We start from the raw sequence: 71,533 nt of genomic DNA on the forward strand, positions 1-71,533 counted from the left end.
CAAGCTGCTGCTACAATGAAATCTGACTTGAGCTTTAGTTTTAATGACCTGACAGAGACCACTAGGGGAGGGCCTCTCTCATTTTTTACAAATAATCATAATTAAATAAGATTCAAATATAGTCTTTGGGAGACATTTTCTTGAAATCTCCCATAAAAATAGTTTCAAATCACTATATCTTAGTGATCTTTATCTTTTACAGATCTAAAAAAGATCTGTATCTTTTTTAGTAATTTTAAAATATAAGAGGCTTCAAACACAAAGTTATTTTTTAAAAAGTCACTTCCGAATTAGAAGATTGAATGATTTCTTGATATTACACATATTTTTAAATTTTAATGAAAAATATTAGAAAGAACACCCAATTGTGAAATCATAACATAAATTTGAACTCCACCTCAGTTAGAACTCTATGCTCAGACCCAGGACTTTGAAATTACCTGTTATGGATAAGAGCTAGGAAGTTCCAGTTTATGAGCAGTATTGTCTGACTCAAAACTTGGGGTCAGAGGATCTGCTGGGCCCCTTTTGGAGCCACTCCTGGGAATTTCAATTAAATCCATTTCCTAAACTCTGTGAAGACCCTCACTTTGGCTTGAGGATCTCTCAGATATAGCAAAAATCACAGGGCATTTTCCACCCTAAGGCATCCTGAAACCACAGCATCCAAGGCTCTCCACCCCTCAGAGCAATTCCATCCTTTCCCTTTTGGGAGGTGCCATTGGTTTAGCAGCCTCCTGCATAATGCAGACCTTCAGAAGAGGAATTTCAGGAGACAGAGTCCAACTGAAACCTTACAGAAATGGCTCCTTTCCTTTGCAAATACACACCAGAGGCAAAATTTTGGGGCATTAGTCTCGTTCACTGCTCCAGGAAAAGTTGTTTTATAGAGAAAAGCCATCCCTGTTCCTAACCCTGTATAACCCAGCTAAAATCAAATGTCAAATCCCCATAAGCTTCTGTCCCTCTGCCAGAGGTTGTTTTTCTTCATGATGAATCAAACCTTCTGAGTAAATCACATGAATCACCAGCGGAAACATCATCCTCACAGCTTCATCTCACACTTATGAATGAGGAGCTTGTTTTGCAGGTCCCCAGAGAAGAAATAAAACCTTTGTAGATCAGGGAGGGGCCCAGGACTTTCACAAACGTTTTGTTTTAATAAATTACAAACAATAAGGTGTCTCCCTCCTCCCATGAAAAAAATTATGGCCAATTGCTTTACAAACCATCTCTCAATTTAGCAGTGCTTTTATTAATAAGAAAATGCCTGCACTGATGACATAGCTCAATAACCCAGTTATAAATTGCATAAATCTGTTGCAACAGCTACAAACGAGCAATGTGATTTATGAGTGGGGCCACTGACTTCTACACCTGACATAAAACTTTGGAGGCAATCAGCCACATGTTTCATTTCAGTTTTATATTTGACATATAAATCAGGCAAGTGAAAGGGACTCTCTCTCCACCCCCTTGCAACAGACTGAGCCAATATTTTACAAGCAACATGTAAGTCACTGTAGCAAGGACACAATATGAGGTATGGAAAATATTATGCTGTGATTTCATTAGTTTCATGTGAACCAATATGGGGCACAGCAACCTGCCTTGGAGAGCAGGCAGTTGAGGGGGGACAAAACCATGCAGGTCACCATGGAAAAGCAAGTTTTCTTGCACTACCTGCCCTGTTTATTTCCAGGCCTTTCAAACCTGTGGAAGGTCAACAGCTTCCCCTCCTGAGCTGAGCAGGGTCTGGCCCTGCTTTTGAAGTCAAGGTGTCCAACATAACCCCGTAAAGGTGATGTGGTCAGCAACAGAATGGAGCAGAAGAGAAAACCTGACAGTCACTAACTGGATTTTTGAGGTTGCTTTTCACAGGTGTTAATAAAATAACTCTGCCCAGGACTTTTCACAGGATCCCTTCCCTCTTCAGATTCTACAGCAGATGTGCAAAGTAGCTCAGAGCTTCAAATTTGACCCCCAGCTCAATGCTGAATAACCATTTTTAAAAGAAGAAATGTACTGGGTACACACTTTAGGGGATTCTGGTAGAACTGGCAAGTTTCTTCTGAGTTTACGAGTGACCCGAAGAGTCTTAAAACTCCTAAAAACTCCTTAAAACTCTTTCATTCATGAGTCAGATCTCTGTGCAAAGTGCTGAGTGAAATTAGGTAGTTAGATGTTTGCCTTAGAAACCCAAGGAAAAGCTGCTCCAGCTGTTTAGATGCAAATTTAAATGTCTGATTTTCAGTAAGTGTAAAATCAGACCCACAAGCATGAGAAAGTGCTAAAGGCAGGATGTACAAAAGTGAGATGAAGTGTAAAATAATATATGACAACCTAAAGAAAACCTTATTTTAAACAAGTGGTATAAATCTGTAGTACTTTCACCCAATTGCATGAGTTAGTTTATCTCAGCTGGATAAAGCCCTGTCAAAGATTTTTATATGATCTCCTCCAGGGATGTGAATTTTTCCATAACAGAGGTGTTGGCCATTTCTGGAAAGCTCTTGCAATGAGTCAGTCTTGTACTGCTTTTCCATTTTCTCAGAAGAACTCTTTAAATACACTTGAGGCAATGGAAAGCCATCTGGAGGCAGAACTGAAGGATGGCTTGGGCCTGCCTGGTTCAATGGTGCAGAGCTCTGAGGATGGCATGGGAAATGGACTAGCCAATGTCACAGCAAGATTTTACTCACAATTAAATCCAATCTTTCCTTACTTTTCATCTCCAGTGACTTTATGGGATATATTCCATAAGTACATTCCTCTTGGAAACTTCAGTAGGGCACTAATCAGCCACCTGGGTTACACCACTATCAATATCTAGTGCAGATGAGGCTTTTGCATGTCCTCAGCTGGTAACTACATCTTGAACAACACAAATTTCTGCAGTCCCACTCAGATTGTTAATGTCTTGTCTACTCTAAAAAAAAAATATTCACTCCAGCTTAACCAGACACCATCTGATTTCTCTAGTGTGTATTCCGAATGGAAAATAGATGATTTGTTTATAAAGATGAGTTTCTTGGGCCATAGCTGAGCTCTCATTATTTATTTAAAAATGAGTTGTAAAAATACAGGAGAAAGCAAGCTTACACCAGCTGAGAATTCTCCCTGCACATTTTTTAGCTGCTCATGACCTTACCCCTTCCTCCTCCCTGACAGGTAACAGAGTTGATTTCCCTGTACACAGAAGGAGCACAGGATACTGCAAAGTTTACACCTCTGAATGTTTGTCCTGATTAAATACGTTGAGTGAGTGCTGAAAGAAGGATAATTAAAATGTTCTCTGCATGCAAATTGATGTTTAGTTGGGGGTGATGGGACTGAAGCAAACAGAGCAATGGAACAAATCAAGGTCAGTGTCAGACTGAGCTGCCAGGCAGTGCTGGGACCAGGTCTGGGTCTGGCAGCAGAGGAATCCAGCACTCACCAGTATTTCATGCCATGGCAAGGAATGCACAGGGGTAAATGTGTCCTCAGAAGTCCATAGCTCAGTTTTGCAAATTTGGCAGCCAGCCTTTTCAGGCATAAACTGCTCTCACCTCACTACTCTGTGGGTCTTTTCTTAGACCTAAGTTGTCCTTGCATTAACTCCTTGTAATAGTGGGATTGTGCTGATGTTCTTCAGTGGCCCAAATGAGAATTTCCGTTTCTAAAGGTCTCCCACTGGAGATCACATTCTTTTTTTTCTCTCCTCCCACAAGTTGACTTCAAAACATGAAGTGTATTCAGGAGTAGCCAGCAATGATTTACAAAGGGGAAATCAAGCTTGACCAACCTGATTTCCCCCACAATGAGGTGATGCATGAGGGCAGAGCAGTGGATGTTGTTTTGTTTGACTAGCATATTCTATGTCATTGTCTCCCATAATATCATCAAAGATAGGATGACAAATTATGGCTTCAATATGTGGACAGTAAAATGGATTAAAAACTGGTTGTTCCACTAAACTCAGGGGGTAGTGACCAGTGACATGAAGTCAAGCAGGAGAAAAATCACTGAGGATGTGGCCCAGAACTCTGCCCAGTTCTGGGCTCCTCCAGTGCAAGAGTGACTCAGATTTATTGGAACTTTATTTATTGTCACCCAGCACAGGGTCACAAAGATGATTACTGGATTGGAGCATCTCTCTTATCAGGAGATACTGAGACAGCTGGGACTGTTCAGCCTGGAGAGGAGAAGGCTCATGGAGATCTTATCAATGTCTATAAATACCCAATGGAAAAGAATGAAGATGAGGGATTAAACTCCACTGACAGGACAAGAGCGACTGGGCACCAACTAAAACACATTAAATATTTACTGTGAAGAAGGTCAAACACTGGACCAGGTTGCCTGGTGATGATCTGGAGATAGTTCAAACCAGACTGGACACAGTTCTGAGCAACCCTCTCTGGGTAACCCTGCTTGAGCAGTGTTGGACTAGAGCTCAGGGTTAGAGATGGACTAGAGCTCAGGGTTAGAGTTGGACTAGAGCTCAGGGTTAGAGTTGGACTAGAGCTCAGGGTTAGAGTTGGACTAGAGCTCAGGGTTAGAGTTGGACTAGATCTCAAGGCTGGACTTGATCTCAAGGCTGGACTTGATCTCAAGAGCTGCCTCCAACCACAACCACTCCATGATTCTGTGACTCTGAGCAGCACATGGCACAAGAGCAGCACTCATCTTCTTTGAAGGCAAACAGTACCCAAAGTACAGCATTGCTCATTATTAATTGTTCATTAGCATAGTTCTCATTGCCATAATAAAGTATGTATGTTTCCAGACTCTGCTTTCAGTTGCAATTTGACAGACTATAATACAATAATTATAACTGGAAGTGCAGCAGTGATCAGATCCAAGAAGCATTTTGGCTGCAGACTCCCAAATTCTCAGGAAGTTCCAGTGCAGATCTGCACCTTGCACCTGGTTCCTGTCTGTGTAATGGGCAGAACCAGCATTTCTTATCTGAACAGCCACCTGCTATTTCAAGACAGCCCAAACCCCACAGCTTTGGAGACATTCTTGTTTAGAGTCAGACTCAAGGTTTTCTAGCCAAGGTCAAGTCTGCTGCTGTAAAATATTCTACCTGCTCCATTGTATCCTGCATCTCTAAATGAATCTTTTAAATGTAGGGTTTTAAATGTTTGAAAAGGGGACATTGAATTAGAGCAGAACAAGGCAAGAATAAAAGTGTTTTTAAATAGATTTGATTTTTGCTTTTTTGGCAAGTTTTTCAAATAGCTTTTGGTGACGCATATTGCTAAAATGGAGCCAGAAATAAACTGTTTACAAGAAATTTTTTTCCAGTAAGTGAAAATTCAATTATTTTGATTTGAAGGTTTTGGCATTTTGTTTTTTATTTTTAATAAACATTTTTAAATATTTGGGAGATCGTTCTTTAAAAGAAATAAACAACCACAGTCTGCAGAGGACTGCTCTCCCAAGGTGATGGTCCTTCTCCATCTGAAGAACCAGGCACAAGAGGATAAATCCTGGGTCCCAGATCTTCAATGAGAATTTTTACACCATAGGAAGGTCTAGCCTCAAAAGCTGAGAATGCATTTGCTTGGCACCCTTTTCAAGAAGCATGCACTCCATTACAAGTAAATGTGCATTATCACAGTAATACAATTGCCCTGACAGAGTGTAAATTCAGGCTGCAATTTTTTTCATTTTGCTTTCTGCTGGGCACTTCTGGTGGTGCTTGTTTTCCTGCATAAAGTTGCCTATATCCCCACTGGGGCTATCACATATATCACCTATCTGCCTACATCACCACTGGATTTCTCTTAAACCACAGCTAGTATGGGTCAGCTCTGCATCAGATTTTATGAAAAGTTACCCTAAAACAGAAAGCATCATTTCAAGTGCATTACTGATAGACATTGTCTGCCTGGACTGACAGTGGACATTGTCTGCCTGCACTTGAGGGAGGCCCTTGTCACAGTCTCACTTAAGATCCTCAGAGAGAAGCTGTTGTTTTAAGGGCTGGATAAGCAGGCAGGGGTTTGGCTTGAGACCTCATTGAGTGGCTGGGACCAGAGGTTGGTGGTCAGTGGTGTGGAGTCTGCTTGGAGGGCAGCAACCAGAAATTGCACCCCAGGGGTCACACACAGAGTGCAGCCCTGTGTAACCCCTCATTAACACCTGGGATGATGGGGCAGAGGGTACCCTCAGCAGGTCTGCCAAGCTGGAAGGAGCGGCTGGTGTGCCAGAGGGTTGTCTGTCCATCCAGAGGGACCTCAGGGGGATGCAGAAATGGGGCCACGGGAACCTCATGGAGTTCAAAAATGAGAAGTGCCAAATCCTGCACCTAGTGAGGAAAAAAATGCAGGCACCAGGACATGCTGGAGACCACCCAGTGGGAAAGCACTTGATGGAAAAGGACCTGTGGGTGCTGCTGGACACCAAACTGGGCATGAACCAGCAGCATGCTCTTGTGGTCAAGGCCAGTGGTATCCTGGGCTGCATTAGACAAAGTACTGCCAACAGGTCCAGAGGGGTAATCCCACATATTCACAGAATTAAGGCAAAACCTGGAGTTCTGTGTCCCATCCTCAGTGCAGACAGTCAGAGCCACTGTAGCACATGGGATGCTGCCTGGCCCTGTGCTCCTCATCTCTGACTGCTCCCTATCAGCACAATTTCATGCATTTTGTCCCATCTAGTTTAAAATGTACCTTCCAACCCAAACATTCAAGGATTTTGTGTGCTGAGCCTATTACCATTTCTTTTTCATGATTGTGTGGGTCCATGCAAATAATTTTGGCACCTAACTTTAATAAAGAGAACCCTGCAGTCTTTACTATGCTATGCAAAACACTGCTAGCCCATGTTGGGAGGGTTAGAGTAACCTGCACGACCACACACCTCTTGCTGTCTTTTTTACTCCTTTTGCTTGGTGCCACTTTGGCTCAGGAGGGTTTTCCTTGAAGAGAGACTTTCAGCAGTGCTGGTAATGGGGATGCCATAAGGAGGTGCAGTGTCCCATCCTCACTTGCATTCCAAAATATTGTGGGCCACATCTCAAGTACAGGCTCCTTGTCCTCCTGTAACCCCTGGCACCAGCACAAACCATGCAGCAAAGCTGCTGTGTCTGCCTTAGAGGCTGGTTTGCTTTTGTGTTGAGATTTCACAAAGCCTTAATAACTCTCACTCATAACTTTACAACCAAAACTTCACTGCCACTGACCCTGAAAAAAATGAATATACAAACAAAAGTCTGAGAAGTGAATGCAGATGAGCTGAAGTAACTCACTGAGGAGGACAGTAGTGGTTTAACATGTAAAGCATGTAACCTCTGAGTCTCTTGCCTTGGCTTAGCTGTGGTGATGGAGAAGAGAGAAAGACCAGCTGAACACAGGCAATAGGCAGACAAGATCCACCTGCCCTTGGCTATTGGTTATCTTTGCTACTGCAAGGACTCTCAGGAAGGAAAACCTGATATCTGACAAGATTTGTTATAAAAACCATTAGCACCATCTCCCTCTTACCAGTTTACCACATTCAAAATGGTGGTGTTGGGTAAATACTGTACCAGGGAAATTACAAATGTTAGTAAAAAATATCTCCTCCATCAGAGCTGGACAAGTCCTGAAAACACTGAGCTAAGGCACATTGTGTCAGGCATAAAACCAAACAGAAAACGTCACAAGTTTGGTTCACAGCTCAACAACAGCTCCATACGTCCTCATCTGCTAAACGAATAAGGAAAATAAAATACTTAAAGAAAAGCATTGGGCCTTTGTTTTCCCTTCCTGGCACTCAAAACTTGGCCCCAGATCTACTGTGCATTTCATTGACCACTGAGAAAGTGTCTGACAAACTTCAATTGAGTTTTGGGATTCTAAGTAGACAGCTGGTATCCTCTATAGCATTAATTATCCCCAGTCCTGTCCAGTTCAACAGCCAGAGACAGTGCAACCCTCCTTCAGCTCCTGGAGGTGTTGATGGTTGCTTGCTGCTGTTCCTTTTGTTTATTTCAACTGGGGTGTTCTCCTCTGGGAATTAATCTCATCAGTCTTGAAGGTAGCCTTGCAAAAATAGGAATTATTTAAATTAAGGAACAAGTTTCTCAGGGAAGCTGGGGATTACACACCCCTGGAAATGTTCAAGGCTGGATGGTGCTCTGAAGAACCTGGTCTAGTGGAAGGTGTCCCTGTCCATGGGGAGGAGTTGGAACTAAATGGTTTTTCAAGTCCCTTCCAACCCAAACCTTTCTATGATGCTGATGTTTGGAGAGGGACAAAGATATATAGAGAAAAAGTAGCAATGCCCAGGGGGAAAGGGAGGAGGCATTTTAATGCTTCAGGAACATTCAGGTTCAGCCCCTGAAGTCTAAATGTACTAATCCATTCTGATTTCCTGAAATGATTGAATACATACTTTAACAATATGGATTCTTGCTTTCAGAGCCCAGCCAGCATAAATCTCAAATCTGCATTGTCTGCAATATATATGCCACACTTTATTACCTTGGTTCACAGCCGATGCTTAATTTAATGCTCACCCTTTCGTGTAATATATTGCAAGATATGCATCACTTCACGGTTCTGCACCACGGTGCTCAAATTGCCTATGGTATGGATCTATATGCAGATTAAACCCCAGCATTCTTTAAGAACCTGGGCTCTCGGAGCACTAGATGGTGCTAGAGAATGCTCTTAGCCAGATCCGGGGCTGCATCCCCATAAATTCCCTCCATGTACCATGTGCTTTGTGCAGTGTAACAGCAAAATCTGCATCCAGCATCCACGTTCTCAGCAGAGTTTCAGACGGGCTGCTGGCATTGCCCATCACTTTTCCTCTCTGGGTGATGAGAAGTTGCTTGTTGTTGCCAGGGGCAAGCTGTCACCCTCACGAGTCAAGCACCCAGGTCATAACACTGCCTTCAAAAACAGGGCACACATAAAGTTTTTTTTAAGTGTACTTTTGTTTCCACTCTGGTTCCTAAGCCCGAGGAGTGTTATGATGCTATTTATGTGCTCCCTAGGAAAGCATGGCAGTGCTGGACACTAAAATATCAGAGCCAGGCATGGGTCTGAGCAACAAAGTTCAAACCACAGCTCAGACCTGACTGGGGGGAGAAGGGAAGTTTGGTTTTGAACCATCCAAAGTAAAGAAACCACTGTTAGAAACCAGAGGGAAACCACCCTTGGAAACCACCCTTTCTCACCAGATGAAAAAGACAATTAGGACACAGAGCAGGGAGTTGTACCACTCTGTGTCTGCTAAAAACTAGAGTAATTTTTTGGCTGGAGCACATGCTGGGAGAGAAGGGTTTCAGGGAGACCAGGGCAGCCTGCACCCAGCAAGAGGCTTTCATGTGCCATTGAGGGCAGAGGGAATTTTTAGCTGGTCCAGTAGGGTTATGCTGGGAATGTGTCCTGTGATGTGCAGAAAGGGAAAGCAAGCGAGCTGCACTTCACCTCAGAGATGACCCTGGCACCAACATCAATGGGTCACTTTGTCACCAGCTGCTGCACCACGTGAGGACAGGCTCTTGGAGAGAAACCCAAGTGTTGGTGCTCCTGCTGCCAGGTGCCCAAGGACGTGGGCTGTCCCAGGGAGCCAAGGCTCACAGATCCTGGCAGCATAACAAGGGTGATACAGGCACTTTCCCATGCTCCCATTCTGCTCCTGCTTGATGATGGCATTGAAACCAGATGGAAATGCTTTGGAAACTTATATATGATGTCATGGAATTACAACATCCTCACTAAATCAACCAATCAGACAACAGCTAAAGATCCACATATCCAGGGAGCTGAACTTGTGTTTTCAGCACCTTTAAGATTTTTGAGGGACACACTCAGATCTCATTAGGCCCATAGCCTGTTTTGAGACATCAGTGGAATCATTACCATTTTTCTTCTTGTTGAAATCAAATGAATTGTTTGTATGAATTTAAAGATATCCCTCGAGCACTCAGAGGAGGTGAAACTGCAAACCAAAGGGGGAAACCCCACTGCTGGGCCGGCTCTCCCAGTTCAGTAATGTGCTTGAAGTCTCTGCACTGCTGAAGAAACTTGCCATGGTGCTCTCATGTTATATCACCACAGCCTTCTAACCTCACACAAGGAGGGAAATTTGCTTTTAATTGATTGTTAACCTACCCGTGTCCCTCTGTGTGCCTTTTATTTACATTAGCAGTCTGAAAGAGCAAAGTATTCCCCTTCACATTTCACTCTGCTGGAGAAACGGGTTTGCTGTCATCACTCCTCATAAGCACAGCCTGAGACCTGCTTTCCCAAACTCTCCCTTCCACCATTTGTCTTTACTACCTCATAGCTGTCAGCTTTTCTTCTAGCTGCTACTATGAAATGAGCACAGGGTCGTTTTGGCCAAAAACCACTCAGGAATCAAGAACTGGAGGAGGAGGGGAGCAATTGCTGATCTTTGAGGGGAAAACTGGAGAAATCTGGGAAAGTATCAATTGAATGTTGCCCCCCTCAGCCTCCAGATCGAAAATCACCAATAATCTTACCCAATAATACATTCAAGGGAACTGTAAGCATTTATCCCAGCATCACCAGGGTTCTCTAATCCTTCTGCCACAAAGAAACCTCTTCTCTTCCGAAATAATTTGGTATGTGGAGAAACCCTAAAGTGGCATTCAGTTCTCCTATTGCAACAGCTGAATTAAACAAAGATTGAGATTGACTGTGCTCTGTGACTGCCTTACCCAACAGAATTTTCCTTAAGCAATTTATTTCCTCCATGCTGCCTCAGTTTCCCCACCTGTAAAATGGACAGAGTGGGAGCTTCTGGTTTGACAGTGTGTGCCAAGATGTGTCCAAGGAGAAATGAGTTTTTTAAGAGTTTGTTGATTTTCTTCCCCCACTGAATGGGTACTCAAACACGTAGAGATTGAGGTGAGAAACATTCCCAAGAACCTGGGAGAAGTAAATAGCCCAAATTACTACAGAGAGTCCTTGTTTGACCATCCCATGAAAAACCAGCACATCATGTTCAAGCTCTTTCTGTTAGATGCTTTAATAGATAATCAGATAGACACATTTATTTTCGCCAAAGAAAGAAACCTTCTGCAGAAAAGGCCACTACATTTCAATGTAGTGAAACTTCCAACAGGACCAGAAAGTCTAAACATTTCTTTCCAGGCCTTTTCCCAAAGGAAACTGGCTAGTGAAAATTCAGGTAATTGCATCAAATACAGGGATTTCAGAATGAAAGAAGAGGTCCATCAGGACCAGAAAGAGAAGGCAAAGAGTAGACAAAGAGAAAGCAAAGAGAAGGCAAAGAGAAGGCAAAGAGAAGGCAAAGAGAAGGCACCTTTCTTTACTCTGTTCAAGCTTCTTGGCATCCTGCTGGGTAATTTACCCCCATTTTGCGGATGCAGAGAGAGCCCAAGGAAAACTTGAAGATGGAAGGGGGCTGAATTCTCACTTTTTTAGTGAAGTCCTAGCTAAGAATAGCCCACCAGAGGGGTGCTGGCTCACTACACAACTAGATACAAGCACTACAACACCCACTCTGTGCTCTGAGTGGGAGCCAGCAGGCGCCGGTGGTGGCCCCGGCTGTCACCTGGGTGCTCCTGGGTGCTGTCACCACCTGTCTGGCAGCAAGCCCCAGCACCCCAGCAGCCCTGAGCCGGGTCTGCCAGCGCAGCCCGGAGCCAGGCTGTCCCCTCACTCCCCTCCCACCTCCCCCTCGCCGCCCGCCAGGACTTTGTGTCCTAAAAGCTCATTCTTTCCATAGCGTAAAAAATAAACCAGCATGTGCTCCTCTGCAACGCCGCCCGGCTCCACCACGGCCCCGGGTGGGTTGTTGTTGTCGCCCGGCTCTGCCTCTCCTTAAATAACAGAATTACAGCGGGGCTGATCCTGCGAAGTGCTGAGTAACATCTCGTCCCCAATAATTCAGGCAGGCACTCAGCGCCGCAGCCCGATATTCGCATCCGTGTCCTCCCGGATTATCAGGCTCTCCTCCTCGCTCTCTGCCCGGCCCCTCGGGGAGCAATTATCTGTGAATGAGAACAGAATAACTCTTTTAGCAGAAGGTTTCCACACTCGCGCACAAGGAGCGCTCTGAATGGATTTATCATGCTTGCTAAAAAGGGAGGTGGCAAAAAATCCTCTCCCCCCCATCCCGTCTTTTTTTTTTTTTTTTTTTTTCTCCTATATTTTAAGGAGAAATCCCTGAAGCGGCAGCTGTTCCCCGGTGGCTCCACACACCAGGGGGAAAAGAAAAAAAAAAAGGAGGGAAAAAAATTAGAAAAAAAAATGGATATAGTAAAACTTTTTAAGGGAGGCATGAATCGGTTCTTCAGAAAAACAAGGCAGTGGTGCCAACTGGAAATGTTTGCTTTGGGGGTGAGTTAGATGGCTGGCGTCAGCCAGGGCTAAAGACATGCCAGCGGAATGCAATATTGGGGAAGCAGCAGGTCACTCAATCACTGGCAATTTGCCCAGGAGCAACTGGATGCCTTCAGATTTTTTTTTCCTTGTGTGTGCATGTTGCTTTTTTTTTTTTTTTTTTGCTTTTTTTTGCTTTTTTTTTTTTTTTTTTTTTTTTGCTAGGCAAACAGAGCCCCAGCAGGAGTTTTGAGGCTGGGGAGCTGGAGAATGGTATTTCTGAAAGGCACGTTCCTGCAGGAATACCCCCGTGGGTCTGCTGGGCTGCACAGCGGTGACATCTGGCACATCTGGCAGAAGTGGCTGTGTTGGGATGGATGAGGCTGAATCCTGCCTGCTGCTGCAGATGCAGAGCACTGGGCAGCCCCAAAGAGGGGATGGAGCAGTGCTGCCAAAAATACCCTCCAGCAAACTAGAATGTTTTTTTCCTCCAGTAGCAAGAATCAAACACTACAGAAAATACTTTTGTTTATATTTTTGGGAAGCAGCAGGATTTTTTTTTCAAGGTCAATATGCTTTATGGGAGTGGAGAAATGAGGTAAAAGACAAAAAGAAAAATTTCCCCCAATGAACAATGTCCATTAACTCCCCACAGCACAGGAGGAGGGAAAGACCCAACAGGCATTTTTGTCTGCACATCTGTAGTTTTTCATTGCTATATCATTTGTGCAGAATGCCAGGCTGCATGCAGAGCCCAAATAAACCAGGGAGGGAAAGTGTCCCAGCAGGAGAGGCTCTAAACGAGGTGGTGGCCTGACTTGCAGCTAGCAGCAGCATTAGGGATCTGTCTTTTTTGCTAACTCGGGAAATCAGTGCTCAGCCAGCAGATGAATGCAGCGCAGTCACCAGCACATGTTGGGCTGATGTCGGCCGTGGCAGCTCTCCAGAGGTAAAAAGGAGCAGTAAAATTGCCCTCCTTGTTGCCTTCTCCATCCATATGAATAAAACCCAATGTGTGAGAGGGAGGGCACCTCTTGTGAAAGCAAACCCAAAGAGCAAGTTTTACCTGAGACTCCAAACTTGCAGGGTTCAGTCCCACTCTGAAGCATTTTCACACTCAAACAGCACCACCACACCCACCCAGTTTCCACCACTCCACAGGAAAAAGTCGCCCAGGAGATTGAGGCTGCAGGAGGAGGAGGAGAGGCAAACTACTGCAAGAATAAATCTTATCAAGCCATGAAAAAATTGGAGAGAAAGCAGAGAAATTGGGAGGCAAACCACAGCTATGGTCAGCAGGTGGGGATCCCTGAGGGGTCTCCTAAGCAGGGTCTGTGCTCTTCTGATGATTCCTGACCTGGCAGCTGCCCTTGCAGAGTTGTGACACAGCCACCAGCCCACCCAAGTCCAAAGACCACCAGGCTTTGAACTGAAACATCAGCTCAGGACACAATGCCCACTTGAAATACAGCTTTTCCTCCCCCACACTTTTGGTTTCCAGAGTCATTGGTCCAGCAAAGATGGTTTTAGCCTGATCACTCTTGTGTCTCCATCAACACCTTTCTTTTTACATTTTTGTCCTGATTTTGACTCTTGATCCAGCTATGGGTAGAAGGAACTAAAATGTCCTCAGCATTCAAGGTGTGCATTGCTCTCCTTTTCTGAGTTCATTTCCATCTTATTAAGATGCATCCTTTGAACAAGAGTTTGTCATTAGATCACTGGACCAAGGATTTATTTAATATGGATTGCATTCTCAGGTCAGTCTCCAGCTTCTTGTGTGATCTTGAGAAGAATCTCCTTTACCCAGATCCTGCCACTGTAAAATGGATATTGTAACTTTTCCTCACTGTGTTTTTTAAATCTCAAGAAAGAGACTGTTTCACACAGAGTGTATGCACAGCAAAACAGTGACAACTATTTGGTTATATTGTAAAGTATCTTTAACCCTTATTTAACAAAATACCCAAGTTTCTGATAATGTATTGGGGGAAAAAAAAACCATTTCACCAACTCCTTTCCCACATGATTAATTCTTGTAAAGAGTATCACACTGGTGTGTCCAGCCCATACAACTGCTCTAGATGCTGTAGTTGTCTGTTCAACCTTGACACTTAATTGCCTGCAAGTGCCTTAATTGCCTTGTTCTTCCCAGAACACCCTCAGTGTGGTCCAAGGGAGCACTGATGGGCAGTGAGGAAGGAAAGGGAGGACACACTCAATCACTCCAAAGGATAAATGTCACAGTGAGTTCTGACACCCAACCCTGTGTTCCAGGGCCGCAGATTGAGCCAGGGTGGCCAACAGAGACAGGCAGGGCTGAGCCATTTGCTTCTCCTGCCTCCGTGCTGCTGTGTAACTTGGGGAAATAGGTTTTGTTTCCCATGCCTCAGTTTCCCCATCTGGAACAGGGAAATAATTGTCTTGGCTTCTTTTTAAAGGCCTTTCACATGAACAGCCCTTTTAAAGAGGTAAGTTGTATTATAAGCAACGGACTCTCGTGTCTGCCAAGAACCAAAAGTGATATGAGGGAGATGAAATTCAGGCCACCTCATCAGCAAAGCATGTTGACCTGGCCTTCAAGACAAGGTTAGGGCTCTTGGTGAGAGCCCATTCCTTTTTGGGATGGAAAGGAGTGGACATAGACCCAGCACATGCTTTCCTATTATTAGTCATTTGTATCCATGTATTGCTGCAAACGTGTACAGCCCTCAACAACCCACCAAAGCAAGGGCACAGCAGCTCGACCTCACAATGGGGGATGAGGAGAAGCTGCCAGGTAATTTCCCTGTGGCGGCTCGGGCAGGATGGATACAACCAGTCCTCACCAAGCCTGCAAGCCCCAGCAGCTCCATGAGCCCTCAGTGGGACTGGAGAGGGACAGGAGCAGGCAGAGGGACCTGCCTGGGGACCAGCTGGGCATCCCTGGAGGGCCAGGTGGGTGACTCGTGTTTGGCCGGGGGAAACAGGCGAGGTGCAGGCACAGGCGAGGTTCGTGAGGAGCTCACAAACAGGGCTGGAAGCACGGCCGGGAGCTGCTTTGCACGGCAGGGCCAAATCCGTGGCTGGCAGCGTTCCTGGTGTGTTTGTGTAAGGATCCAGCCCTGGCCGCGCTGCGAGGCACCGGCTGCGGGGCTGGCATGCCAGCCTGGAGCCCAGACACCGGGACAGTGCCAGATGCCGGGCATATTTTGTCAGCTGTGCAGGCTGTGAGCTGTCACACGGCGCTGGCCGTGCACCTGTGCGACCCCGAGCCGCTGGAACAGCCGGGAACGGCGCTTGGATCGCTGAGCGCCCGTCCCAGCACGGGGTGAACCGGCCTCGCCCCTCGGTAACCCCGGGGCTCCGCTGCAGCTGGCACCCATGCAAATGTTAATGCACCACCACTTGCTGCCCACCCGTGCAAATGTTAATGCACCACCACTTGCTGCCCACCTGTGCAAATGTTAATGCACCACTGCTTGCTGCCCACCCATGCAAATGTTAATGCACCACTGCTTGCTGCCCACCCATGCAAATGTTAATGCACCACTGCTTGCTTCCCACCCATGCAAATGCTAATGCACCACTGCTTGCTGCTCACCCATGCAAATGTTAATGCACCACTGCTTGCCGCCTGTCGGGGTTCGGGCTGAGTGGCCAGCCCAGCTCCACCACACCCGGGTGTAGGGGGATAGAACATAAGAAAATAAAGGTGGTATAGAATGTAATCTTACCCCCTAAAGAGTTGCAGCTGCGTTAATTATTAAAGATTAGGAGCAGGCCTTATTTTAACAGGCCGCAGCTGTAGCCAATAAGAGGAGTGTTATAAAAGAGTGGATTGGTTGGCTGAGGGGAACTGGAGTCAGTGCTTAGAGGAGCTGCCTACAAGAAACATCAAGGAGGTACAAAACTCTGGCAATATTGAACCCTTGCAATGTACTGACAATAGAACTCAACACCTGGGCACCCCAGATCATGGGATGCCTGAGGCTCCTGGTCCAGGCCCTGGAGCTGATGTGGCACTAAAGGTCTCCTGATGTAAGTGTTGAATGTTTGGGATCCTCCAAGCAAAGATGAGGCCAGCATCTTTGGAGAAGAGCTAACACAGTGACAACTAACACAAGTGTCTCAGTGTCATGGTTTGATGCTGGTGCAATGTCAGTGCCCCCATGAAAATAAATTCTCCTTAGCGTCTGCTGTGCGATGTGATCAGAAATAGAGCAAAGCAGAAGCAAGAGCAAAGTGAAAAAGCCAAGGAAAAAGCAAGAGTTAAGTGTGTTTAGTACCCAAAGGCAAGAGCTGCAGCAGGCACTGACTATTTGGAAGTTAAGATCTTCTCAGACATGGGGGATAGCATGTGAAGGGGTCAGGGAAGGAGGCATTGAGGACAAAACTGCATTTACATATTTTATCACCCCCTCCACAACAACCTGAGCACCAGCCCTGAGCAATCCTTGCACATCCAGAGGACAGGTCCTGCCATGTCCAGACCCTTTGCAGGAAGCACTCAATGGGTGATGGCCTTCACATTCTCTACCTCCTTTTGCTGTTCACCCAAAGTAAGAGCAATCTGACTAATTACCAGAGCTAATTAGCATCAGGATGAAACATCCAACATGGACTGCAGACTCTTAAGAATTACATTTTGGTGCCATGAGACACATAAAAATTATTTCCCAAGCATCATGTGCACAGCCAGCTATGTGACTTTTCCTCTTTTTCCTCACCAGTTCTTGGTTCTCACATGAAGATGATTTTTAATGCCAAAGCATTGTGCTTCATCTCTCTTTATTTCAGGCCGCAGCCTCACCACATTTTGGACTGGTTGCAACCCATCTGGTTTCACTAATACTTCTAATATAATATTTATAACTAGCTAAGGGCTGATCATATGACGGGTGTAATCCATAAGTCACGTGCCAGTTGTGGTTATTCTACACCTCAAGCCATTTTTCTGTATTTTGGTGTCCATAGCCTGCTGGGGTATTTCTATGTTTTGTCACTGTTGTACCTTTCCATCTTTAAAGAAGGCTGTCTCAGTAATTGAGAGAAAAGGGATCACTTTTTTCCCACCCAAAAGTAGAAAATGAGATGAGAGAACCAACCAAAGCCTCTGCTTGCCATCATCTTTGGATTTTCTGAAGGAACTTGTGCTTAGGAAAGTTGTTGAATCTAAACAAAATCATCTTCTCAACAAGTTCCTCCTTCCTGCTGCCAGCAGGATCATCCAACAGAAGCCAAAACCAGGTCTGACAGCTTTAGCTCAGCCCCAGCCAGCTGTGGCAGCCCAAGTTCATCTTCAGCAGACACAGGACACTTCCTGGCAGACCATCAGGTGCCAGGGAGGAAGGATCTCTGTATGAAAGGGGGAGTTCCAGCTGCATGCAGGTAACTTCCTTCTTGTTCTCTTCGCCCTTCTTACCCCACATTGCCAAGGTGAGCAAGTGAGAGGAATCTCTGAAAAGATGCTCAGACACATCAAGAAATGTTCTTGATCCGTCCCAAATAGCACATCATAAAATACCTTGAAGAAATTTTGGGTGAGACCATATTTGAGGGGGAAAAACCTAAATAAACAAACAAAACTCCACTTTTTCCTTAGTTTTGAAAAGAATGAATATCATTAGTGTTAAGCCACTGGCACCAGGCTAGGATCTGGGCCGAGTGGCTGCAGAGGCAGAAGGAGAGTGAATTCTCCCTTTCCACGGGTGCTTACAGTTGGCCACAGCCTGCAAGAGCAAATGATTTAATGATTCATGCTGGCAAGCAGGGAAGGATGACTTCAGGTTTGAGCTTCCCACATCACTTCTAGCAACTCCCCCTGCAGATCCAACACTTCAGTGGCCAAGACCATTGCACAAGGCAGAGCCAAGAGGTGCTGCCTTCTCAGCCTCTGGGGCAGGAGCATTTTGTATTTGGGTTCCCCCCAGACAAAAGAAGGAATGATGAATCTGACTCCATGTTCTCAGAAGGTTAGTTTATTATTTTATGATACTATAGTATATTAAAGAATAGTATACTATATTATAGTAAAGATTACAGAAAGGATACTTACAGAATGCTAAAAAGATAATAATGAAAACTCGTGACTCTCTCCAGAGCCCTGACACAGCTTGGCCCTGATTGGTCAAAGAGTGAAAACAACTCACAGCAGAACCCAATGAAACAATCACCTATGGGTGAACAATCTCCAAACACATTCCACATGAGCACAACACAGGAGAAGCAAATGAGATAACATTTGTTTTGATTTTTCTCTGAGGCTTCTCAGCTTCCCAGGAGAAAAATCCTGGGTGAAGGGATTTTTCAGAGAATGTGAATGCCACAGGAGCACGAAGCTGGGTCCCCACGTGGCACATGGGAATCCAACAGCAAAGCAGAGGCTGTGCATCAAGCCCAGGAGAAGCTAAACCTCTCCTTTTTATACAGAGCCTTTCAGCAGCAACAGCCTCTTCACCGTGGGTCAGTTTATTCAGAACACAGTAATGGGATTAAGGAGCTCTTCACTGCTTGGATCGCTTCACAGCGGGAAGATCCAAAATCAACTGATGGAAAACAGGATAAGTCCTCCTGCAGAGGGAGCAGGATTGTTTGTGGAACAGAACGATCAAACAATGATGCTGAGCACTTCAAACCTGCCATGCCTGGAGTACCCAACCCTGGGGGCACTGGGCACAGTGTCAGGGCTTGGTTGGGACCCCATAGGGGGTTCTGTGGGGCTCTCTGTGCTTGAAGGTAGCAGAGGTGACAGGGAAAAGGAGCAGTCATCCTCTCAGGCAAATCTCACCTGTGAACCTCAGGGCTGGAGGCTCAAGTCCCACGAGGAGCTCTTGAAGCAACTTAAAAACCTGAATTGCCCCAGGACTTGTGACTGAGCAATCCCAAATAACACAACCACCATCATCTGAGTGTGGTGTTTGTGAGGTCCCCAGGAGGTGAGAGATGAGGAATCTGACTCCATGTTCTCAGAAGGCTGATTTATTATTTTATTATATTTATATTATATTAAAGAATACAGAAAGGATACATCAGAAGGCTTCACAAGAATGATAATGAAAGCTGGTGACTGACTCCTCAGTCTGACACAGCTGGCTGTGATTGGTCATTAAGTAAAAACAATTCACATGAAACCAATCAAACATGCACCTGTTGGTAAACAATGTCCAGACCACATTCCAAAGCAGCAAACACAGGAGAAGCAAATCAGATAATTATTACTTACATTTTTCTCAGAGGCTTCTCAACTTCCCAGGAGAAATCCTGGCAAAGGGATTTTTCCAGAAAATATCACAGTGACAATATGAGGATGTGCAAAACACTCCTCTCCACTGCAGAGCTGGGTTTCCCCTTCCCCACAGACACCACATGGCCTTGCACCTTGCACAAACCCTATCTCCAAAGAGAAAGACACTCTCAAATTCCTGCAGTATCTAGCTTGCCAAACTAATTTTCTGGTTCATCCAGCCCTCATGGGATTTGGCACTGGAGAGGGAGAATTGGCTGAGCAGCAGCAGCAGCAGGCACCTAGAGCTTGTGACAGGAGAGCAAGGCAAATTTTGGAAACCCATCAGGCCTCCACCATCAAGAACAGGAGTCACTCAGCCAACCTCTCCAAGAGCCTTCGTGGGTGAAAATATTTTACACTAAAGGCAGTCATACATTTATCATGTACACATTATTTCAACTCTGACAAATTTTAGGGGCTTGTCAGAAATTATTATCAGAGGCTTTGTACATGTCTTGTTTTTCTTCAGTTTCTCCCACGACAGGGAGTGAAGTCTTACGACAGTCAAGACCTTACTAAGGGTTTCCAATGTTCACACAGAGCTTGACACCTCAAAGTTACATTATTCAGGGTCTTCTTCATCTGGAAGAGTGAATGGACTACAGCTGGTCTGAAAAATTCAGTTTTCTTCTCTCACAAAAATTCTGACTTTTGCTTAAAATAAATAGAGACAGCTAAAAATAAACTTTCTGCTTTTAGATATACAACTTCAGTAAACATCTGAAATTTCATGCCAGAAAGAGACACTTTCCAAGGAAAAAATATTGCTTAATCCACAAAGGCATTTTCTGACAGAAAGCATTTGAGAGGTAAATATTTTGGAGCAGCCCTGGAAATGCTCTTTTGCCTGGATCAGTGCAGTGCACATTGCCTATTTTAACTATCAGTTGGAACACAGATATCTGGACCTTTAAATAGAGAAATCTTTATTATCCTCCCTTCCAGGTAAGCTCCATAATAGATCCTGAGAATGATTCTATGCTTTCCTCACATCCCATTTCCACCTTGATTGTGACTAGGTTTGATATTTATCGTGATACATCTGTGGATTTGAAAGCAAATTACAATCTCAGGAATGTATCAGGGGCTCTGAATGTCATTAGGAGCAATCAGTAGCAGGAAAAGGGTTTTAAGTTAGGGTAAATGTGAAAATTAAAGAGCCTCAATGTCTTGTTTGACTGTGTATCATGTTTGGCTCTGCTCAAAGGTGGGTGGAAAGCACAGGAATAAAAATGTCCACATGCAAACTGGAGTCAGATCCACAGCACATATTTCACCAGGCTCCTGTTTCAGGGCAGCCAAGGTTGGCTTTCTGATCAGCTCAGCCCCAGAACCACAAAGAGAAACATTATCAGCTCTTTCTGGTGTGCTAATATCCAATTTATTTTTCAGCAGTGCAATTTCCTGCCTGCTCTTTGAACAGCTATCAAAGGACAAGACACCAGATCATGGCAGACATTCTTCTAGTGCTGACATCTGCTAAACTAGTCAGCCTGTTCCTATACAGCCCACTCAGTGCATCCTAAAATAAGTTTAAAATAAATCCTAAAATAAAATTATATCCTATAATAATTTTATAAGCCACCAGTGAAACAGGCAATGGTAATGTGGGTCCCTGACCTTTATTTGAGCCACCTTGATGTTCAGTGCAGATGGGGAATCACAATCCAGCAGCCAGAATTTCTGGGTCCACTCAGTTTAGGGTTTCTGTTACCTCCAAACCCAATGAAATCCACTTAACGCCATCTGGCACTCCATATCCTTCACAGTTTTTCATCTGAGAGCATTGGCAAATCTGCCTATGAAACTTAATCCAAAAACCTCTGAAAACCAATGGAAAGACAGTTTTGGATCATGTCTAAAAGTGCAAGGCTTTATTTAGAAAACTGCTTTCTACAGCTTTGCTGGAAGGTGTTCGTCCTTTGAACAAGCTCTCAACCAGCAGCAAACATATTCCAAAAAAACATCTGGACACCTAGGAAAAGGTTGGTCCCATTACATTTAGAGAAGACCAGAAGTATCACTGCTAAGCCATTGCTCAAACTCATATGTGTCAGCTCTGTGGCTATTTTTGCTTTCGGTGACACCATTGATACCATGAATAAATATCAACGTGTTTCACAAACATAGGCAAGTACAGCAAGGGACTACTCACAGCCCATTTTCAGAGTTATTCATGGAACCTGAAGTCTCTGTGTCACTGCCTCTCATGTCCTCTCTGGCTGTGTCCCAAAATATTTCCCATACCGGTGCTGACTTCTGCCTTAGTTTTGAGGTCTGCAGCCAGGGAGGAAAAAAAAAAAGTGCCAGAGCACCTGGTTGTTTTCTTGAAGGTTTGGTTGCAGGTTTGCCTCAAGCAGTCACTGTTTAAGGAGTTCTTTTCATTGCTTTCTGCTCCCTACCATCCTTCTGGGTTGTGATTGTGTCTCCTGAGCATGACCTCTCCTACCCCTGGTCCACACCTCCCTGACTTCATTCCCATCCCATCTGTCCTTGTCCTGGGTCCTCACCTGTGCCACTGCTCTTACCAATCTTCAACTTAATCCCAGGCTAAACTTTTATTTTCTTCTTGAAAGAGTTCCTAGATGTATTTTGGCCAAATCTTCAGCTCATCATCTTGCTTATCCAGACCACTGTATTCTTCAAATTCATATCCATTGACCACATTTATGTTTTTTTTATTCACTTCTTATAAGCCCTGCCCAATCCTGGCCACCTTTCCGAGACTCTCAGCCTAATTTCTCTTTCCCTGTATTCTTTTGGTACAGTGTTCAGCAGGGCCCTGATCAGGATGGAAGTGAGAAGTTCACAGACCAAACTGTCAGAAAGTTGATAATGCCCACAGAGTGTGCATTTATGTGCTGTGAAACATGTTAGGAGGCCAAGGTGGAGAAACTGTATTGAAAAACTGCCTTGAATTTTGGCAGGGGTTGTATTTTATATCATATTAAATGTAGGAAGACATTTACTGACTCGTACTAACCCAAGTCATGCATTAAACTGATGTATTGGTTACCAGTCACATCTTTCATATTTTAAGTAATTGAGCTTTTTCTCTACTTTCAGGATGCTGACAGGCAGTAACACAAAACTGAAGAGTTGTACTGAAAGGAAGCTGAAAGGGAAAGTTAGGAGTCAAATGGTTTCAGGACTCACAGACTTTATTTGAACAGTACCTAAATGTCAGTGGAGTGAAAAACAGAATAAAGTCTATCAGAAGCAAAGTATGGGAATGAACTTCAGAAAGGGAATATGGAAGAAACATGCACTCAGGTAAGCCAGTGTTGGAAGTCAATATAAATGTATTAAAAAACCTTCTGAAAAGCAATTTTCTACAGCTCTGAAAGCTCATAACAAAAGCTGCCTCACAGCAAGTAGTTTTCCAGACAGCTGTTCAGACTGATAGATGATCAATATGTGATAGATGAGCACTCAAAACACATTATCTCATGATAGCAAAGTCAAATAAATACTGAGGATGCATCCCACACTGCAGCCTTTCCCTCTTGAGAACACATCTGAAGAGATACCTCAAACTGAAACATCAGCAGGAAAGATTTTCCTACAAACTGATAAAATGAATAAGACCAATCTGCAAGACCAGACAGCATTCACCCAAGAGCTCTGTGGAAATCCAAAGAGGAAATTGCTGCATGGTTATCCATGGTGCAGAGCCAGCCAGCTGTTTCAATCAGCCTATGCCAGAAGAATAGAAGCAGTAAATGTGATGCAGAATGAAAAAGCAGTTTCCAGAGAAAGAATGAATAGAGACAAGTGTGATTCCTTGTAAGGCAAACTGATAAACATTATGAAAAAGAACATTAGAGACATCAGGGAGCAAGGTGCAACGGGGAAGAGTCAAGTGTTGTATCTGTAGGACGAAATTCTGATTCACAAATTGAGTTTTTTGGGGCTGGCACTGAGGGAATGGGGACATGAGTGATGCCATTCATGTGGCTTTACAAATGTGAGAACCTGTGAAAAATTTCATGGTAAGAGCTACCCTGGATGGTTTTCTAAACATGAGAAGTTAGTGCTCCACAGGAATTTAAAAAAGCAAAGAGAAAATTAAAAACTAGCAGGAAAATACTTCAGAGCAGTATCACAAATTTCTGCACATAGCTCCAATGCACCAATCTCTCAGAGGATAGAACAGAACTGCAAAAGGCAAGAAAGGGCAACAAGGCACCAGAGACAGGGAACAGTTTCCAGACAAAAGAGCAAGAATAGGCTAAACCCCTTCATCTTGGGAGAAAAACCAGCAGAGGGGATCTGAGAGAGGTCTGTGAAATCATGACTTGCATGGAGAAGGTGAACAGGAAATAACTGCAAATTATTATCCAAAATAAGTGCACCATTTCTCAAAACTTTAAGGGACAGATAGACGCTAACTAATGAAATTATGAGACACCAAGTTAAGAACAGAAAAAAAAGGACATTACTCTCAGAAATGAGTTATGGGACTGTCATGGGCACTAAAAATTACAAATTAGTACAAATGGGCTTAAAACAGTAATGGTGGCTAGCTCCAGCAGGGCTGTTAAACACCATAATCCAAATTCAGCCTCAGGAGATGCCTTTGGCATTTTGCAATTCCCTGGCTGCTGACTGCCAGAAGCTGGAATGATGCACCACAGGTACCACCACTCTGCACTCAATGTGCTTCTTTTTTTTTATTATTATTATTTCTTCCAGTGTCTTAGCATCTTTCTATTTTATGATTTCAAGATAATCACAGCAGCATGACCCTGGACCCCATGTCCTTATTCACTAATATGCCACTAAAGAAATGTGTCCCAACATGAAGTTCAAACTTAACCAGAGACAAGGTGCTACATGAGATTTTGTGGCAAAATGCACAACTGGTTTGCTCAAATAATAAATTCAGCCTTTCTGATGAATGATTAATAGAAGAAAATAATAAATTTAGCAGATGGTAAGACCTCCATGAAGAGCAGCCTCTGTAAGCATCCTCTGCCTTTCCAAAACCTCAATTTCTCCACCATGGTGGGAACAGCCCACTGGAGATGTGGGCACATTAGCTCATCTAAGTGGAGCTGTGAGTGATAGTACTCTTCCCTTTTCACCATTAAAAGCTCTTTCACACCTGGAGAATCTGACCAGGATTCTCCAGGTGTAAAAGAGCTTTTAATGGTGAAATAAATATAGAGTAATAAATAAATAATTTGGAATAAATATGCCTCTAATTGCACACCCTTTACATAACCACTAAGAGACACTGGGAGTTCCTGGGACCTTGCAGACCACAGTCAACAGCCACCACTGAAAAGCCTGGCACACAAATGTTTGCATTGCCCTCACCCACAAAAGTAAACTTCCACCCAAAATTTATAGGTTTTAACTAAAAGAGAGTCTGTCCTGCACCTATGTCCTATTTAAGGTCAACTGTCCTTGTTCTAAAATAAAATAATATCCAGTGAAAGACTTTAATATCTTCAGACCTCATAATTTTCACTTTTCTGGTTGGGTTTTTTGTTTTGTTTTGGTTTGGTTTGTTTGTTTGTTTGTTTGCTTGCTTGTTTTCAGGGGTCCTGAAAATTCAAAAGAGAAAAGCCTAAAGAAAGCTGTGTGCACATGACAGGGGGTAACTAAGTTTGAGCCCATGTTGATAACTGGGCATCTTGCTGGTCCTGCAGGGGCCAGGGAGCACAGGGAGGAGGTGGGCTGGGGCAAGGAGGACACAGCACTGCTGCTTGCCAGGACCCAGGAGACCAGGGACACTGCAGGGAACAGCCCTCCAGGGGATTTTGGCAGAGCTGGGACTGTACCTCACGTCCATCTCCACACACAGCCCCTCTCCTGACCACAGGAACAACCTCCCAGCCTCAGACAGGTCCTAAGCAAACAAATGGGAGGATTTTATTGGTTTTAATGATGTATGAGGTCAGATGGAGCTGAAGCCAGACCAGCTGCCAGTGCAACTGTGCATAAATCAGTGCATTGGCTCACAGATGGAGAAACAGTTGAGGTTTCTGCAGGTCCTTACCCAGCTATTCAGCCTCCCATACATCTCACACCCAAGCAATGCTGGAGCCAGCACTGCTCTTGCTGAAGCCCCGGGTGAGCTGTCCCTGGCCTCCCAGGGTCACTGTCCAAGCTGGCCCAGCATAGCCCAGCCTCTGACAGTCACTGCAGACCCTTCAATAGTCCCCCCTCAGCTGCAGGGAGGCACTGAGACACTGCTTTGGCTAAAGTAGCACTTCCACTCGGGCTAGGCTGACAACTTCAGTTTCTTTTCAGTTTAAACAGCATTGCTTCTTCATAAAGCTGAGCCTCTCCACCTGCAGCAGAGTGATCCAAACTGATTTGCAAGACTGCCAAGGACCCAGTGTCTCCCACCAAGGAATGTGGTGGTGCTTCAGAAAGTCAGATGCCTGCTGGGGATTCAGTGATTGTAGGGCAAGAGGGATCTGTATGATTATTTATTCCAGCTTTCCACACAAATTCATACAGTAACTCCTGCATCGTGTCCCCAGCTTAAAATGTAACATCTATTTTTGAATTGAGTCCAGTTTTTATTTCTACAATTCCATCATATAGACTCCACTATTCTTTTATGTATTGATCATTATGTTTGGCACAACTGCATTGGTTTTCTCACAAGGCTCATTTGTTGTGCCTTTGGGAGTCATTGCATTCTTTCTAAAAGAGAGGAGAGCCATTGGACAGCAGCAATGTCCTCCTCATGGAGATGTGGACAGGCAACAAAAGCATCTCACCCTCTGCTCTGTGCTGAGACACACTGACCAAAAGATATTTTCCAGACCTCAGATCACTGCTAGAGCTGAGGAGAGGAGAGGAGAGGAGAGGAGAGGAGAGGAGAGGAGAGGAGAGGAGAGGAGAGGAGAGGAGAGGAGAGGAGAGGAGAGGAGAGATACTTAAATCTCATCATTCTAAGCTAAGAGAATAAAATTAAGCTGCAGACTGTCATAAGCACTTCTTTCCTCTAAATGCGTATTGACTGTGTCAAGTAAAAAATAAGCATTTAAAAAGAAATACAATTTAAAGTCAATGACAGATATGATTCCAATTTACATTGTGTGTGAATAATTCTCATTTCCTATCTCATTTCACTATCCTTCCTCAGTTTCATATTATTCAAGAGGACTCCCATAATCCTGCCCATGCACATTTGCCAAGTCTCCAAATAGCTTTAAAAAACCCCACTGATGAGAGACCACCAACTTTACAGGTTCTTACAACTCCCACTGTACATTTTATGGGTATTTAGAAATGCTACAAGGTTTTCATAATGCTGGAGAAATTTCACTTCTCTTCACTAATAATAGACATGTGTTTCAGCAGCCTTTCCTCACTTTTCCTCTCCTTGCCTCCCTATATTCTCAAATTGCTGCTTTTTAAGATGTGTTTTTCATAGAACTGTAAAACCAGAGACATTTTTTTCTATTTCTTTTCTTCTTTTTTTTTTTTTTTTATCCTCATATTAAGGACTGGACAAAACTTTCAGCCTGCCAAGCTTATGCTTTCTTTCTTTTTTTCCTTTTTTTTTGGTTGTTATTTAAATACTTCACAATAAAAGAATGTGCTCCCGATGGAATTTTTACTGCAAAAAGAAAAGTTCTCCCTTTCTTCTTTCTTATATCTTGTACATTTTGAAACACATACTGAAGCTCTGAAACCTCCTGAGGAAGATGGCTGCTGAAATGCTGTCAGACTATTAATGATAATGTCAGACTGCATGACACAGATTTAAACATTAAAAGAAGAAGGATTAAGGCTGCATCTCAGCCTCACTTTGATGATTCAACTTTACATTGATATCTTCAACATGCCACTTGCAATCAGACTTCTGCTTTTGCTCTTCAACAGCATTTTAAAATAATTCCTCTTGCCTAAGGAGGATGTTGGAAACTGTACATGAGAGTAGATGTTCCTTTTTAACAAGTGCAGAGCTCTGGTTTTTCACAGGGTTTGGAGTGTGTTCTGGTTTTCACAAGTACAAAGCTGTCACCAGCTGAATCATCCTCCAGGAATGTTCAGGATGCCTTCCTGGGGAAAATGTCCTGTCCCTTGGGCACTGCTTTTGAGACATCTCCCTGGCACCCACCTGCAGCATGTCTTTCCTGGGCTCTGAAGAGAAGCCTTTGCAACATCTCAACTGCACCTACAACTAATTCTTGCCACCTAGTCACTTATTTCCATTTCCTTTTCCTTCCTACTTATTTATTTTTTAAAAATATATATATTGTCTGAAGACACATTCTGGGTTTTCACAGTAATTTCTTACAACCACATTAGTTTTCATCAGGGCAGAGAGCCACCCAACAGGGTGTGTCACCCAGTGGCAGAAGGCAGAGTCTGATTTAGGGTATGGGGCTGATTTAGGGCATAGTGAGAGGGAGAGCTTGACCCTGTATGGGTGGAGTTAATCCAGGAATGAGTAGCTCAGTGACCCAGGATACTGGGAGGACAGCTTACCACTTCTCCAGTGATTTTTACCCAGGACTCTTATGTTCTTTACAAGGACTGGCAAAGGGTTTATTTCCTTATTTCCAGTGCCTGACAACCCTTTTGGTCACAACATTTTTCTTCATATCCAATATAAATCTACCCTGGTGTAATCCAAGGCCATTTCCTCTTGTCCTTTATCTACCTTTGAAGGCAAAGGTAGCAGAGTTGCATGACAAGTGATGCTGGTGCTTATGCTGAAGTTATTTTCTCAGTTGGTCTCCAAGCACAGGAGCAACCCCTTTCTCACCTCACCAGTGTGTAGCCATGGCCACATCACCACATCAAATAATGCCAGGCATATCAAACAGGGCTGGGCTGGGCTATCTTTGCTCAGCCAAGCACAGAGAACCTCAGAGCTGGCAAAGGGAGGAAATGGGAGTACAGCAAGGAGGAGAAAGGGCAATGGGATAGGACAGTTGGCACCATCAGCTTGGCTGTGCCAGAGAGGAAACCTTCCCTGGAGTGTGTCTGTGTCCTGCAAGTACCTGAATTATCCATATCTGTGAAAAATGGATCCGTAGGACATGGCAGGACTGCTAAAATGATACAGCTCTGAGTGCAGACAAGGCTGATATAATGTGGTCTGCAGAAAGGAGAGGTCAAAAGGTTCACTACAACTCGCAGCCATGGTCCTGTCACTCTGCATCACTCCCTCACAGCCAGGTGATTCCCTCCATCTGCTCTTCACCTCATGCCATCATTCTGGCACGTAGGCACAACGCAGCAGGATGAGCTGCTGCATCCATATGGCACAGAGCAGGCAGCACCACCTGCAGATTTGTTTGCATTTGCTCCCAAAAGCCATGTTTCTCTGGTGGCACTGCACCAGGACACACTGCTCCCAGCCCAAATTCCAATGCCAGCACAGGCACAATGCTTTGTTTTCCAGGAGCCTGGTGGTGAGCTCAGGCATCACTGCCCATCCCCACTGCATGTGGGGGGCTGCCATGGCATGCACTGAAGGGATGGGTTTGCTCTTCAGGAAACTCACCTTTGCCTAACTGAAAGAGCAAACCTTCATCTAAACAACTTAAGCTGGTAGAAAAGGTTGCACAAACTCTTTCACTGCAGTTTAAATCTCTCTCCCTTCAGTCTAGTCTCAAGCAAGTTCCAGTTTCAATCTCTGTGTAGGCAAAGAGGAGTAACCCAACAGGATGGTGACAGAGAGTCCCCCCCAGACTGCCCTGCATTAACAAAGGAAGGTGAGTGTTGGAACCCAAGAAATTCCTCTGGCTGCCCTGGAGGACTGGAGCCCCTGCCCAGGAGGCTCAGAGACCTTGGCACAGAGCCCAAGACCCCTGTGCCTTTGATTTAGCCTTGGAAAAAACAATTACCAACCTTTATATGAAGAATTACAAGCCACGAAAGTTTAAGTAGAATGATAGTGAATTTATCACTGGGTGAAAAATAGATTTTTTGGGGTTCAGGGGACAAGATGGAGGAATCTGGGCGTGTCCAGCCTTTCTCCTTCTTCCTCTTGGCCTCCATCTTCTGCTGTGATGTTGGCACTTTTAGATTGGTTTAGAGTAGAAGCTAATTGTCTAACATAGGTGATAGGTATTGGGAAGTTACTCTAAATGTAGTTTTTAGTATAAAAAGACAACACCACCTCTGAGGCAGGCAGAGTGCCTCTGACTGTCCTGCTGAGCGGACCTTGGCAGGCCAGGAGAAAGAATTTATAGATAAGGAACAATGAACAACCTTGAGACCGAGAACTGAAGAGCTCTGACTCCTTCTTCAACCGCCGGGCTGGGAAAAGAGACTTTCTAACACATCTTGGGGTGACTGTGAGCAGCAGAGATCCCGAGAGGTGATCAGGGTGGGAGCAGGTTTGTGCTCACAGTCCAGTCTGTGCCCTGGGGCTGGCAGCTGTCACTGCTGTCCCCTCTGGGAATGGGCACAGGCAGGGACAGGCTGCGGGCACGCGGAGGGAACGAGGCCCAGCGTGACTCAGCCCTGAGCTGGGCCACCCTGGCCATCCTGTGATACCCATAACCACAGGGATACTAAAAGGAGAGAAGGGGAAGGTCTGACAGGGGGTTATGTGACTAGGGACACTCAGGTTTAGGTTTCTTCTTGGAAGCACTCCGAAACGCAGCTACCGCCAAGGGAGCAGCTACATAACCAGCACTGAGAAGATAAACATGCCTTAGGGGCAAAATGAGGGAAAAAATGGTGTAAATGGCTGCAAATGCCTTTGGTTTTAATGGCCTTCATCTGTTTACTGCCCAGATGGATTTGTTTCATGGAGTCAAGCTGGAAGAGCGAGGGGATTTTAGGGAGGCAGAATTTAATGGCTGAGACTGCAATTTTGGCCCAAGGTCCTCCTCTCATGAGAAGAGCCCCCAAATGTTTAACAGAGGCTCCCACTGAAGGATAGACCCTGCTGGAGGGGCTGGTGCTACTGCCACTCACTGGGATGCTTGGGAGAAACACGGTCAACTGAAAATCCCTTTGCTGGCTCTCAGCTTTGAGAGTTAGAGGAACTAAGATGAAAGATGGAGAAAATAGTCATTAAGGCATGCCCTAGCATTAGCAGCAATAATTCACAGGCTCTAGCTGAGGACATCAGGGCGGTTTGCCAGCACCACCACAAGGCAGGGGGGTGCTGCTACCCACGCTGGGAAGTCAGGCACTTCTGAGTTCAACTGACTCACCTGAAGCCCTTCTGCAAGGGAAAATCAAACTGCAGTGACACTTGGGACATGGGATGCAATGGAGGAGGCAGCACCGCTGTCACAGATACGGTGCTGAACCAGCACTCTGCACATCTTCTCCAGTACTTTCTCCACAACCTCTGCTTTCTCCACATGAGGAAACCCTTCCAATGTTTGCTCCAGGGCAGCCTGGCCACAGTAGCAAGAGGAAATTAGTCATCAGGCAGCGCTTGTGTTGCATCACAGACCTACAGGAGGTCAATGGAAGCTCCTTCTCCTCACCCCACACAGTGCTGAGGGCTGCTAGGTTGACATACCATGGGAGGAAGAGGAGGAGGAGGAGAGTAAGGAACCAACATCCCTTTCACTGCTGTGAATTCAAGCATCTCACACTTGCATCCCATTGATTCTCAGTACAACTTAATGTCTAAGGGGTTTAGATGACTTGAAAAGCCAGATGCCTAAATAACAGAGATACTTTTAAACGTTACAAAGGATCTCCTGAAGTCCCTTCCACCTCAAAATTTTCCTACAATCCCGATAAATGCAGTTTATTCTCGGCTGTACCACAGCTCTGACTGTGAACTGCACCTCTCCATCCCTCCCTCCCACTCTGTCTGCCCACTCTGCAGAGACCCCTGGCCCCCCAAGGCTGAGGTGAGGGGAATTGAGGGGTTTTGGGGTGCCAGCAAAGGCAGCCCAAAGCTGGCAGCAGTGACCCACGAGTGCAGACTCCCTTGTTAGCCCTGTGAAAAGCAGGGCAGACTGTTGCTGCGGAATAATTCTTCCTAGCGGGTCCGAGTCGGTGGCGGAGCAGCGACCGGAGGATTCCGCGAGCGGCGGGAGGGATGCGTGTGTGAAAAGCTCCGGATCTCCCCCAGTTTCCCATCCCGCCGGGGTGCCCGCTGTGCTCCCGGGCACATTCAGGAAGGCGACGTGAAGTCAGGCACCCCATGCCTCGCAGATGAGGGTTTTGATGCGGAAAACCAGTGATAAGGGAGGAGAAGCGGAATGAAGCGGGTTGGAAACCAAAGCAAATCCCAGATTTCCCTGGGGAAGCAAAGCAGGGGGCTGGGGGAGAAGCGCACACGGTGGGTCGCGGCGAGTCTCCGGGGGGCAGGATTTCTCTTCCATCGCATGGAAGAGCGAGATTAAAGAAGAAAGTGGGAGTGGGGTGGGAGGAGAGGGAAGGGAAAGGGGGGGGTAGGGGGGGATGAACAAAGGAGATTGGCAGCACAGCTGTTTTGGGAAGAAAAAAAAAAAAAAAAAAAGGCCAGCCTTCCTGTTTCTTTAAAGCCGCTCATCTGCGCGGCGGCCGGCTGCCGGCGGCGGGAGGCAGGCGGGCTGCGGGGAGCTGCGCGGAGCTGCGGCCGGGCGCACGGCTCGGAGCACGGACGGACGGAGCCGGGGCTCCGCTGCCCGCCGCGGCCGGGCGGGCGCAGATGGGCGGCAGCGGGGCGGCGGCAGCAGCGGCAGCATCGGGAGCGGCGCAGCAGCAGCAGCAGCAGCAGCGGCGGAGCGGCCGCGGCTGAGCTTCGCCGCGCAGCGCCCCGCGCCATGCGGAGCGCGCCGCTGGCCGAGGGCGAGCCCTGGCCGCGCCTGTGCCCCGCCGAGCTCGGGGGGCTGCGGCGGCTGCGGCGCAAGCACGGCGGCTGCAAAAGTTTCCGCGTGGAGCTCAAAGTGCTGAGCGGGCGGCGGACCGGGCTCCGCGCCCCCCCCGCGCCGCCCCCCGCCGCCGCCGCCGCCCCGCCGCCCGCCTGGGAGCCGCGCAGCGCCGCGCTCGGCCCCGCCGCCGCCAACAGCGCCTTCCCCGCCGCCCCGCCGCCGCCGCCCGCCGCTTCCCCGCGCCCGCGGCCGGGCGAGGCGTCCGGCGTCTCGCCCGAGATCAAAGCGCTGCAGCAGACGCGGCGGCTGCTGGCCAACGCCCGGGAGAGGACCCGCGTCCACACCATCAGCGCCGCCTTCGAGGCGCTGCGCAAGCAGGTACCTGCCGCCGCCCGGGCACCGCTCCGCCCGGCCCCGCAGTGCCGGCGGGGCGCTCCGGGCAGCGCTCCGCCAGCCCGGCCCGGGCTCTGCCCGCCGGGACCCCGCGGGGTGTGCGGGGAGCGCCCGCGCTGCCCCGGGGCCAGGGGAAGTGAAGGGCAGGAGCAGAGTGGCCGCCTGACAGGAGGGGAAGTCGGTTCAAAATGCCTGGAAGTACCAACCCTAGAACTGTGCTAACACTCAAGATAAAAAATAAGGGCTTTTAATTTGCTTGCAGTTAGAAAGTTTTGGACTTTTTTTTTTTTTCCTCTCCCGGAGGGAGAGTGGTGTAGAGAGCGAAAAATAAAGCAAACCCGATAAATCCCTCCGAGGGAGAGCAGAGCGTGTAGAGAGGCACTTGGTCAAGCTGGGAGCTGGGGTGATGCTCCTGTAGCTAAAGCACGTGTACTTGCCAGCTGTCCAGCTCGGTGAGCTCCCCCAAAGGGATCACCGGGAATTTGGACAGCACCGTGCTCCTGTCGACTTTGGTACAGGGTGCCTGATCCCTCAGAGCCCCTGGAGCAGCCTGTGAAATGTTCTCTGTGCCCTGTGTGCTAGGGATAGCCAAGCTGAGCTGAGGTCCTCTGCCAGTTAGCTTCCCATGTTTTTTACTGTCGTGTGTGTTTGAAGTGTGTCTGGTGCTGGGCTTTCTTGCTGAGAGGACTTGAAAATCCTCATGGTTGTCTGTAAAGGATATGTTCACAGTGTCAGGGTGGCACTTTTGAAAGGTAAATGAAAGGTTTTGGTCAAAATCCTTCCATTACCTCCCCAGGATGAGAAGAGATGTATAGAAGCCACAAGGCTCTTGTATCTTTTGCACGAGGATAAATCAGTGCCCTGGCCCCTGTACTCAGCCTTCTCTGCATGTAGGCACTGTGTAGAGTGCAGTGATAGACAAAGATGTGCTGTCACATTGTGCAAGCCCAGCTGTGCTGCCTTTCTGTTAAATGTTGATGGGACTGTTCCCGGTGTGCAGGAAGGAGGAGATGCACAGGGCTCACTCAGAGTGTGGTAAGTTGCAGATGAGGCTGACTGTGAGAGGTGTTAAGCATCACCTCTCCCAGGATGGTTCCCCCAGCCTGGTGGGAGCAGCGTGCTCTGCTTGCAGGGCAGCTCACACATGCAGGCTTTTCCCTATCATCTTCTGGACATTACTAATCTGAGCCATTCCCCAAGTGTGCTCACTTTAGGACTCAATGCTCTCTCCTGCTGAGAGGAAATCTGCTTGTTCCTATCTTCAGCATGCTGCCTGGAGTTCTCAATGACTGCTGTGTCCTGGGTAGCTGCACCCCAAGAGTTAATCCTTTCCCATCATCTACTTTGACAAACAGATTTCAGGGGCTGAGACCAGGGCTGTGTGTCAGGAGAGAATTGCTGGTGAACAACTAAACTTAGAGCATTTTTGATCACTGTGCAGTGGTGGGATCTCACTGCTCCTTTTATAATCCCAGTAATCCAGTGTGTGCTGGGTGCTGTACCCCGGTGCTGAGAGGCCACCCCTTGTCTGTGCAAACTCCAGACTTGATATATTTTGTTTCTGTGAGCTGCTTCCATATTTCAGTTGTTTGGTGACTGTGTGTAACACGCCTGGAAGTGTCAGTCTGATTCTCCATGGACAGACATCTACACCACCAAAACCGCAAGGGGAAGTAGCACTGATTTCCCAAATCACTGGCAATCTTGTTCTAGGCTGAGCCTCAAGCACAAGTCGGGCAGGCAACAAATTAAAGCTGCACTCTTTTGGGAAATGGGCAACTCTTGAAAAGCCTCAGATTCCTGGCCTTGGCCCTGTCTCTATAAATCACTTCAGCCATGGACTCAGCTGGGAGCCCAAAGAGCCTGGAGAACAAGCTGCTGTCCCCTCCTCCCGTGAAAGCCGGTCTCTAGGGTCAGCACAGGAGCAAACTGGCAGAGCTGTGCTCAATCTGCAGAGAGAAAGAAATCATTCTCTGGGAAATGTTTGCCACGAGGTTTTCCTAGCAATTTGCTGAGGGGTGGGCTGGCTGTCCCGACCATCATTGGATGACATTTGTATTCGTTTCTTGTTGGGCTGCCAGCGGCACGCCTGGTGCCGTCGGTGACATCAGGTGACAGCCAGCTTCATTGCACACACGCACGGCACTGCCTTGGCACTCACGGCATCCGCAGCCCTCACGGCAGACGGGTTTCTGGGGTGCTGCTCAGATCAGGAGACAGGAGGTTCCTTTCTGTCACACCTTGGCCAGCAGGTGGGCAGCAGGGCTATGGAGATGCCCTGGTGGAGGTACACACAGCAGGGAAGCTTTCTCAGGGCAGCACCAGCTTCCCAGGGCATACCAAGGGCCCTCAGCCCCTTGAGAGAGGCAATCCCTGTGTGCTGTCTGCTGCAGGCCTCCCCTCTTGTTCCTTGGTGAGCCCTCCGTCCCCTCCTTGTCATCACATATCAGGCTCTTAAGCAGCTGGGAGGCTTTTCCTGAGGCACTGAAACTGATCCGTCCCTGCAGACAGGCGGTGAGGAGCAGGGGATTGCGCCGTGCTTGCACACAGCCCACCCTGGCCCCACGCTCCTTTGCCTGGGGGTCAGGTGCTGCGATTGGAGCTGCTGGAAGCAGGAGCCTTCCTCAGCCTCTGGTACCCAACACCCACAGGTGGTGTCATCCCTGTCCCTGCTGGATGCACGAGTGGAGACACCCATCCTCACTGGCACACGTGAGGTAAAACCCCATTGCCTGCAGGATCAGACCCACCACGGCCACGCTGCAGGGAGCCCATCCCTGCTTGCTGAGGAGGAGGTGGAGCAGGAAAGGGAAGTCATGCCTCTCTGCAGGACACTCTCCCTGTCTCAGCAGCCCACCCGAGGGCAGGCGCCTGGCACACAGCAAGCACAGCGGACAGATGGGCTGACGGCGGCGTCCCGGCGCTCCACAGCTGCCTGCATATGGCACACATGTTTTGGTTTGTGCTGGCTGACTCTCCAGATGGCAGGAAGGGCTGTGAGTTCTTTTTTTTTTCTCCCAGTTCTTGGTGGAGGAAAAGCCAAACACAGTTGTTTTGCTCAAGGAGAGGCTAACCCAGCTGTGTCCCTGAGGACTGAGCTGTCCCCAGCTTGCCTCAGAGGCCAGGGCCCCCTCAGAGGTGGGAGGTAGGCGGGCAGCTGCCAGATCTGGGAAGCTGCCTGCTGTTGGGAGAGACATGTCCTTGCCATTGTGTTCACCCCTTGGTGTCACAGCCACCAGGAACGAGGATTTCTCTCCCTCTCTGAACTGAGCTGCTGCCTTTGCCATACGCCCATAGCACTGAAGCTGGACTGAAGAGCAGATGCTCCTGAGAAAGAGCTTCTTCCCCCTGGTCTTGGTACTTGTGGTCTTCAGCTATTAAGTCTGGAAGAGATTTCTACCCCTTAGTCCCCCAAGTATCCTTTTTCCAAGTGATCCTTCCACTGACAGCAAGCTCCTGAGGCTAACAGTGTAGTTCTCCTTGGAGAACACTGACCTGCTCTGAAGCACTTTGAGGTGGTGAGATACTTCTGATGTACTTGGCTGTCCCTCTGCTGCTGCTTTTCTGGTGTTCCTTCCTGGGGACTGCTCCTGTCCCTGTGATTGGGCTGCTCCTATCTGGAGCACTGCTCTCCTGCCCTCAAATGCCCTGGCAGGTGCTGCTCAGTGAGTTCTTGCACTGCCCTGGCTGCTGCAGGACCCTCCACATGTGACATGGGGGGTTGTCACTTCCATCCTTTTCATCTTCCTCTACCTCCCATCGTGGGTGGTCAGTGAAGCCAAACATCTCTGATGCAGACAGAGACAGCACTGAGGTCACAAGGACCTGGGGTCACCTTGTCCTCCATGTGAAGACCTCTACCCATCCTTTTGCTGGTGGGTGTTCAAATTCATGGAGTGGTGCAACTGTCTGGAGGAGACAAGATGTGACAACAGCATTGCCTATCTTCAAAGCAACTGTTCTCCATGCAGTGCAATTCTGTCTCTCTTTTTTGTCTGCAAATTCCTATTGGCAGCAGGAGACTCATCCTCCAGCAAGTCCCATCTGTGAAACTGAACCATTGTAACTTTTATTGAAGTATGGCCTTAGCCACCAGGTTTTCTGCTGGAAGCCTTAGCCAGAAGAGAATTGTGCTCTTCACCATGAGACTGCATGGACAGCCAAGCAAACCAGTCTGTTGCACTCCCAGGAGCTGGGATCGAGCTCCTCAGCTGTGCTGACAGACCCTAAGGTGGCAGCAAACTCTCCCTGGATGGATGGAGACAACCACAGCAGCCTTCCTGATCTGCAGCCTGCCTGGGCTTGCACATCTGGTTTGTCTCTGGAGCACTGCTGTCCAGCTCCTCCTGCAGAAAGTGATGCATCGAGCCACAGTGAGCTGCAGCCTGTGCCGGCAGCGAATGTGTCCACAGACATTTATCTTCCCTTGAAGTGCACTGGTGTTTTCCTAAATCTTTTCACCACCACGTTGCCAGGACATTCTCTGCCTCAGCAGCTGACAGCCTCACTCTCTGCACTCGTGTGGGTTCTGGAGATACTTTAGGGTTTTATAGGGCTTTTTAGCTGCTGGAATGGAGGCTTTTCCCCACACACACACACACTAGTATCCTTTCACTTTGTGCCACTGGCATGCACATGGCTGCTGTGGCTTGCTGTTAAATCAGTGCAGAAAAGACCCTGCTCCTTCCCGTTGGGAGCATGGTGGGACATCAGGAGCAGAAGCCTCAAGGCTACAGGAGGAGATTTTGTGGCTGTGGGGACAAACTGTCTGCAGGGGTTTGAAGGGACAAACCAGGCAGTAAATGGAGGCAGGAGCTGTGGCTTGAGCCACAAGCCAGCAGAGGCTGAGGCTGCTCTGTGGATGCATCATTCCGTGCTCACCCTCTCTGTGTGTCATCCCAAGGGTGGCTGTGGTTTGTCACCTCTGCAGGCGGGACCCTGCATGTGACCAGTGTTGGTGACATGTCCTTTCTGTGTGGTGGGGAGGCTGAGAGCTATCCTTGGTCACCTGCTGACATCTCCCAGCCCTATTCCCAGTGATTCATCCCTCTGTGATCCCACCAGCAGGAAGCCCTAGGATGCTTTAAAACCCAGCTCCTGTAGACAAACCACCCATTGAGCTCTCGGGGCCTGAAGGCTGGGCAGGAAGGTTTGGCTGTTGGAGAGATGCAGTTGGACTTCAGGAGAGCAGGAGCATCTTCCAGACACAGTGTGCAGTGCCACTGCTGTGTGTTGTCACTGAACAGCCCAGTGTTAACCAGAGCATCTCCATGGCTGCTGCCAGTCCCAAGTGACACTGATGGATATTTGGAGCCCAGACTGGGGCAGCCCTGTGGTTTAACAGCTAAAGAAGATGACAAAATACTGGCCTGAAGCAGCACAGGAGGAAAGAAAATAAGGGAGAAACCAAACAAAAGGACAAAAATCCTGAAAACAATGGCTGTGTGTCACCAAGAACAGGGCTTTTTTGCTCCCTTGGCTGCTGTCTAGCTGATTTTATCCTTTGCTACAAATCCTGCTCCTGTCGGGAGGTGTTTGCTCTGCCTGCTGCAGCCACCCTGAGTTAACCTCTGTGTTTTCTTATGGCTTCCACTGAAATTGGAGAAAAGAGTCTGCTTTTCTCCATCAAGCTTTGACTCCAGCCTCTGCTCCCTGCCTTAATCCACTGTCAAATTCCTTTCTGGGCTGCAGTAGGGAGGTGGGACACTTTTCAGTACCTTGCAGCAGAGCTCCCTAGGCTCTTTGTTCCCAGCCTGCATCTCCTTTGGTCAGTGCCATGTGTATTCCCCAGGTGATATATCCCATCCTGGTCCTGGTTTGCACTGTCCCCTGTGCCATGCAGGGATGCAGACAGAGCCATGTGTGTGCTGTGGGAGCCTGTGCTCCTCTGCAGCTGCCACAGGCTCGTGATCACAGCTCCTGGGGCTCAGCAGTGACAGCAAGGGAGGGGAAAATCTCATGGTGTCCAGCAGTGGCTGGTGACTGAAGAGTCACCAAGTCCAAGCTGAGTTAATGCCATTATCTCCAGTGGAGCTTGCTCTTGTATTTACCAGGGGTTTTGGATCCATTGGACTTCAGAGATGCAGATGGCCACTACTAAACTTCCACTCAAAAAAGTGTTTCCCTACTGTAGTGCTGGAAGGCAGCCCCTTTCAGAGGAGATTTTCTGTGCCCAGTAGCCCTGGGATTTCTCCTCTGATAATCCCAGGAATTGTCTGTCTAGTTACTATTTTGGGGAGTGGTTCAAAGAACCAGCAATGTGATATTTTTCAGGCATGATACTGAGGGTGTGTGCTGTGTGCCCTGAGGACGTGCAGGAGGCTTTGGGGGTGCAAAACCTCTGTGGGAAGTTCAGGACAACTGTCCAAAAGGGAGCAGAGCCAGGCCTGGGGCAGCATTAACCAGACTGCCATTTGGAAGGGATTCCTGGGGTGAACTCACCCAGCACCACACCTAGGTTTTGTTTGGAGGAAGCCAATTCATTCGCTCCAAGGAGTGAACTCATGTTTTTGTAATGTGAGTGATGGGGGAGCCAGGAGCTGGGAGGGAACCAGGAGCTGGGTTGTTTGACAGCCTGGACCCACCCAAGAGGCAAAGGCACCTCGGTCAGGACTGGGGCTCCTGCCTGAGCGGTGCTGCTTTTGTTCTTGTTGGCATTTTCCAGCTGGGTTTGGGCCTGGGCTGAGCACTCTGCTCCCCGTGGTGAGGCAGGGGTGAGGCTTGCTTTCAAACTGCTGGGATTGCATTGCTAGCAAGGGCTGCCCCTTTCTGCCACTGCATTTGGGGGCAGAGAAAACAAAAACCTCTCAAAGACCCATGGCGTGGAGTAGCTGCCCATTGCTGGCTGGAGTAGAGCTCTGTGGAACATCTGACACTGTCACACCACAGATGGTCAGGGGAGGTGACTCTTCCCCTCTGCTCTGCCCTGTGAGGCTCCACCTGCAGTGCTGCATCCAGCTCTGGAATCCTCAGGGCAGGAAAGATGTGGATCTGTTGGAGCAAGCACAGAGGAGGCCACCAGGTTGATCAAGTGAATGGCTGAGAAAGTTGGGATTGTTCAGCCTGGAGAACAGAAGGTTCTGGGAGTTTCTTTAGCCCCCTCACCCCTTCCCCTTAAAGGAGGACTATAAGAAAAATGAGAACAAACTGTTTAGTACATCCTATTGTCATAGGACATGGCATAATGGTTTTAAACTAAAAGAGGGTAGATTTAGACTAGATATAAGGAAGAAGGTTTTTTCAATAAGGCTTGTAAAACACTGGCACAGGTTGCCCAGAGAGGTGATACATATCCCATCCCTAAAAACATTCAAGGTCAGGCTAGACAGGTCTCTGAGCAACCTGATCTAGTTAAAGATCTCCCTGCACACTGCAGGGACTAGATGACCTTTAAAGGTCCTTTTCAACTCAAACTATTCTGTGATTCTTTGAGGCCCTTTTCCAGCAGCAGTTCCCCAAGAGCCATGCCATATATCCACAGATGGCCTCAGATCTGGCTGGGTTCAAACCCAAGGGTGCTGCCCCAAAGGTCCAGGCCAGGGTAGTGAGCACCAGTGGCACAGAGGAGCCATGGGTGGGTCCTGGTTGCTGCTGTGCTGCAGGAGGGATATTTGGGAATCAGCTCTGAAGGGATCTGATAGGACTGTGAAAGGATGTCCCAGGAATACTTGCAGGCTTTTCCATCCTCCAGCTGTGTAAGTCATCTTTGTCCCACCTGGAATAATAGAAGGACTCAGGGCCTGCAGCTGTTGAGAGCAAGGTAGGGAGGCTGAGTCACCTTGCTGGTGAACCTGAACCAAGTCATCAGATGGGTCCTGCAAGCAGCAAAAGGACACATTTGTGTTCACTTCACCCCCAGATCTGGGCAGGAAGAGAAAAAGGCTGGCTCCAAACCCTTCCCAAAAACACCCTACAATGTAACATATCTTGAATAGAGGCAATGATCTGGTCAAGGCCTTCAGCTTGTTAAGGATCCTACTCATGGAATCACAGAAGGGTTTGGGTTGGAAGGGACCTTAAAGATCATCCAATTCCAACCCCACTGCTGTGGGCAGGGACACCTTCCACTAGCTCAGGTTATTCAAAATCACATCCAGCTTGGCCTTGGGATGAGACATCCTTTCAGGGATGAGCATTCACACATCACAGCAGCTCTACAGATGCCAGCCTGGAGATAGTTTGAGATCATGCAAGAGGGGCTTCCCCTGTCAGGGCTGACAAGCCAGGGACACTGTCAGTCCCCTGCCCCACCCTGCCACTGTTCCCCCAAGGTGCCTTAGCCCCAGGAAGTGTCTGACTCACCCTGGGTTAGAAAGGGATGTGCAACAGCCAGAACTGTTAAGTACTGGACATTTATATGAACCTCTGGAAATGTTTTTGGCAGGAAGCTCAGCACAAACAATGAGGCAGCGCCGCTGGGCTGCGTGTTGGGATGCAGGGAGAGGCAGCCAAATGTTTTCCTGGGGGAGGGGGGCAAGGAGAGGGGCCCTGATGTGTTTTAACTCCAAGCATAAAAAATAAACCAGATGAATTAGCAGACAGGTAGATGCAGCAGCTTATTATGGCATGTTGAGGAACTAGCTGTCAGGAGGGCTTGGCTTGTGCTGCATCTCAAACTCTGCCTTAGAGCAGTGCCTTAGAGCTCTACACTGCCCTAGAGCTGTCCCATCTTCCCTGCTGGGCCTGTGGGGCCCAATTCTGCCCTGTGTGACCTTCTGTGGAGAGGATCTGTGCATGTCTGTGCTGGCAAATCACATTTGGAGCACAGTAACAGAGACACCTGGACCCCCAGCACTCAACACCCTTCTTTACCCCAGCATTTTCACGCAGTGTAAAAGCAGACCTGGTTTCACAGATGTTATCTGCACAGGTCCAGAGGGTGTTTATGGAAATGGTATCTATTTTATAAAGACAGAAGCTCAATGGTGTGAGGAGCTTAATGCTCCCAAAGTGCACAGGATGCTCCTGGTGTTGCCATCACAGTGAGCACACTCTGTACCCTCACGTGGCAGGGTGACAGCTGTGCCCTTTCACCCATCTCCAGCTTTCCCCAAACTCCTCCTGCAGCCTCCTCTCCTGTGCCATGTCAGAACCAGCTCTCAGCCCACGGCTTTGGTGGGTGACAGTGATGCTCTGGAGAGCTGCAGTGGATCTCTGCCCCCCTCAGGAGGGCTGGCTGCAGGTCAAGAGCACAGCAGACTTCCCACGGACTTCAAAGGAGCATCTCTGGTTTTCCAAGGGCGCTGCCCCTGAGTCTGAGACGTCAAGGATAGAACAGACCTGTTAGGTCACATCCCTTTCTATTTTCCTGCCAAAGAAGGGCTCTTCTGCACAGGAATATGTCCCAGGAGCATTCATCTTGCCTTGCTTCAACTCCTGCCAGCCTGGGGATCACTGATAAGACCCATGAGACTCCGCAGAGCCCTTTGCAGACACAACTAACAAACATCCTCTGGCTGGAGCTCTGGTTCCTGTGGTCCCAGCTCACTCTGTGCTGATGTCCCAAAGCTGAGGATGGTGCTGGTGTCCTTGCCTTTCTAGCAGACAGCTGCATTCCTCAGGACTGGTGTGAAATATCAGTTGCAGTTCCTTCCTAATTCCTTTTAATAATCACTGCAAATTTTGCAGGCAAGATGGTGAGCTGTGCTGCTGCTCAGCAGAGACCAGTGAGGTCAGATAAGGGAAATATTTTCATTAACTGCCCAGGAATTCGAGCCTGGTTCCCCCTGGCTCTGGATGGACCTGCTCAGCTCACAGCTACCCCATTAAAGCACTGAAGTCTGTTCAGCTCAGGCATGAGGAGCAAGAAGGAAAGGGTTTGGTCCTTGCCAGGAGCATGACAGATACCTGCTCACGTTACTGCCTGCCAAAGACCTGTGTGAAAGCTCTGTGGGAGCTGGGAGGGTTACACCTGCAGGGCCACACCAGCCTCAGGTGTTTTTCCCACCTCTAAAACACTCTCTCTCTGTTTTAAGTTGGATTTTGAAGATTTCTTGGCATCCAGGTGTGCCACTGACACCCTTTACTGCAGTTTGTACAAATCTGTCCCCTCTTTCCTGTAGACTTTGTGTTAAAGAAGAGGTAATACCAAAGTTACACACAGACACACTTGGGGAAGTTTTGGCTCTGGATTTGAACTAAGTGGCTCATTCCTCTCCTAATTTCCCATGTTTAATTCAAAAGGAAACATTAAAATGGCAGGAGCTGAGCCAAGACAGGGAGGGTTCCTATGAAATAGTTTTTCTAACACTGTTACCATGGCAAAAAAACCTCTTATCTCTTAATGTTGGTGCCCTGCACCCATCACAGGAGTATCTGAACACCTCAAGGTGAACCTCTTCCCATGGGCATTCCGGGCAGCTCCAGTTTGGACTCTGCTGCAGTAGTGTGGGAAAAGTGCTGTGTAATCCCAGATGAGGGTTTTGTCAGCTGTGTTAGCACTGAAATCTTCCTTGCCTTTTGTAGCAAACACGTCCTACAAAATAGTTTGGGTTTTGTTTTGTTTCTTTTTGTTTCCTTAAGAAAAAGAAAAATCCCAAAACACAAAAGAAAGAGCAAAACAGATGAGGAAAGGAGACATTAGCCTGCCTGCTCGTGTTGTAACTGGACAGCGTCTGTGCATCAGCCTCAAGGATTTCATGGTCTATTTTCCTTCCACTCAATTTAACTTCCCTCTTGCTCTAATTCTGAAATTACTCCCACATTTCACAGAATCCTTCCATTTTAGTTTCCATCTTGCTTTGTTCTTCCCTGATGCCGTTTGATCTGGGGTCTCTGCCGCTTTCCTTGCGTTGGCGTCCAAAGAGCCTTGGGTGTTTCTGCTGCCTGGAGCTCTTGCTTTCAAAATAACTCAGCTCATTGCATCTGGGGACCAGGTACTGAGGGCAGGGGCATTGCTGGGAGCATAATGCTGGCAAAAAAAAAAGTGAAGGCAGGGATTTAGAGAGAGGTTTTGTCAGATAAAAAGGGGCTCTTAAACAGAATCTCTGCGATGTCCCTGCTGATTGCAGGGGGAGTTTGGACTAGGGGACCTTCAAAGGTCTCTCCCAGCCCAAGCTATTCTCTGATTCCTTGTATTTTTAGGGGAATCAGTAGTAGATGGTGCTTATGAAAAAAAGGCCATTTGAAGTTTTATGGCTGGTTTCTGGAGAGGCACCTCAGCCACATCACAGCTCCAATCCTGTGTTCAGTTTTGGGTCCCTCTTGACAAGGACATTAAGGGGCTGCAGCATGTCCAGAGAAGGGCACAGAGCTGGGGAAGGGTCTGGAGCACAAGTCTGATGAGGAGCAGCTGAGGGAGCTGGGGGGCTCAGCCTGAGAAAAAGAGGCTTGGGGGGACCTTCTGGCTCTGCCCAACTCATGACAGGAGGGGGCAGCCAGGTGGGATTCGGTCTCTTCTTGCAGGTAACAAGTGATAGCACAAGAGGAAATGTCCTCAAGTTGTGCCAGGGGAGGTTTAGATTGGGTATTAGAAAAATACCTTCACTAAAAGTGTGGTCAATCATTGGAACAGGCTGCCCAGGGAGGTGGTAGAGTCAGCATCCCTGGAAGTGTCCAGAAAATGTGTGGGTGTGGGGCTTGGGGACAGGGTCTAGTGGTGGCCTTGGCAGTGCTGGGTTAATGGTTGGAGTCCATGTCCTTGGGGGTGTTTTCCAGCCTAAAGAATTGTATGTGCTGTACAAGACATGGCCCATAGGATCAACAGCACTAAAACCCTTGTGCTCTTGGGTTAGGGTGAGCCAAGCAATCAGTTTGGATTTCCATAAGCACCATGGCAGAGGTTTTCCCTAGGAAGAAGAAACCAAGCAGCTTGGCTGGGAGTGTGGATCAGTGATCAGTGTAGAGGCAGGCAATGGTGGGTAGGGAAACAGGGCCAGTTCCTGCAGGGAGGGACATCATGGATGGACAAACCAGAATCTGACTCTGAGCTTAGCTCTGCTTTAAACAGGGAATGTCAGGTTCCACTCCCTGAAATTGTGGCTGTGTGAACTGTGCTGAAGTTCATGACTCTGAGTGATGAGGTAATCATATGGCAGAAGAAATAAATACCACACAGATAAAGTGGAGTGATGCATATGGAAAAACCCATACCAGAGTCCACATATGAAGTGATAGACCCTGAACTGACCATTATTTCAGAGAAGGGAGACCTTGGGGTTTCTCTAGATGGTTCAAGGAGAGTCTCAGGTCAGTGTCTGGGAGCAGTCACAAATCAAATCAGGAATTAGGAAGAAAGGAATATTAAACAAAACAGAGAACATAAGCATCTGTTAGATATATGCACCCACAGCATGAACACTTTGTGTTGTTCTGATCATCTCGTCTCCAAAGGGACTAAGAAAGGTTCAGGAAAGAGCAGCAAGGGCCATCAAAGATATGGGATGGCTTCCATAGAACTGTCTGCTGAGGGGGATTAATCTTTTTCTTTTGGAGAAGAGGCTGAAAAGATGATGGTGAACTAAAAAACATATGTCACACAGGAGGTGAATAAATATCTGTTGTCTTCTCTTCTAATACAGAACTGTAGTACCTCAAGGAAAGACAGTAGGAGCCAAGTTCAAAACAAGCAAAAAAAGAAAAAAAATTACATAGACTGGAGAGAACGCTTTGCAAAAAGATATTGTGATTCCTCAAAATCAACAGGGTTGGTTCAGCTTACCAGAGCAAGTTCATGGGCAGAAAAGATCTATCATGGGTTGCTAAATTCAGGGATGGTGAAGTGAAGGAGGTGATGGTAGCTGGAGCCTGACAGAACACTTGGGGAAATCCTGTCTATGCCTGAGCTGTTCTGCTCCTCCTTTGGCATCTGTGTGTGGCTGCTGGGGGGTTTGTGGAGGGGCTGGACCCATTTTACCTTCTGTAAAGTCAGTGAGAGGATTCCAGGGGTGATCCCATCTTTGTGTCCCTGTGGAGGAGAGAGAAGCTGAGGCACGAGCACGGCAAGAGGAAACAAAAATCTGCAGCCCTAAGCTGAGTGTGACACCCTAGAGGGCTGTGGAGAATGGAGACTGGCATGGAGGCAGGTGGTGGAGAAACATTGAGGTGTTCCAATGATTGATGACTGTGAAGACTTTGGCAGGTGGTCAGACAACCTGAGGGGCTCGGATGGATTTCAGATGAATGCACAGCTTCAGTTTCCTGTAGGCAAGAGACTCTTGCTCATTAAAGGCTGAGTGACCTTCAGCAATTTTGCAAACTAGAAAATGGGGTGCCCAAGCCTGTCGAATTCAGAAGACCTCTCTTTAAGCTGGACATATTAAAGTTTTATGCCTAAAATCAAGTTTAGATGTAGAGTTTTGCTAGATGATGATTGAAAAGCAACCCACCCTTCTGCAGCAAGAACCACATACTGCTCAGTTGTTGAGACCCATTCAGTTTAGTTTGAATTGTTCAAATGTTTCTCATTACACTAGAAATCTTTAAGGGTGAAGAAATAAATTGCATAAGATACACCCAGCTCCCTGAAACAGGCTCTGTTTTGGTCTCTTTTGTGGGCTGAGGTACCATGATGGAGTGTTTAAACAGGTAGAAATTACTGCCTGCTCAAGGTCCTGCTACTCAACAGCACCATGTTTTTGCATGGGCTGAAAGTCGCAATTGATGATGTTTGAGCACAAAAATACCAGGCTGTGATGTAACTGCTCATACCTGCTTATTGCCCTATTCTGCAAGACCTGTGATGACATGGGAGCTAATTGTGGGGAGTAAGTTACTCCAGACAAGTTACTGGGAGTCATGGGGATGCAGGTTTCTAAGAAACAGGGCCTCCAAGAAGTGACCTGAGCAGCAGGCAGATGTCCTGGGCCGTGTCCTGCCATCACATTTTAAGCAGAACTGCCCTGCTGAAATCAAGAGGCTTCGTGCTGCTTTCATCCCCATGGAGATCAGCAGGGGAGTTCTTCTTAAAAACCTGTTGGGACCATATGGTATTTTATCACTAGAGTTTCTATTTGTGTTAAAACTGCTAAGAAAATAACTGAGAGTTGTTTTGTCATGCTTCAAGCGAGATATTTTGTTTATCTGGCCTAATTTTTAATTATTTCTTTTTCCCTGTTGCCCTTTCTAGGTTCCCTGCTATTCTTATGGTCAAAAGTTGTCCAAACTGGCCATCTTGAGAATAGCCTGTAACTATATCCTTTCCCTGGCCAGACTAGCAGACCTGGATTACAGCGCTGACCACAGTAACATGAGCTTCTCTGAATGCGTGGAGCAGTGCACTAGGACCTTACAAGCAGAAGGAAGATCTAAAAAAAGGAAGGTATGTTACAGCCTCTCCCCCAACTCACCCCCTAAAAAATGGTAAAAGTTACAAAAGGGAGGGAAAAAAAAACTGAAAAAAAAATCCAAAGTGGTTTCCTTCTTTTCTGAACCTTGTGAAATTTGCCTGATATTTTTTATTCCTTGCCTTTCTCTCTCTCTGTTTTTCTCCTCCATCCATCTGATCTTGTAATAACCACATTCCTCCCTAATCAAAAGCTTTTCTCTCCTCCCCGTCCTCTGCGCCGGGCTCTTCCCCTCGTTAGTTGCCCATCGTGTGTTTCAACACGAGCTGATCCCATTAAGAGTCATCTTGGGACTGTTACTTGTTAAACCAAACCAACCTTGAGTCGCCTTTGGGAGCCTGTAAAACACTGTCACCCTCCTGTGTTTTCTGTTTTGTTTAATCTCACACTTATCTCTGAGAAAAATCACCCAACAACAAAAAAAAAGGTAGCTAATGGAGACATTATATGTATAAACACATTAGTAAGATGTATGACCTGAAGGACATGTGGGTATCTTGAGGAAACAACGTTAAATCTAATTATGCCTTGCATTCCTTTAGGTTACTTAACACTGAACCAATTAGGTGAAATCATCGTCAAGCGGCGGGAGGAAGAAGCAGAGCGTTCTGCCAGTTTTCCTCTCAGAGAGTGACATGGGTGAATTAAAGGAGTGATTGATGTCTTTGTTCAGGCTTTTATGACAAAAAGAGTTTTGTAAACTTGAATTGAACTTCCCCCTGCTCTCTGAGCTTGCTTGTCAGGCAGGATAATAAATCAGCAGGATTTTAATGGATGAATGGGCAGCTAAGCTGGGGAGCAGGCTCCTTCCCCGGTGTTGTTAAGATCTGCCTCTGATTCGGGCAGGTTTCCTCACTTTTCCTCCTCTTTAGCCCAACAAATCATCCTGCAGCAATTCAGTTTATAAATAAACACAATAGCACACTCCCTGTTGCTTCCTCTGGCTGTCAGGGGCTGTGTTTATGCCCACGGAGCAGCAGTGCCAGGCAGAGAGAGACACAGCACCACATGCCCACAGCTGACAGCACTGCCTGGGGCTGGGAGGTGAGGGGGAGCTCCAGGGCACAGCCCCAAACTGGGGGTTCAGTCTGGGCTCTGTAGTGCCACAGGCAGTGGTGTCCCAGGGACACTGAAGCAGTGCCACCAACCCTGGGGCAAGGTGAGATTTGGTTCTTGGGTCTCCTCTCCAAGTTAAGATGGGGGAGGAGAAAAGCATAATTTTTGGGGCTTTAGCAGGTTGCTGGTTGGGTCTTGGAGCCCCTCTCCATGTCAAGAAGAGGATGAGCATCCTTTGTGAGGCTTTAGTAGATTGCTAGTTAGGTCTTGGGTCCCCTCCCAAAGTCACAATGGAGGGAAAGAAGAGAATGAGCATCCTTCATGGGGCTGCTCTTCAGGCTTTGGGTGCCCAGTGGGCTGAGACCCATTGTCTTGGCATATGTAAACCAGTGCAGGCTTAAAGACAGGAAACAAGGAGCCAGATTTTAAGTGGCTCCAAATCCCAGGGTGTTTACATCAGAGGGTTAGAGCTGGGCCCATCCTTAATTTAAAAACTAAATGAAGATTTAAGAGCCTTCCATTTTCAGTGGTTCCCTTCAGAGTGGATGTGTGGAGAAAAGCCCCAAGCCAACCAAGAGTGCCTGAACAATGGAACATTACCAGGGCACCTCCCAGTCACCACCAACCCACAGAAACAGCATCACCAGGAGAAAATCTGCCTCTTCTCCACATTCTTGAAGGACATCCACCCTAAACTTTCTCCAAAAGCCCCCTCAGAAAAGAAAGCCGGGCTTGGTACCCGAGGCAGGGTCTTAATCCCTGCTCTGCCTTGCATTTCTTGCTGGAAATTATAGTTCTGCTGCCAGTTTAGGGCAACCCCGGAGCACACAGATTCCCTTAAGGATGACAAGTACAGTTTTATTTCCAGCAGTATTTGCTCAGGTGATGGCAAGAGCACATCCAGCTGCTGATGAAGCCAAAACCATCAGGTACCACTGAGTAACTCCGGTAAATCCCCGTAGACGGGAGCGGGGATGCAAAGCCTGGGTTGGGAGGACTCATCTTGCACGTCTCCCTTTCTCCTTGAGCCAAGCAAATCGTGAGCACAGGGGAGGAAAAGGCTGTTGTCAGAGGGAGATTACAGATCTGGGGTGGCTGTGCAGCTGATGCAAGCTCTGGGTGTCAGGTGGTGAGAAGGGATGTCTCTCCTGGGGGGTCTCACACAGGCGGCTGGATGAGGATACAATGGCTTGGCCCAAAATCACCGCGCCCTCATTCATGTTGAGATCGGCACGTTTTTGTGAGCTCTGTGTGGTTTTAATCAGGTCTCTGAAACCACTACTCACTGAGCAGTTCCTCTGAATTATCGACCTTGGGGTGGTTGTTATTTTGTTACTGGTTTTTTGAGTTTCCTTTTATATTCTCTCTTTAAAAAAATCCCAGCGATCCTGAGCACAGACCTGCGCTCCTTGAGCTGCACGTTGGGTCCACAACACCCTTATCTCCTGTCATCTCCATTTTATTGTGTGTCTGCCTCTCTCACTCTCTCAGCTCTCTGGTTGCAATGTGCTGTGGCACCGTGATCTTTTCGCACAAAAAAGTAGCTGGTTGGAGTTTGTTTTGGCAGGCAGAGACTCCAGATGTTGCATTTGCTGGATTGTGCATTGCCTTTTGCTTTGTTTTTGGGGGCAAATTATCCTGTGTCCCTAACGCTAGGTTGTTGTTCGTATTTTGCTGTTGCAATAGGAAATTTACTGAGTGGTTTTACCCCCCCCCCCTTTCTATTCCCATTTTTGTTAATTAGAAAAGTTGGCTTTAGTCTTTCAAAAGTTGATTAGGAAAAAAAAAATCCCCTTCTCTGTCTTAACTACAGTTATAAGGTGATTTTAGTTCTTGCAATTGAGACTTGACTGAGGGTGTTTGGTGATGGGAGATCTCATTTATAAGCAACAAAGGAAGCTTCAGATGCCTTTTCTTAAAAAAGAAGAAAAAAGCTGACTGGGGCGGGGGGGGGGTGGTGGTGAATTCTGATGATAGTTTTCATTCTTTAAAGCTGCCTCTTGCTTGGTTATAAATGATCTGCACTAAGCCTTGTCCTTAACCATGCACCCAAGAGTTGCACCATGTTGGAGATCTGGGTTGCAACACCCTCAGCAGAGCCCCAAGTCCTGCAGGGGCCACACTGATATCCTGGAAAAAGGGGGGGAATTGCCTTCAGCTCCAGCCAGGAGCATTCTCCAGCAGCCCAGAGAAAGGAAAGGCAGCAGCAGCAGCAAGAGAAAGGGAAGTCCAAGTTTTCCTTACCCCCAAAGTACCCCGTTTCTGCATGGCACAGGATGCTCAGTGGCCAGGGGTTATCTGAAAGCCTCACAGGGATTCTGTGGTGTTTGGGGTCCAGCTTGCTGGTCCCCGAATCTCTTCTTTCCAGCTTTTCCCCCCCAGGGCTGAATTCTGGTGCCCTGCAGGAAAGCAGCTCAGGGTCAGGATAAGGTTGTAGGGTGCATGGCTGGGGGCTCTCCCTGGAATTTGTAGGGTGCAGAGCTGTGTGTGCATCACAGCCCCCCAGCCCCACAGGATCTCACCCGAAAGCTGTGGGGCAGAACTTTATTCACCACCACAGTCACTCCGTGCACACAGAGCAGGATCCAGCCACGGACCAGCACCCTGCACGGCACACCCAGCACCCAAAACCCCAAACACCCATGGCAAGGCTCCTTCTCCTTCCCTTCCCCTCGGGATCAGCCCCCGTGCTAGGCAGCAGCATCGCCGCGGCCATGGGAGCTCAGCCGGAGCGGGGAGGGATGGGTGAGGGATTTTTTTTCTCTCTCTCCTCTCTCTCTCTGCTTCATCCTCCCCCCGTCGCGGCTCTTCTGGCAGTCGCAGACTCCAGATGTTCGGAGCGCGAGCTGGGAAGTCCTGCTGGCGCCACTTGGGGCAGAGGGCAGGGGAAAGGCACGCGAGCTGGAACCCGGAGTACTCAGTCACTGCAGGACTTGGCGCATTCCCCAGCTCGCTGCTGGCACATTCCCCAGCTCTCTCCTGGCCATCTGTTCCAAAAAAACACTTTCAGAACCTCATCATCACTCAGGATACAACACTGCGAGCAGCTGTTAGCGAGGCAGAAGGGGGAAAAAAAAAAAAGAAGAAAAAAAAAAAAAGAAACACACACATTAAAAAAAAAAAAAAAAAACCAAAACCATGCGAAAGGTCTCTTTGTGAGAGAGGAAACTGGGTTATGAATAACAGGCGAGCTGTTGGAGCTCAATAAAAGTTTTCGGCTGGAATTTAGTTTCTTGTTTTTGTGCCTGTGTGTGTGTGGATGAGCACAGACGCAAGGAATTAAAAATTAAAAATAAGCTGTATATATGTCTTTTCCCAGATAATTAAATTATATAGAAACATATATGGAATGAAAAGCTTCTCTGTTTGTTGCAGCCTGCTGCACTAAAAGGGCTGACATTATGTATGTAATTATTGCATTATATAAAATAGTTATTGTGGTGTTGTGCCATGCCTTGATGCCCCCTTATTGCTATTTTGCTAAAAGCAAAGCCCCTGCTGTAGGTAACACTCATTCCTGCTGAAAAAATTAGAAGGAGGGCGTTCTGCAGGCATATTTACCTGCAGGAGTGAACAAGTTGAGGGTTTATATTATAAAAGAGAAATGGTAGTGGCAGACTTGATTTGTACAGCACTGAAACCATTTGCTTGGAGCATATTTTTTTGATAACACTGTATCATGACTCGTGATTTATTTTGACAAAGCCCCGAGATAAAGCCACAGCTCCCACCCCCTGGTTTGTGCGGATGATCCTGGCTGCAGGGTCTCGCTGTTATTGATCATCTGATATTGATTATCAGAACCATTCAGAGCCAGCACAGTAAAACCTTGATGATCTGCATGGCATTTCTTCCTCGTGGCTTCCCATCCTGTGTGGGGAGGAGGGAGGGAGGGGGAGGTGTCTCATAATGAGATTCGACCTCCCTTTCCCCTGCAGTTTGCCTTAGCAGAGGTTCCTCTTTAAAAATAGCTTCATTTCCCTGCTAGGACTTGCCGGCGCGAGCGGGCAGCCAGCCAGTCTGATCCCCACGGCCGCCAGCTCCGCGGGCTCCAGGGAGGAGCTGGACCACAGGAGAGCAGCAGCCCGCCCTGAGCTGCCTGTCCCTCTGTCCATCTGCCACGGGACAGCATCCCTGGGGGCACAGAGGGGACTGGGTGTGCCCAGCCATGAGTTAGCCCTGCTGGTTGAAGGATTACCCACCCAGGGACCTGGTTATAAACAAGGCAGTGAGAGGGTAGTGAGATTAATTTGTTTAATCACTTTATCACTTGTGCCTTTTATGTCCTGCAGCCCAAACCAAGGATTGCAGGTGGGGCATGGGTGCTAAGGCTTCTGATGAGCTCATGAGCAAGATCACCCAACTCTGGGCAGGGAGGCAGCAGCAGGTACCCCAAGGGCATCCCCAAGGGCACTGCACACCCTGCATCAGCCCCCAAAGAGCAGGGCCAGAAGCTTTTCCTTACAAAAGGATGTGATGTGGGACTCCCCTGTTGCATCACAGCCCCTTTGCTTTAAAGGGTGTTGGAGCAGTCATGTCAGCAGTCACAGCACAGGGGTGGGACCAGGGATTTGCTCCCTTGGTGGGAGCAGGATCCCAGCAGAAGGTCCATCCCCTCTGTAGCAAGGGTGTTGCCAAGAATGGGGTGAGATCCACCCCGCAGATATTGGGTAACTGCAGCAAAAGGAAGATGTGAGTAGAAGAGACAGGAGAAGCCCTGGAACAAAGGCTGACTCAATTCCAGAAGTGCTTTGATTTATAGAGATTGAAATGCTCCGGGATGCTGCAAACTCACCAAGGTCATTGGGCCAGTTGTCAAATTCAAGAGCCATGGGAGTTCTGATGTTATTAGTTTAAAGCAGACCCAGGCTCATAAATCTGTCTTCAGAGCTCCTGGCTGAGTGAAAAAGGGTGGAGGGGGAAATAAAAGCCTCTTCCCACCAAACAAAACCCATGGCCAAGCATTGGGCAATGCCTGGGGACCCATCAAGTGGTGCCAGTGAGGTGTGCTGAGCATCTCCATCGTGTTGCAGGGGGATCTCTCCATTCCCCTTCCCATTTCCTGTGTCTGGAAGGTACAGCACAAATGCCCTGGCCTGGTTTGTGCATATTCCCTCTTGTCCCCCCATGGTTGATCTTCCACAGTTACAGAGACTTCAGAGCAGAGACCTGGCCCTGAGACTCCTCTTCCTAAAGCCATCCTGCTTCCCCAAACCCACAAATGCTTTTGATCTCTCTGCTGTCTTTTAATATTAATGACAGCAGTCATTGCTTCCCTTCGTTTACATTTTCTTTCCATAGGTAAATGTGGGATAAATTAAACAACCTACTTTTCTATTACAGGTTATTAATATATATTACCTATTGTTGAAGGGTCCCAACAGAAACATTGGCAATACATAAGGCTGTTTGTCATTCTCCCACCTGAACCTCATTTATTCAAAATCCCAAATAAAGCCTTGAATTAGAGCAAGTTCCTACATCTTCTCTGAGCAGCACTAGGTAGGATTGTCCAGAGACAACTCCAGGAATCTGGGGTCCAGCAGGCGCCAGCATTTATTGCATGGAGGATGACCTGGGTGCTTTTAGTGGAATATTCTTTTCAAGAGAAACCTTGATGGTCCTGGGGCAGTCCTGACCTTCCCTGGGTCTGCACTTGACAGGAGGGGGTGAAAGGAAGATTTTAGGTTCCCCTGTCCCTTAGCCTGTCATGGATGATCAGCTGTAATCGTTGATCTCACAGCAGCTGCCCTAATGATAGCCATAAATCAAATAAACACCAGTAGGTTACTAGTACTTTATACCCTGATGTTACAATATGCAGTGATGGAAAAGGAAAGGCAGTATAGAAACAAAAAGACTGGGGAAAAAAGTTTTTCAGGCCAGGCTTTAAGGAGTTTGACCTTGTTAAGACTGACAGAAATATGGCTGACCTGTTCAGGCAATTGGTGACTATGTCCAAAGGACTTTGAGAAGCTGTACTGCGCCCTGAAAGGTTCTTAAATCCACTGGCAAAAAGCAAGAAACACTGGTAGCCCTAGCTAAATCTGATCTCATTTCCAAGTTTCTAATTCCTAAGTTATTTAAAAGAGGATTTAGGGCCCACGTGATGAAGGCAGTTTGGACAATGGGGATGTGATCTCATGAAATCCTCAGGCCCTGAGGATTTTCTTCTGTTTTGAACTATGTTAACCATTGTTTGTGGGATATTTGTGGGGCTTATTTTAATGCTGAAGGGGGTTTAGATGAGATTTCCTCGTCTAAAGCTGCCATGGTTTGGAGTTGACCATTTTCCTACGGACCTGGCCATAATATTCTGTAGCCCAGTGTAATTTCCCAAGTAATCTGCCACAGCTGTGACTCACAGGGGATGCACAGGCACATGGGACAAGTTGCAGTCCCACAGACTGAGCAGCCATGCCTGCAGAAAACTCAATACAACAACTAAAATGTGGAAGGAAAGCCCATCTCCTGCTTAAACCCATCTAGTTGCCACTCCTTTGCTTTCTGAGATCAGCTCCTGAAGTGAAAATAGCAGGTATTTGCCATCACTTCTAATTTTTTTTTTTTCAGTAGGAGTTGGACCCAACACCAAATTACTGTGTTGTTTTTCTTCCCCAAGCCTTCCTCTTCCTTTCTGCCACTCCCTCTCCTCTGTGCAGGCTCTGGCCTCCATTGTGGCACCTACAGATGGTTCCACTGTGAGCCCAGCTCTGAAAAATCGCAGATCCATGGCCAGCAGTCCCCAAGGATGGTCCCGCGTGCGTCAGCGATGGTCCATGCGAGGGACACCACGTGTTCACTGATCTCATGGTGCATCTTTCTCTTTCCAGGAGTAACAACCAGGGAGGGAGGATTCAGAAGAGCTTCCAGCCAGAGTTACATCTGGTCTTGGCAAAGGTTGCACGATCCAGATGAAGACTGAAAGCAGCTTTTTTGCAGAAACCCCTATTGGAGATGACGATTGGCCAAGGAACTTTCTTAATCTCTGGAACAGAAAGGAAAAAAGGAAAAGAAAAGGAAAAACAAAAGGACAGGGATGCTTCTTATTGTTGTTAAGCCAGCCACCTTTTCGTACGTGCAATTTATTTAGCACTTTTCCCTTTGCTTAACTGGGAAATGTTACCCTCTCAGCTCATGTGTACAGTAATTTTTTGTTGTTGTTGTTGTTGCTGTTGTGCCAAAGATTTGATGGAGCTTCTACACTGTGTCTTATTTTTGCCTTAATGTTAAATCTTTGAGCCAAAGAAAAGTCAGAGGAGCCATTCAGATCGTGGCAAGCAGGCCAGCCAGCTGTCGGTGACAAAGCCCAATTTCTGTACCCTTCTGTGAGTTACCTCTTACTTCTGCAGCCTGCACTTCCCTGCCTGCAGCCCTGGAGCCAGCATTTGGTGTGGGCAAGAGCTGGGACAACACCAAACCATGCTGTGGCATTCAGGTTTGCTTCTTCCTTTGAGCTACTCTGTAGTTCTGCCTTTTGGGCAATTTCCTGATGTTCCTGCCTCTGTGACACATCCACAGGGTAAAAGTACTGACACAAAGTGAGAGTTGAAACAGGAGCTATGAATTTATTTTTTTTAAATAAAGAAATAAAATTAAACAAGCAAAAGCAAATGCCATGTAAAGCAAAGAGAGAGAGAGAAAAAAAAAAAAAAAAAAGAAATCATAAGAAAGTTCAGCCAGGCAGAAAGAAGTGCAGCAAAATGATTCAGCCAGTGTTTCAGGTTTGTGAAGTCATTTTTTCCAAGGGGTTTTTCAAGTGGTCAGAAACCCGTGTAATGCAAAAGCATTTGAATCCTATACTGTACCTTTCACTTCAAATTGAAGTTAAAAAAAAAGAGAAGAGATGGAGAAACATTTGCTTGGAGTAAGCAGACTTTATAGGTAATGCAGTTCGTGTGCAGGACATCTGCTAATGATGGAGGGCCGGAGCTCTGTGTTCAAGTAAAAAAATATGAGTTTCCAAACCAAGAAGATTAACATGTTTTGTTAATCTCAAGGGGAAATGTTATTTGTGAGGCCAGATTCACGTCCTGGCACTCAGTGTGAATCGGGTTCCCGTGTGTCTGACTTAGGCCAGTGGGGTCTGGCCCAGCCCCGCCAGGCCCTGGGGCGGGTGAGGGGAGCGGGCAGGCAGGAGGCACTGGGCAAGGGAGGGAATAGTCTCTGTTTTACTGACATGAATATACAAAACTTGAACTCCTCTGTGCCTGCCTGCTTATTTCCCAAGCTGAGCAATGGGCTGGGGAGCCCTGAGCTGGGGAGCTGCTGTGCCAAACCCGAGCCTGGGGTGCCAGGCTGCTCAGTGCCAGGTCCCCTGGCTCCCAGTGGGCTCGAGATGTCTTCTACCACATTGCTGGGGCACGTGGGACAGCTGTGTCCAAACCCCCTCCCAGGAGCTCATTATATTGCTCCCCCCTCCACTCTCACTGCTGGTCATTATTAGCAGCCCAATAAAATACATTTTTAGATTGTCATTTGTATTTCTTTATTAAAGCGCAGTTTTTAACGATGTCTTTTATTATATACATTAAAGCCAGCTTTTTAGCTTATAATGGGGAGAGGGGCTGAGCTCACTGACTGTGGGAAATGCTCCAGGGCTGTTTGCACTCATGTCAAAGGACTGGGTTTAAAGTGCATTTGCTTTCAAGAAGCAGCAAGCAACTGGATCTGGTGTGCGTGGCCCAGCCAGAGAAAACAGTGAGAAAAAGGGAAATGGAAGGCAGTAGGGGACAAAAAAAAAGAACAAAACAAAACAACTTCACAAGATGACCTAAAGGGAGAACAGTAGGTTTTGCCATGGCCATGCTGCAATTCTCCCTTCTGGGTTTTGAGCAAGAGCAATGGGGACAACCCCAGGTTGTCCTGGTACACACAGGAAACCCTGTGGGCATTTCTTTCTTTAAACAGAGTGAAGCATTCCCTGAGCATTTTTGATTTGAGAAGTACCATCATATTTTAGTTATGAGTTCTGCAATGGCTCTCAGTTTGAGTTAATAATTATCAGCAAAGCAAGGTCTGCAGGGAGAGTCAACGATACAATACTGCTGATAGGCTTTATTTACCCTTTTTTTTCCTTTCAATGCCTGTTATAGATAAGGAATTGGCTGCAAATACGTAAGTCACAAGCTGGACAGCATCACTGGGTTGCAACTGGGGCTTGAGGTCACACAGTATTTTTTGTCCCCCTGATTAGGGAAATATTAACCCTTGGGATTATGTTGCTCACTTAAAAATTCCCAGATTCACATTCCTTAAATATTCCCTGCTATTCCCACCCTCCAGTACGTGATGGCAGAGCGAAAGTCCCTAAAAGCTAAAAAAATAAACTGGTTTGCCTGATTTAAGTGAGCGAGCCTCCGAAGAGGCCGCGTGGGTGCTTTTGAATCACAGGGAGGTCAGGCAAGGTGAGAAGAGCAGCAATGCCACCCCTGCCACTGCCCCTGCATCTCAGCCCAGCTCCACCAACCAGCCCTGGCAACAACAAGAAGGATAAATGTTTACCAAAGGGTGGCAAACATGTGAGTTTGAGCACTGTCATGGAGGCTCTCATGGGCGGGCACTCAGTGGTGTCAGCTGAGGTACAGAGCTGACCTTGCCTCACTCCTCCCCTCCCCAAGAGGTCTCTCTCTCTCTGAAGATAACAGGGGAATGATGTTTGTTATCATGCTGGAGAAGCAAAACAGCCCTCGTGCTGTCACCTCCCTGGGGTCAGCAGAGCCAAAACCTTTGCTCCCAGTTGGCGCCGACTCCCAGCTCCACATATTGGATGGGAGGGCAGAGGAGCCTTGGACACACAGCCCCACAAAGGATGACAGCTCTGCTCAGCTGACCCTGACCCACTGTGGGACCAGGGGGGATGATGTTCACTATGTAAAGGGGAGATATTTGGGTTTTTCATGGATGCTGAATGCCACATTAGACCCAGATGCCATATTAAATCAGAATTCACACACCAACACAGTAACATTGCCTGGCTGTGAAGAACTGCACCCACTGCTCATACTGCATCCACTGCAAAGGTGCCAGCTGTGGTGGGTGAAGAGCATCAGCTCTTCCCCTTAATTCTGATCTAGCAATTGCTGAAGGAATTCAGTGGCCAAGTTGATACCACACCAAAGGACACCAAAGGATCTCCTCTTATAAAAGTGACAACACTACCAGACTTGTTCAAAATACTGCTCAGGATTTGCAGCAGCAGTCACCTTTTACCTGCTTGTTAAATAATGTCCTGGCAGCTGCCAAGTCCTCCTTGCACAAGGAGATCTGTCCTGCAGACACCTCTAAATCCAAACTTTTTCAAGCCAGGTTTTGTATCACCACTTATATAACACTTGAGGTTGCCAGGGGTTGAAAGGCAGTCTATGAAGGCTGTCTATGAAGTCTCAAAGATGTGTGGAATAATCTGCCCCATAAAGCCAGATTCCTTTCTTTTGAGGGTTTCCTGTTGCTTGTGGTTGGTGGGGTTAGTAGAGATGCAGAGGAGTAATATAACTTTTTCTTACCATTTCTATCCTTGAACACTGAGCCCAAAGTGGCTTTCAGTGTTGGATGTAACCATTAGGACCCAAAGGAACAACATGAAGTTGTGTCAGGGAATGTTTAGGTTGGATATTAAGAAAATGTACATCACCCAGAAGATGCTGGGAACTGGAACAGGCTCCCCAGCAAAGTGGCCACAGCACCAAGCCTGGCAGAGTTTGAGGTGTGTTGGGATAACGCTGTCAGGCACACTGTGGGATTTTTGGGCTTCTCCTGTGTAGGGCTGGGAGTTGAGCTTTGATGATCCTTGTGGGTCCTCCCCAGTTCAGGATATTCTATGATCATATGATTTCTAGACCAACACAACCACATTTGCACAACAAGCCTCACCAGGCTCAGCTGAGCATCTCCTCCCTCTGGCCCACATCAATAGAAATACTCCCACTCAGGCTAACCCATCAGTCTTTGCATGGCCGGGTAAAATCCCTTTGGCAGGCTGGTTCTGGCTGCCATGGTTCCCATTCATCATCTCTGCTCTAACTGGGGTATTTCCATACCAAAATGTGGCCAAAACAGAAACTTTCTGCCCAAACCGAGGTGGCCAAGTGCAAACTAGGTCCTGTTAATAACTCCCAACAATGTGCCCCTGAGGCCATGCCTCAGGGCAGACCCAAGCATATTGGTTTTTTCTCCTCCTGTTGTCACTTTGAAGTGCTCTGGAGACCTGAGCAGAATGAGAGTGGCTGACCCTTGTCCTGCTGCTGTGGAAAAGGGGGGCTCAGCATTGTAAATCCAGGTTAGTGTTGGCAAAGGTGCTGGTGGGCTGCTGCAGACAGAGCCCAGAAAGCAGGTTAACCTGTCAGCAAAGGAAACAAATCTCAGCCTAAACTATGCAGCAGATATAAATATGTAGATGTTGAAACAAAAGCCAGTGCCTGAACTTTTTGATAAAGTAGTACAGGAAAAAGAAATCTCCATTGTTTCTACCCTCCACCAAGCTGCCCTCCTGCCAAGGGCTCAGATGGGGCATCTTGGGGTGCTGGGACAGCAGTGCTTAATCAACCCATGAACCAATGTGCATCAACCCAAATCACTCATAAAGCCTCATAAACCCACATGTATGAACACAAATCCCTCACAGAGCTGCATGCAAAGGTCAGGACTGGCCTTGAACCCTTCCTGTGTCCTCAATCCCCACCCAGGGCTGTCTGACAGATGCCAGCACTAACACCTTCTCCCTACAAGCTACGTGCCTTTGGCAGGGATCACCTTTTAGGGGAGGTCTACTGGGACTCAAAGCACTTTTATTACAAATCCTGGGCTGAGCCCAGCTTTTCCAAGCTGGAAGGTGAGACACAGCTCACCTGGTGACCTGCTGCCTCAACTCTCTTTGCTGCTGCATTTACAGGATTCCTTCCCTCCCTCCACAACTCTGGGTCTTGGAAACCATCTCCCCCTTCCCATAAATAACTAGGAAATCCAAGCAAGAAAATGTGGATCCCTCTTCTTGGGTGTTGATGAATCAAATTTTTCTATATAAACTATAAAGAGAGCGTTTCCACCTTGGTTTTTTGGTATTTCATGGACTCAACCATATTTCAGGGGAAGTTTCCTTTCTCCTGCCCCTGCCCTGCTTCATGTCACAGTGGCACCAATTACACTGCAGCTGTAAGATGGGTATTGTCATTATTAGTAATTGTATTCACCCACTCCATATAAAAATATCAGCACAGGAACATGAATGATTTGTGTAATGATATATTTGCTGTTATTAGGACCTAATATGTTATGCCTGTAATTACATACTATGGCCCATATAATAAGCTTGGAATTGCTGTGTAAATTTTGGGTAATTGAGGAAAACTATGTTACAAACAGGTCCCCCTAGACCAAGTTCAGCATTCACTACCAGGAAATAACCATTATTAAAGGTTCTGCAATAGACAAAACACTAGACTAGGAGCTGAAAGCCTTTTGAATAAGTCACAGCAATGAAGAGAAATAAATAACCAGTGCAGGAGAGCAAAAGGAGCACCAGTCCAGCTAGTGTCATCCCTGGGGAATATTTCTTCTAACTCTGGTTTCAGGAATGCTCCAGCAAAAGCCCAAGGAACTTCCAGAGGGTGCAATGTAAGCTGCAAGTAGCATAAACCCATTCAGATGCAACTGTTTCAGAGGATTTAGAAGCCATGCTCCTCGTTGCAAAAGAAGTTAAAATGCTCACATCTAGATTAAAAGTCTGCCAGAGGTCATTACAGCTAAATACATAGTCAGGCTTTTCTGAATAGGCAGGAAACATTGACATTGATTAAATTTATCCTCTCCTTCACAGGCCCAAGAGCTTTTCCAGATTTCAATGCATTTTTTTGGTGAAGCTGATCCTTCCTGTCCTCACTGCAGTACCTGCACATCTTCCATCTAAAATCAATAGCCACAGCATGGTCCCCCATGGGCTCCTTGCAGTTGTGAGAGTTTCTGCTGAGGATGGGACGTGATGGGAAGAAATGAGATCAGCCACTTTTATGGCCCAGTGAATAGTTATGGGCTTCAAGGGCTCTCTCATGGTCATGAACCTCTGAACAATTTCTGATTGTTCAAATTTCACTGCAGCCTTCCAGCTTCGTCATCTGCACTGCCAACTTCTATTAAGGTTCCATTAAAAGGCAATGAAACACAGGGCCTTTTACAATACCCTTGACAAAACAATTTCCCTTTCTGCATACAGTAAAAATTTTCAGCCAAAAATACAACTTTTTGGTTAAAAAAAAAAAGACAAAAAAGAAAGGGAGACAATGTCAAGCAGATCAAAATATTTCATAAAATGCTGTCAGATTGTCTCAGCCAGAAAAAACAATCTAGAAAAGGCTAATTTTCAAATCAAAACATTGATTTTTCTCTCTGCCTATGATAATTACATTTGTTTCTACTTGCTTATGAAAAGGCCTAGGTATCAGACAATATTTCATTTTATGTAGAGCTAAGTGTTTTATTCAGATCAAAGTGTTTTCCACAACACTTTGTCATTGATAGGTATTTGGTAATTTAATTTTACTGTTATTAGTGTACCTTTTCCTTCAAGGATCATTTTAAGTGTAACCACACTTAGCAGCACAGAAGGACAAATGCTGCCCTCAGATATAACCAGGTGCATTCAAGCAAATCCTGATTGAATCAAAATGTGTTATAAAAGTTAAGGGCTGGGGGGGTATAAAATTTAACCCAAAGTGACACATAGAATAAGCTTGCCCAAGACACTGCTTCAAAAGTTTTAACCCATAACACACCAATTATCTTATAAAACCAGTGCCTTTTTGTATCAATATTGAAACAAGTGTGATTTGGGGACATCAATGTGCTGGATCTTTCTGAAGCCCAAGGGATTTCTCACAGCATTAAGCACAAGAAGCCAGTTTGGTGTCCCAGTGACAGTGTCAGGGAGGGTTTTGTGCAAGGAAAAATCATTTACTGCAAACACTGGTAGGTATTAAAATCGAGGTCTTGTCCCCATGAGCATGTTCCCTCTGATAAAATCATGGAATCATAGGATCATTAAGGTTGGAAAAGGCCAAGTCCAACTTTTGACCAAATGCCAACATGAGCCAGATCACAAAATGCCACACCTACTTGTTTTCTGAACACTTCCAGGGATGGAGACTCCACCACTTTCCTGGGGACCCTGTTCCAGTGTTAACCACTCTTCCAGTGAAGAACTTTTTCCTAACATCCTGGCCCCCATCCCAAACACGTAAGAGAGTGTAAACCATGGGCTTAAGTTTAGGGGTCTTTGCAATGAAGCAGAAGATCCCATTGCTCTACCCCTTTCTGTGATACACATTTTAATAGTACATAACTCATTCATTACACCATAAATCACCCCTGGGCTTGCTGCACAGAGGAAAGCAAGGGAGTTGTTTTGGAAGAAGACTGGGAGGGCTGAAAGTGAGGCAAGTTGGCAAGACCTTGGACAGCAGAAGAGAGAAAGGACCCTTGAGCCAGCAGAAGAGAGAAAGGAGCTGTGGGGTGAGCAGGGCTCCAAGCAGCCAAGGCTGAGAGGGGTAGAGCTGTCCCACCTCATTGGCAGCACACATTGGAGCAACCCTGAGGCTGACATGAAATGTGAGTGGGTGCTCCTTGCAAGAGCAGTGCCTCTTTGGTGAAAGGAGCAGATCCTGCACAAAAACACTGCAAAATGGTCACCAGTCCTCCACAAGACATATGTCTATAAAAGCTAAAGGAACCCTGGAGAGCAAGTCTTCACTCTGGAGTCTCCTGACTTCTCCACGATGGAGTTTATAGCCTCAGGGTGGCTTACAGACATATACTACCTCAATACTGACCTGAGTTTTACAGACTGCACGTTTGCAGGTCTGCAGTTCAAAACTAATTGCTATGACCTCACATAAAATAGTAATAATCAACTATCAATAATACTTTGGGAACTGGGGGGAAAATGAAGGGAAAATGTTCATTCTTAGTAAAAGCTGGTGCTGACAGTCAGGAAATTGAACCTTCTGCAAGCATTAGTCACAGGAGCCAAAAACATTGCTGCTGAGTGTTTCTGGGGAGCATATGCTTCATATATTGAAAGATATTCTTCTATATCAAGTCTTTGTAATTACAGAGACATGGCAAATAAAGGCAGAAATCATAAAGATTTCCTTTTCCTCTGGTAGATAATCAGTCCAGGGTGTATTTATGTACAAGCAGAGAGCTGTCTCCATCCCAGCCTCTCTGCTCCCTGCATCTCCAGGACGCAGTCTGATGAGCAGCTAGCTGGTGTTTCCCTGATGAATCAAACCATTTGCTGCAGAAACACAAGATGTAGGGCCAATATTTTCAAAAGCTGCCTTTAAAACTCTGGCAGCAATTTAGTGTGGTCATGTTTCCGAGTGTGAAATTCTCCATGTATGAATGCTTGCACTCAGGATTTATTTGCTTGGACTGCACTCACATCCGTGCAGGGAGTATGACCGTGAACACAAAGTTTTCCATGTGCTATCTGCTAGATGGGGGAAAATGGGTTTAAAGGATTAAAAGCCAGGTAAGGACTAGAAATCTGGTAAGGATTTGTAGTTCCAGGGTGGTGTTTAGGGCTTTAGGGCAGTCAGTGAATTAGAGGAAAGGAAAAAAAATTACATTTACAAACCCAACAGCTTTGCTACATTCACTACTCCCTTTCTTTCCTTGCACTTCACTAAGTGGAGGAGCAGTGTCTTTCTGTGGACACCTGGAAGCACAGCAGCACAAAGCACAGTGCACAGATCCCAGAGCTGACCTCAGAGCTGGAAATGGTCTGGCCACATCAGCATCATCCAAAACCAGAACTAATTAGTTCTTCTGGGAGCACATCAACCCCAGTTATGTGATGTTAACATGACATGAGACTGCAATCAGGATCTGAATGGGGACCTGCTGTTTGGGGGTATTAAACCTTTCTGACTTTGCTTGGGGACTCCTTGCACGCCCCTACCTCACACCTCATTTGTTATCCACTGTGCTTAGAAGGGAAAGGCCACTGCTCAAACTGAGCAAGATATTTGCAATGTGCATTTTTGAATGTTCTGTGATGTGCAGCGTCTCATCCACAGGGCAAGACCACACCACACTGTGCAAACCAGAAAGATGCCAATTGCCCCAGCCCACAGTCAAATCCACCTATCTCTGTATCACCCCCATTTTAAGCCTTTTCTACTTTTAAAGAAAAGCCAGATTTAACCCAGAAATAAACCCACCAAGAGTCCTGCAGTTTTCATGGACAACAGTGTGCTTGCTCAGGAAGCGTGAAATTAAAAGCTCTGGAGCGTGCCTTTGCCCAGCTCCACATCACATGTACCTCATCAGCTCTGCAGCAGGGCAGGAGCTCAGTCACCAATTCTCTCCATGGCCTCATCCTGCAAGCATGCACCCCTGCAAGCGAGGCTTACTCATGGAAACACTATGCCTGCATTCCCAACAGCGAGCAGCTCAGGAGGAACCTGCTCCCTGGGCTGCCCTGGGGACACGGCTGGCACCTGGCACTGCCCCAGAGTCAGCCTGGCACCATCAGGAGGGCTCCAGCAGCACAGCAAGCCACCAAGCCCGGCCAAGAAATCCCATGTGCTCTGAAGGACACCCTCTGGCCGTGATCAGGACTCACTTGGATGTTTTCTGACAACACAGGACACCAAAATCTCTTCTCGAAATAAAGTGCCTCCAAACAGCTTCCAAGAGGCTCCAGAGACATGCCCAGGAGTTTTACTAAAAGCAGCTTGCCTACCTCTCCATCCCTGTGTTACCAGAGCTCGCTTTGTGGTGTGCCTTCCTTCTCCTTATGAAAATTTGGATGCTGGAACAGCCCCTTCAACAGCCTTCATGTCCTCAGGGCTGGGCATGAGACGCACAAAATGGACTCCTGAGAGCTGAATCCCAGACTACAACAGCCCCTCACATGTTTTCAAGGCTGAGTGGTGGCCAGTGTCCTGCTCCTCAACATCTCAGACACAGCAGGGCAGGAGAGCTTTCAGTCCACAAAAGATTTTTCTGGGGCAGGACTGGACCACACCAGGTCTGGAAGCTCTGTCACGTGTGAGGGTTCTCAGCTCAACCCATGGAGGCTGTAACTGTGTGCTGTGACACATCACCCTGTGTCCCTGGCATCCCCTGCTGGGAGGCTCTTCCCATGTGGAAGAGAAGAAAGCCAAGGGACCTGCCCTTCTTTGAGGGATGGGCTAGCAAAATGTCACTTGCTTGCAAACCTAAGAGGGTCCAAATTCTCATAAGGAGAACAAAAGCATACCACAAAGCAAAATTTGGTGACACAGGGATGGAGAGACAGGCAAGCTGCTTTTAGTAAAAGATTTGTGACCCCTGGAGAGAATCCCCCTTGGGTTTGAGGGGTTCAGGTACCTCCTAGGACCTCATACATGCCCCATGGACCACGGTGTCTCCATGGGGTTCAGGGAGCCCCTGCCGTGACCCCCCCTCCCCGTGGCTCCAGCTCTGTTGGTCACAGTGCCCCAACACACACACGTAACACATTCCAGACTCCTCTGGTTTGACAGATGAGTATTTTGACAGCTCAGAGAAAACATTTTGCAAGATGCACAGTCAAAGGCTCTTTCAAGGCGAGATGTTGTGGAAAGCCGCGTGAGCTCTCCAAGGCGCTATCGCTCTCTCTCTCTGCCAGCCGCGCCAATGAAAGCTCCCTGTGCAGGCCAGAAGATGCAGCAGGGAATAATACAGTCCTTTAAATAGCATCCTGGCTGGCTTGAGGAGGCCACGGACGTTTTAACTCACTTGTAATTTCCCTGTGGTTCAACCCTCTCTCCCGCAGCAGCCTGCTCTGGGCACTGCGGCCGGGCAAAGGCTTGGGGAGCCTTGGAAATGGCATTAACCAACAACCCGTGACTGTTCTGGGACTGCTCGTGCTTGTGTCCTTTCCCAAGCAATTCCCACCCTGGATGTGCTGCTCAGACCTTCATTACCTGGAGGAATTTGGCACACAGCACTGAGATCAGCAGAGGAGACCTTGTTCCGCCCATGACTGAACTCAAAGAGCTGATTGCTTCAATGACACAAGGCACTGGCCAGAAATGCTCCCCTAACATCTTCCATGTGACATTTTTCCAGAGGCAAAGCCAGCTAAAGAGGTCCCTGAATGTTTTCCTCCTTAGGACCTGTTCAACCATCTGAAAAGCAGGTCAGTGAAAGAAAACACTTGGCACCAAAGAGGGGGAAACAAAATCAGTGAGATTTAAAGAAATTGCACACACCCCATTTGCAGCACGACCCACGAGCAGCAGTTTTGGCATGGCTGTAGGACAGAGAACTGCCAAGCAACAGAAGGAAAATGTGTGGGGCTAAGAAGCATTGGGAGTCCCTTCAAGCAGCTTTGCTCAAGAACAATCTTGAATAGGGGACTGAGTCCTGAATAATGAGGAGAAGAAGAAAGAAGAAAGATGAGGGCATCATTGAGAGGTTTAGAACTTCCATATAGAAAGAATTATTTCAATTAATTCCCAGTCTCATGCCCCACAGGAAATGTTGAAGAAAATCTTGAGATTCAGTGGCAACAGCAGTCTAAACAAAAAATAAAGAGAGGAAAATTTCTTTGGGGAAAAAAATATCAAAAGGATCATTTTCTCTGCTGAAAGCTGAAATTCTTCCACAAAAGAGTCATTTTGCCACTCCCCAAAAAAACCAGAAAAAATACCAGCATTTTCCATTTTAATGGCTGCCTCATTGTCTTCAATGTTCCTTCTGCAAAACCTCCCAGCCCTGCCCTGGCCTCCTGGTGCCCATCAGCTCTTCAGGACAGAAGGTTTCTCTTTTGTGCAGTTCACAGCACACAGTGTCAGTGTTTTAATCAGGTTGTATTACTGATGGCAATACTCTGGCACTGCCATAGCTTCAGAGCTTTGTGATGCTGAAAGTGTGTGTTACCAGAGCATGTCCAAGGTTCTGGGCTTTCTCTCTGTTTTAATTTCTTCTTGCTTTTCTCTGCCACTGCCTCAGAATATGTCAACTTCTCATCCCAAAGGTTTGGTGCTATGGAAATAACCAGTGGCACTGTAATATTTTTTGTGAAGCAAATGGTGTCAAACAGCCTCAACACAAATGTCCCATATTTTACAGGGGTATTTTAGGGACTGTACCTAAGTTTTATCAGGTGTTTTACTTTGTTGTGCAGGTCTACAAAGGATATTTTAAATCACTCATCTTGTCGTGGGTTTTTTGCAGATCTGAATGATTTGTGTTGCATAGATCTATCAGCAATCTGCTCAAGTTTATTATATTAGAAAAAAGGTTTATGGAAGTGTCAGCAGAACCAGATCTTCTTTTATCTGGGAACATCTGGTTTATCTATGAGCCGTTACCCTGAGAAAAGCAGTTCTTTGTACTTTTCACAAAAAGAAATTTGGCCTCTTCCTCACTTATTTTGTGTTTGGGAACAGATAATTTGCATTACGCTAACCATGGTCAGAGTTCCTCAAACTTAAAGCACAATTCTGTTTTCTACAAATCCATCTCCATTCAGCACTTCCAGCACAAGAAAAAGGCATCAAAAGAGTTCTTAGTGGGAGCTGGACTACTTTCACTCTTCCAGCTGCAGCTGTGTCAGAAGGAACCATTCTGAAATATCATGGCTCTTCTGGTGACAATGAGTACAGAGAGCTTTCCATCCCCTTTCCAAACTACAATTGCAACAGCTCCAGATTTCAGGCTGTTAAACAGCCCTTTGGCAAGTTTGTGATGAGGGTGCCCCATGCCCTGTCACCAGCACAGTGGGGACCAGGGCAGGCTGATAGCACTGTCCCAATGCCCAAATCAGTGTCAGCACCAGGCATGGCCCTGCTGCTGTAGGACTTGCCCTTGATTGCAGAGGTTTGCTCACAAGAGAACAGATTTGGTGCCTGGTTTGATCTTCCCCAGCACCTGTTTAAAACATTCAGTGTTCACAGTACTCAAACACAGAGTTACTCTGCACTCAAATTTGGATGAGGCCATGTCATAAAATCCCCACGGGGTTTGGGATAGAAAGGGACCTTGAAGATCATCTCTGTCCAAGCTCCCAGCCATGGACAGGGATACTTTCCCCTAGTCCAGGTTGTTCAGAGCCTCATCCAACTTGGCCTTGAGAACTTCCAGTGATGGGTTCAGCTGTCATTTCTCAGCTTCTCTGAGAAACCTGTGCTAGTGCATCACCACCTGCAGAGTAAACTATTTCTTACTCATATTGAATCTAAACCTGCCCTCTGTCAGTTTGAAGCCATTTTTCCTTATCCTGTCACTCAATGCCCTTGTAAAAAGTCACTCTTCAGCTCTCTTGAAGCTTTTTTAGGTACTGGAAGGTGTAGCCTTCTCTTCTCCATGCTGAACACCCCCAGCTGTCTCAGCCTGTCCCCACAGCACAGGGGCTCCAGCCCCTCTGATCACCTCTGTGACCTCCTCTGGACTTGCTCCAGCAGGATCAGATCCTTCTGGTGTTGGGGGCCCAGAGCTGGACACAGCACTGCTGGTGGGGCTTCCTGAGAGCAGAGCAGAGGGGCAGAATCTCCTCCCCTGACCTTCTGGTCACCCTTCATGTGATGCAGCCCAGGAGACAGTTGGCTTTTTGGGCTTCATGTGCACATTGACAATCTTCTTCAGGGGCTCTGTTGAGCTTCTCAACCACCAACACCGCCAAGTCCTTCTCCCCAGGGCTGGTCTCAACCCATTCTCCACTCAGCCTGTGTTTGTGCTCGGGATTGCCCCGGGGCTGGCACATACAGAGGTGCCATCCAGGGACTTCAGTGACATTTGTGACCCCCAGCCAGGAGGAAGCAGCCTGAGAGCACATCCACAGCTCAGCTGCAGGAGCCTGCAGCCCAGAGAATTAAGCATTCAACAACCACTAAACTCCAAAATAGACAGTAGGTGCCAAAATCCTCAGCTGTGGCTCCTTGGACTAGGCTGGATTTACGCTGATTTAAGCCAGCTGAGGATCAGCACCAGCGGGCCAAGTCCTGCTGTCCTACCTCAAGCTGATGGCCAGTTGACGTGACTGATGACTGAGATTTCCATTTAGCCTAACTGGAAGCATGAGCAGGGCCTGTGTAGTGCTACCATTGTTGACTCCAGCCTTTTGTCTCGGGCTGTAACCGATAGGCCTAATAACCGAAATCATACTGCATGCATTCATTCACCCTCTTCACAAACAGCATGTTATTGAGCTCCGTGGTGAAAAGGCATGCACAAACACAATGGGGCTGGGATTAAGCCCAGCTGCATTACCAAAGTAAATACTTTTGCTGCTGACAGTTTGTCTGTGGGGATTTGGAGAAAAGTTTTGTGCATCTACTTAGGCAACATATGGTTTTATTTTTCCTGTTAACAAAAACAGTAGTGGTCAAAAGTCAACACCCTCTGATGACTGTTCGGTGGCCAGTGTGGAATGGACTTGGTGGTCTAAGTCCAGTTCCTTACATGTCCACAAAAAAAAATCATCCTCTTCCTGCATTCCTCTCTCACTTGGTACTGCGGTTTGCAGGAAGCCAGGGGGGTTTTGAGGTTAATCTCATCTGTCCTCCTTTCTGATTGAAAGCAATGGGTGACGTGGTTTGGGTTAAGATACTCTGCTAGCTTCTTTCATTCCCCTTGTGATGAAAACCCCTCCACAATCTGTTTCCTTGAAGCCTGAAGAGAGTCAGAATTAATCCGCATTAGCTGGCGGCCGGGGCATGTCAGCCAGTCAGACTTCTAAAGCAAACACACAGCCATGAGGAGGAGCAGCATGCCAAGAGCACAAATGGTCTGAATTTAGCCCTTCATCTCCAAGCTGAATGCACACTGTTCTCCAAAGATCTCTGCAACACTCAATCAACAGCTGGTCACCTCCACATCTGAAACCAAGAAGAAAACCCACTAGGGCCTGGTTTTAAATTTGGCAATGATTTCAGCAGGCTGGTAAAGGGCAAAAAGATTGGCTGAGCTGCCACAAGTGCCCATCTCACATAGCTCCAGTGAAGGAGCTGGCAAATACTGGCATTCAGCATTTTTGGGAAGAAAAAAAACATCCCCATCATCAAACCCTCCGTAGGGATTCCCCTAAAAGATTTTAAAGCTTTTAAGGTGCAAACAGGTCTTGTCTACACTGAGGTAATGAGAATTACAGCAACTAGAGCACAACTGCTAACACTTAGCATCTGCAGGGTCAGAGGCAGCTCAGAGCTGGAAGGAGTGTTAACTAGATCCACCACATGAAGTAATTGTTTTTAAGGGAGTGTATCCAAGCTGGAACACAGCGATGTAGAACATGCACTCTCAGACAGGTGTAATCCCAGGCACAGTGGGTGGTAAGCAAGGCTGAAAAATCACAATTAGGAAGCCAAGATGTGTTGCCTAATCCAGGCTTCCCCACCAAGATGAAGGTATATTTTTGAGGGCCAGATCCTGCATAATGCCCAGCTAGTCCTGTAATGTCTTTGCAACCCTCAGATACTCCTGACACCTCTGGAAGCTGAAAGCTCAAAGTGTTTTGCAGGGGATGCTCACACCTGCCCACAAACAGCCAGAAATGGGCAGAGAGCCAGGGCTGGAGGGATTATAACCAGGCAGAGAAAGTGCTGCAGCTCAGGTTGACAGGCAAATGGAGCTCAGAAATGGAACATCACAGTCCCGTAGTCACACACATCCATCTACGGAGGAAAAAGGGAAAAGGCAGAAATTGTTTCTGCTCCTATGAAAGACAATCAGTGAAAACAAAAGCTTATCTTAACATTCTTCTGCAGAAGTTCGGGGTTTTCATTCAAGAAGCAAAAACTGAAAAATGTTTGGTTTCTGGCAATCAAAAACTGGAAACATTTTGGCCAGAAACCAAAACAATTTGGGATTTCTGGTTTTTGGTTTTCATCTGGTTTTTTGCCAAACTCCTTAGCTTACTTTTGCCAAAAAACTGCACATTTTTCAAGCTTTTTCTTCCTCAATGAAAACCTTAAAATTGTTGTTGAAATTGGACATTTCCCACAGATTTTTGTTTTGATTTTTTTTTAAAGGCATTTTCAGCAAAAATAATGTTTTGAATGAACAATTTCACCCAAGAGCTCTGTAAGCAGATCCATTGGAGGGACTACCATACCCTTACTTTCATCTCCTCTCCCCTCCTCTCTTCTCTCACCCAGGGGACTCAGGGTGGTGATCCTGGTCTGGTTTTGACCACCACATGGCCAAGTTTTAGAGCAGTGGAGCTGCCTTGGAGGACAGACAACTCTGAGCTGGGAATGGCTTGGGCTTTTTCTGAGATACCAACTCTCAGGAAAGAAGACATGCAGCAAAGAAAAATAAATATCTGGAGTCTGGATTCAGCAGTGTTTGTACTGGGAACATATTTGGGCGTGTGGCTCTGGGAGAAGAAGCTGCTGGAACGTGTCCTCCAAAGTGCCTAAATGTCAATTACCCTCAGGTTTGTTAAAGCTGCTGGCCCTGGGTCTACCACAGACAACTGGTACAATCTGTGTTAACGTTCAAAGTTTGGCACAA

The 71,533-nt window shown here is 47.1% G+C and overlaps 1 protein-coding gene across 1 annotated transcript; it reads left to right on the forward strand.

Moving 5' to 3' along the window:
• Window positions 1-31,974: 31,974 nt before the first annotated feature.
• ATOH8 (atonal bHLH transcription factor 8) lies at window positions 31,975-55,258 on the forward strand. The gene is made up of 3 exons (XM_054633642.2): window positions 31,975-32,702; window positions 46,783-46,974; window positions 54,889-55,258. Exons 1-3 carry the CDS (start codon window positions 32,277-32,279, stop codon window positions 54,892-54,894), a joined length of 624 nt encoding a protein of 207 aa, XP_054489617.2. The 5' UTR covers window positions 31,975-32,276; the 3' UTR covers window positions 54,895-55,258.
• The last annotated feature ends 16,275 nt before the right edge of the window (window positions 55,259-71,533 follow it).

Source organism: Agelaius phoeniceus, chromosome 4 (assembly GCF_051311805.1).
Source record: "Agelaius phoeniceus isolate bAgePho1 chromosome 4, bAgePho1.hap1, whole genome shotgun sequence".
Lineage (NCBI taxonomy): Eukaryota > Metazoa > Chordata > Aves > Passeriformes > Icteridae > Agelaius > Agelaius phoeniceus.

Bases quoted from the DNA above. Each gene is read 5' to 3' on its own strand.
- ATOH8 (XM_054633642.2), top strand. From the start codon at position 32,277: ATGCGGAGCGCGCCGCTGGCCGAGGGCGAGCCCTGGCCGCGCCTGTGC. The intron at 32,703-46,782 runs GTACCTGCCGCC...TGCCCTTTCTAG, and splicing joins TCGAGGCGCTGCGCAAGCAG to GTTCCCTGCTATTCTTATGG.